This window comes from Uloborus diversus, chromosome 3, assembly GCF_026930045.1.
Source record: "Uloborus diversus isolate 005 chromosome 3, Udiv.v.3.1, whole genome shotgun sequence".
NCBI classification, from domain to species: Eukaryota; Metazoa; Arthropoda; class Arachnida; order Araneae; family Uloboridae; genus Uloborus; species Uloborus diversus.
This window is the reverse complement of record NC_072733.1, coordinates 71,938,608-72,010,696: the sequence shown is the minus strand read 5'-3', so window position 1 is coordinate 72,010,696 and position 72,089 is coordinate 71,938,608. Positions and strand designations below refer to the sequence as shown.

The 72,089-nt window shown below is 35.0% G+C and overlaps 1 protein-coding gene across 2 annotated transcripts; it reads right to left on the bottom strand.

Annotated features, from left to right (window-relative positions):
• Positions 1–27,816: 27,816 nt before the first annotated feature.
• LOC129218546 (ankyrin repeat domain-containing protein 39-like) lies at positions 27,817–62,214 on the bottom strand. 2 transcript variants are annotated; one of them, XM_054852847.1, is made up of 5 exons: positions 62,116–62,214; positions 57,510–57,678; positions 37,758–37,846; positions 33,942–34,145; positions 27,817–28,018 (listed from the first exon to the last, which is right to left on the bottom strand). In XM_054852847.1, exons 2-5 carry the CDS (start codon positions 57,601–57,603, stop codon positions 27,875–27,877), a joined length of 531 nt encoding a protein of 176 aa, XP_054708822.1. In that variant the 5' UTR covers positions 57,604–57,678; positions 62,116–62,214; the 3' UTR covers positions 27,817–27,874. The 2 variants fall into 2 exon arrangements, with proteins under 2 accessions (XP_054708822.1, XP_054708821.1); XM_054852846.1 differs by lacking the exon at positions 62,116–62,214 and having other exon boundaries at positions 57,510–60,361.
• Positions 62,215–72,089: the final 9,875 nt, after the last annotated feature.

Here is a 72,089-nt window from a genome sequence, read left to right as displayed (position 1 = left end):
GGGGAGAAAAAGCAAACGTCTCGCGTGTTTAATGTACATCTATACATGCTAACGTCTAACAAGAATTTCCGTATTAGATTAGATGTCTGAAAGAAGTCTAATTATGGCATAAATAACTATACATACAACAACATTGCTCTGGATAGAAAGTACAGATGCACAGGATGCTAATCCACTTGAATAAAAAAACTTTACACAATGCTTTTAATCATGACCGTTGTAAGCGATAAATAAATGAACATGCTCTTTCTTTATAAATAAAAACAAACAAGAAGAAACCGTTAAAATATTCACATTGAAGAAAATGTTTCACTTACTTTTATGCATATTAAATCCCAGAGTAATAAATATTATGATGGGGCATTATGTAACATTACACCCAGCCATTTTCATTGATGCGGTAATTGTCCGAGTACGGTTACGAGTTTATGTGAACAATTTGTTGTCAAAGAAAAACCGTCAAAAGAAAAAAAAAACTACATTTTTTTAATGCTAAAACTGCATTTGTCCATTAAAAAAATATCAAAATCAAAAGCGTCAATACTTCTTCTAGAATCTGCAGAACATTAACCATTAATTAGGCTACTTAACTTCCCATTTTATGGTTAGAGTCCCAGCTCAATCATTTCACATTTTCTGGGAGAGGGAACAAAAAGAGTATATTCTCAATGAAAATCATGTTAAAAAAACAGCAAAAACCACGCCTTGTAACTGTAAATACATTTAGTATCTTCAAGTCGGGAGAGTAATTGTCCACTCTTGACCCCCTAAATGAAGGATGTGGAATGTCCCTATTTTTAACACATTGTCCCCACGTTTAAAAGCTGATTTGAGGACCACAATGAAAAAGGGTTCCTTTCCCTACTCGTCGAAGCTTCTCACTGCCTTAATAACATTTAAAAAGGCAAAAACAGTAATGAAAATATAAAAAATTAAAGTAATGTCAAAACAAGAACACACTTCGACGTATTTCGATGTTTGCAAAACCATGAAAAGCTAAAGCTAAAAAGCTTTCATCTGGCAGATTTATTTAATACTAGCTGCGTCGCCCGGCTTTGCACGGTCTACCTCGAAAATAAAAGTTACAGCAAGTGACGCGTGTTCAACAATTAGGCTTAAAAAAAAAAAAAGTGAAATTTCCCGTCAAAATAATGATTCTAAAATTTCGGTAACGGCTGAATCTTAAAGTTCCGAATAAATTAAATGCAACCCTCCTTAATTTCAACTAAAATCCTCAATCATCATCTGCTGACAGTACCAAAAAAAAAAAAAAAGGTAAAAAAGATAGCCAAAAGATAATTAAAGGTAGGCAAATTTTCATCAATCTTCAATGTGTCTTCCAAAATATTCAAAGACAGGTTTTAATGTTCACAATTTTTACTATTAATACTCAGGGAGGACTGCGTCCTCCCAAGAGGGCGCCAACCTTGACTCCCGAAGGTAGTAAAAAAAAATCATTCCGAAGGCGCAAAAATAAATATTTAAATAAAATAAGATTTTTAAAAAAATTAAAAAGAAGGAAAAAAAAACGAAAACGCATAGGTTTGAGGGCGTATCAAGAAAATAAACACGAAGGCGCAGAGGTTTTAGAGCGCAAAAAAGAAAAAGGGAGGCGCACACGTTCGAATACTCAAATAAAGTTAAAAAATATATAATTTTAAAATTAAAAAAAAAAGAGTGGGGAGAGGAGAAGGCACACACGCTCAAGGGCGCAAAAGAAAAAATCGAAGGAGATCAAGTTTAAAGGTGCAAAAAAAAAAAAAAATTAAAAAAAAAACTGAAGGGGCACAGGTTTCAGGGCGAAAAAGTAAACAAAGGCGCACAGGTTTGAGGACACATAAAAGAAAAAAAAAGAAAAGAAAACCAAAGCACACACAATCGAGGGCACAAATAAAATAAAATAAAAATTATTGAGGACGCAAAAAAAAAAGAAAGAAAAAAAGAAAAAAACAAGGTGCAAAAAAACTTATGGCGCTCAGGTTTGCGAGCGCAAGGGGGAAAAAACGAAGTCGCACAGACGTGATGGCGCAAAATAAATATATAACGCAAAATAAAAAAACGAAGTCGTGCAAGTTTGAGGGCAAAAAAAAAAAGTTTTTTGTCGAAAAAAAAGTAGTTTTTTTACATAGATCGACGCAGGAAAAAAAATCTAGATCTATATTCAGGATTAATATATAGATTTATGTCGGGAAAAAGCTTTTTTTTTACACAGATCGACGTAAGAAAAATATCTAGATCTACATTCAGGACTTATATAGATCTATTTTTAAAAAGTGTTACGTTTTCCGGAAGATCGACGTCGGGGAAAAATCTAGATCTATATTCAGGACTAATATAGATCTATGTCAGAAAAAAGCTATTTTTTACACAGATCGACATTAGGAAAAAATCTAGATCTATATTCAGGACTAATATAGATCTATGTCGAAAAAAAAAAGCTATTTTTTACACAGATCGACGTTAGGAAAAAATCTAGATCTATATTCAAGACTAATATAGATCTATGTCGGAAAAAAGCGGTTTTCTTAAACAGATCGACGTAAGAAAAAAATCTAGATCTACATTCAGGACTAATATAGATCTATTTTCAAAAAGTGTTACGTTTTCCGGAAGATCGATGTCGGGGGGAAAATGTAGATCTATGTTTTTGCTGCAAATGTTTCTACATCGATCGGTATGTTGTGCTACCTGGACTTCAGGATTTTTTTTTTAATCATTTGTTAATGAAAATATTACCAAAGGAAAAGTATATTTATATTCCCAATTTGATTCAAATCAGCCTAAATATGGAATTTTAAATGATGTCGAAACAAGAACATGTTTTGACATAGTTTTATGTTTAGAAAACCATGTTAAGATATATTATTACATTGACATCAATGTACATCAGAATTTCAATATTTTTCTTTCGACATTAAAAGACATTTTTCAATGTTTGCAAATGTTTTCTATTTTTCTCCTGAATTGCATATTCATAAGAATATCTCTAAATAAACGCTTTTAATTGAGACTTACTTGTTAAAAATGTCAAAACAAAATGAAAATACGAATTTCTGAATGAAAGCGCCGAAAAAATATACTTTGACATATTTCTCTATTTTGAGACCCGTATCCGTTAATCGGAGTTCAACCATCAACACAAATCATAAAATGGAAATAGGGTCATCACGTGACATCCAGATCCAGAATGTGCATGCAGCCGCAGAATAGATTTTCATAGAACAGATTTACGTCGAAATAGGGCCAAAAACGCTTTTCGATGTTTGCAATTTTTTCTATTTTGTTTCTGATTTTATATAAATAAGAATATCATTATATAAACACTTTTACTAATAATAAATTGATTACGAACAACGAAAAAAATAGTAAAAATGACGCTTTAAATCAAATTCATGCAAAAAAAACATCGAGGTACGTATTTCTTTTTTCCATTGTTTCGATATGTGCAGCTTCAGAGTATTTCCTTTTAATCATTTGTTTATGAAGTTGATTTATTTTCTCCACTTGATTTAAAACAGCTTAAATATGAAATTTTAAATAATGTCGAAACAAAAACATATTTTGACATAGTTCTATGTGTAGAAACCATGTTAAGATTTATTGCATAGATTGACGTCAAAATACGTCAGTGTTACAATATTTTTCTTTCGACATTAAAAAACGTTTTTCGATATTTTAAAAAAATTTCTAATTATCTTCTGAATTGCGCATTCATAAGAAAATTACTAAATAAACGCTTTTAAATATTATTAACTTGTTAAAAACACCAAAACAAGAAGTAAAAACGATTTTTTAAATAAAACCGACAAAAAAATATACTTAGACATAATTCTATATTCTCAAAACTGTCTCCGTTATTAATCGGGATTCAAACATCGATCTATGTCGGTACTATGTGCTACTTGGGGATGTCACATGATTTGAAGATTCCTCCTTAGAGATAAAAAACATATATCTGGCGTGGTGTTGGATATTGCTGAAGACGGTTGCACTACGTAATTACTGGCATTACTAGAACTGTGAATGTTCAGGCTCTGAACAGTCAATGGCACAAGAGTTGTTGTAGTATTAGTAATTGAAGATGTTGCTGTATCTCCTATGCATGTAACTATTGCCAAGGATGACGTATCAGAAATAGTTATTGCTGGGGCAGCATTCAGCCTTGCGAGCAAAGTTGAATGGTTGCGTACGGTAAAGGGCTCAATGGCAACAACAGGCACTGAAACCGACGATGTCGTGACAGTGGGTAGGATGACAGGGGCCACCTTATTGGTTGTCCTTCCATGGATCTGCGAGGAAGGTATAAACTGCTGGACTCTCTGTGAAGTGCTGCTGAACGTATTATGAGGCTGAAAAATGGTACTGCCATCTTGTGTCAAAGCAAGATTGATCAGAGGTAGGGATGTGTGTCCTATAGGAATGTGACTAAGTTGTTCCGTTAAAGAGGGATTTGCCTTATAACAAGTGATACAACTATGCACAATTTTTCGGCATTGATTCCTAACATTCAGGGGCCAAAATCTTTCTCTTACAAAATATAATAAGGACTGCGGTCCAACATGTAAATTTTTTACGTGAAAATGCTTTATAATAATTTGAGTTAGCTCCCAGACAACCACAAATGTCTCTTAGACATCCAAAAAGGTCCATGACATATCCAAATATCCATTGGATTTGCCATACAGCTGATGGATATCCATATCTGGTTATGTCTATGGATATGGATTTCTGGTATATCTCCAAGACATCCAAACGGTTACATGTTTTGGATGTGGATATTCGGATAGCTTATGGATATCCAGATTTTGGATATGGATTTTCGCAAGTCGTCTAGCTATCCAGATTTCTACATGTTTTAGATATAGATATTTGGATAGCTTGTGGATGGCTGTTCAATAACCTGAATGTTTAAAAAAAATATCCATCTAAGTCTCATTTATGGATATCTGCTAGATATTTGACTTTTGGATATTACTTGATTTGTTTATATTCAGGTAGGTCTCTGTGGCAAAATTCTTTTAATTTAAAGTTTTGTTGATTTGAGGTGAGTTTTTTTTTTTTTTTTAATTCATTTCCTTTTAAAATGTGGTGAACTAAGAAAACTAACACTTCTTCTTCTAAACTTCATTGTTTATCAACAAAATCGCGATCGCGATACGGCGTAAGTTCGGTGGTAACAATTTTGTACTGGATACTTTTCTTTGCTGTAACTACATTAATTAATATAGCTATTTTCTTTTCTCAGATAAATGTTTCAGCGGGGCTTTGCTGGGAACTTCTTTTCCTTTGTACGAAACGTACTACAGTCCTTTGAGCCTAGCATCCCGAATAATGTTCCATTTGTATTTTTCATCGTGCACAACTCCACGCCTACGCTTGGGATTAGCTTCATCATCTGAACTATCCAACATGGCTCAATAATTATACAATGTAAATTATAAACAACAAAATAACACATAATTTTCCCCGAAAGCTCACGAAAACTAACCACTGAGTGTTAGGCAACCTTGGTATCAAATAAAACAGCGAGTCACAAAACTGGTGAGGTCAACCGTCACGAGTGAAATTTACCGCAGAAAGAACCTAAGCTACGGCGCTTGGGTTCTTTCTAAAATAAACGGAAGGCTGCCGAAAAGCATTGCTGATATGGAACTTAGGTTATTTCGGCACTAAAAGATGTATTTACCTTTAAATTGTAGTTACACCAAAAACACGTTTTTTGATATTTTGTCCCTTAGGTGGTTTCTGAAATGAACGATTCAAATATGACTTCAGTTTCCTTTATCCACTGAAACTTCTTTCAGCTACGCAACCAGTGTTGCCAGATTGGGGGAAATTTCCCCATTTTGGGGAAATCTGGTGCTCTCGGGGAAAATTTTGGGGAAATGGGTTTGAGGGGAATTTTTTGGGTAAAAATTTTTTTCTTGGGGAAAACCAGGGGGGAAAAAAACCTCAAGAAAAAAAGAATTTTTTTCGTATTTAGATTCGCGTCAAAAAGTAGTAGTTACATTGTTTGTATCAAACAGCGTTGGTTTAGCTTTGCTCAACTTTATGGAATCCGCATTTCGCATTATGTGGAATATTATGCTACGGAATTCGCATTAATGTGAAGTAACTAGTTCGCGTGAGTAACTAGTTGATACGTGAAACGGGTAAAAATAAGTGTGGTGAAGAATGTTCTTGGATACATATATACAAAAATCATAGTTTGAATGTACATACAGCAGCAGAGTAGTAAATGCAAGTAGAAAAAAAAAACATTTGGCTATTTCTTATCTCTTGGTCAGGCGCTTGTATTTATGACTAGTGGCACCCGCATGGCTTTGCCCGTAGTAGAAAATTGAAAGGTCTTTGGTTCCCCTGTATATTTACAAATAATGCATGATGAATTTCTTGTCAATTGGCTTGCCCACGTTACGGTTCCACGTTATGATGGCTTGGAAATTTACTCATCCATCTTATGATAATTTCGCTCGGGAAAATGTTTTTAAAATTGGAATAGAAAAAGAACAAAATCGAATTTTCGAAAAATCGCTTAAAGGTGCACACCCCCATACTACAAACTAATTCTTTGTCAAATTTCATGAAAATCGGCAGAACGGTCTATGCGCTATGCGTGTCACAGAGATCCTAACAGACAGAGAGATATCCAGACAGAGAGACTTTCAGCTAGATTATTAGTACAGATAAAGAAAGATAAAGATAAAGAAGACAAAAAAAAAAAAGCAAAAATGGGAAGAAAAAAAAAGTTGGGGAATTTTATAGGAAAATTTGGCTATTTGGGGAAAAAAAAATTTCAAGAGACAAAAATAATAGAGGAAGTCGATTCATTTTCTCAAAATATTAGTGGAAAAATTTTTTTTGAATTTGGGGAATTTAGGTAGAAAACATCGCTTTTTGGGGGAAAAATTGGAAAGGAATTGGGGAAATCTGGATTTGACCATATGGCAACACTGTACGCAACTGGAGGCTAGAGACACAAACAAAAGGCTGCGCAAAAATAGGCTTCTGACACCCACTTTCACTAGTTTGATTTCTTTTCTTACATCATCTAAACATGTCATGTTTTTAAATTTTTCTTTAAAAAAAAGTAGTTCCGTTTTCCACACAGAAACTTCAATTTCTGGCTAGCCTACAGCGAGATCTAAATTTTCGCCGTTCAATAATAAGTTTTCTAAATTAACTTGTTTTTGAACGCCTTTTTTATTCAGAATTCTATTTTTCAGCATGGCAATAGTTACATCTAAAAGTTCGAAGAACTGCTTTCGATAATAAATTTCCTTATTTTGCAAATTTCGTCTGACGATTCGGCAAAATTTGGAGTTCCATTTGAGAAAATTATCCTCATTCGGCAAAGTTTGGAGTTCCATTCGGCAAATTGAGAATTTCCGCTCTTTCAAAGTTCTAGGTTCCCTGATTATAATTTCAAAAAAAAAAAAAACTTTTGACGTGTTACATTTTTTTTTTCAACCACTAAAGCATAGCTTGTTATTAAACTTAAAGAAACGTTTGTTGTTTTTATTAAGTAAATGTGAACTTTAAGCGCCTTGAGCATTTTAAAAACAAACCAGTCCTCTAGAATTCGCAATGGATTACATGAAAACCGGATTTTTCCGGAAAATATTATCTCTGGAAATATTCAGATTTGTTCAAAATTTATCTCAGCAATTTAACACACAGGTTAAAGATTAGCTGCTTATTTGATCGAAATCATCTGTTCGGAAAATGCACTCGTAGTTTTCAGGTCTTTTTTATGCGGAGTAAATTTCGATAGCATATTTCTTGATTGTTATGTCAATCATCCGATAAGTTTTTTTTTTTTTTTTTACCCCCCAATCGACAAATAATTTTGCTTTCATCAGCAAATATAATAAACAGTTCAAAAAATTTAAAGCAAATTGAAAGTTTGTTTTAAATTACTTTAAAGCATAACTTTTGTTAAAAGTCAATTGTTCTGTTAACCTGCATTGCAGTAACACGAAAAAGGAACTGTTTATAGAATGCGTTGTTATTGCTTAAAACAGAGATACGGACACTTCCCGCTAAGAAGTGCCATCATTGACGTGAATTATTTTATCTTCCTTCCGGTTTGCCAACATAATTTGCTTACTGTGAGAGAGCGAGAAAGAATGGGTAAATTCTTCTTGCCAAACAATTTCCTCTCATTATACGTAGAATGAAGAGAAGAAAGAATAATGAAGCATTTTAGAAAGAAAAAATAACCCACAGGGTGAGCACAAAAAATGCATTTCAGAGAGAAAAAGTACTCTACAGGGTGAGCACAAATGATGGACAAGATTTCAAAAAATCATTCTTTTGAAACTACTGCACATATTACAATAAGTGACTCATGAATTGAACAAGAACTATACCAAGGTTTTTTTTCTCAATAAAATTCAATTAAATATATGTGCACTGTATGAGATTATTGCGCGAAAGGTTCAATTTCAAATGCTAAATGTTGGAGTCTTTTGTTACACGACAACACCTGATCTGTAATCCAGTTCGTTTCACATGTTTTACAGCCTTATTCACAATCACGGCCTGGCCGCTTGGCTGCGGAATAATCCACAGATTGATCTATCTTCTGTTCCGGATCAAGCCTCTGTTCTTATTCACCAAGCTCGAAGGATAATGATGAGGCGATTAGATGAAGCGAGCAATTATTCTGACACAGATGTAAAAGCTTCTCTAATTGGCTGCGTTTGGTTATGTGACGTTGTTTACATTCACACCATTCCCAGCCGCTTTTTTTCCCCCTTGATGTTCATGTGTTTCGCGTAAACGAAAAAATATTACAGCTACGTTAGAAACAAAATCAAACTTTTCTGTTCTTGAGCAGGAATTATTAATGACCTTTGTTGATAAATACAAGGACTTTTTAGAATGCAAAAAGACAAATGCTGTGGCAAATAAACAGAAAGATGACACATGGGAGAAAAAACCTCCTTTCAACTCTTTCTTTTACATACTTCAAACTAAAACTTTTATGACCAACACGAAACAACATTATAAACTTAACAAAACGCTCTCTAACAGAGAAAAAATCTGAGCTTTTCTATAACAATAAAGTTCGTCCGTCTGAGTAACAAGAGCAAAGCAAAATATTAAATTCAATAAATAGATTTATTTTATTTTATACGTTTCGACTACATTTTTTTTCTATCGTTTGCCAAGCTTAGCTTATGTATAATATTAATGTTATTTTCTTACAATGGCATTGGAAACAAAATAATTTTCATCTTTTTGTTTTTAGAACACTGTGGAGATAAGTTATTTTTAACTAAGAGTTACAAGTTAGTGTTGTACGGGGAAACCAAACTTACTTGTCAAAGACAAACAATTTGTTGTAAGTTTCATAACAATAAAGCAAAAACTTATTAGAGTTATTATCATACTTTTTTAACAGTGTATTAAACAAAAATGAAATTCCATCTTTTAAAATTCGAGTTATATCAAAAAGGTGTTGCGTTAAATGAGTTTTGCACCGTGTTATATTGAAACCGTGTTATTATAATCGCAAATTATTTACCGTGTAATATCGAAACCGTGTTGTAGAAGTACCGTGTTATACGATGGACGCCTGTATAAACATACCTCACAATTCTAAGTGTTCCAAAAGTATATAAAACAAATCAAGCAGTTATGTATGAAACCGTGTCTTCTGAAGTTATTCTCCATTTCAAGGGTACGTTGTTTTTCTGATTGAACTGATAATAAATTAAACTAAAGGAATTGAGAGAAAGTGAATTATAGGGCAATTGGGTGGTGAACTTGATATTAAAAATAAAATAGATAACACTTGATGAATTAAATATATTTTAAAATATTTTGGAAAAATGTTCGGAATTGAAGCATTGATACTTTTTATAAACTCCTAAATCAATTTGAGTACCCCTCCCCTCAAGTGATGCTACTAAGTTTGATAGATTACGCATAACTTAAAATATTTGGGGAATATTTTAGAAAGGAAATATTTATATTTTTCACAAAGACACGAGACTTAAATAAATGTAGGGTGTCATTCGAGATGAATCGCACCCCCCCCCCCCCCGCACCTGATACTAACACTACTGCTATATTTTGAAAGTGTGTAAAAATATCTTTCAGGGAGTCGCTTGATTAGAAAAAAAAAAGCAATCTTGGATTTACCGGTGGTGGTATCGATTTCGTTCAGCATAATATTAGTATTTAGTATGTGCATTGAATTTTGAGGGAATCCTAGTAACTAGTTCAATATAAGTAAGTCAGCTAATTGAACTTTAAGGAGTGACCTAGCGTTGATATCTACTCATTATTTACAGAGATATCGGGTTTTGCTGAACGTTGATCTGTCTGCTTTTAAGCTTAGCGACTGATAAGTTTTGCACCATCGCACTTTTAGATTTTGATAATATCCTTCTCTTCTCCCATTAATTGTTTTTCTGATACCCCTCCATGTGCCCTGTACTGTATATCGTATATCTAGTACAGGGCACATGGAGGTGATGATGATCTCCATCAATATGATCTAGTGACATGTGAATCTAGATAATCTCGTGACTTTTTTTGGGGGGGGGGGGAGCTTCAAGCGATGAGTGGATGAATAATACTTCAATACTAAGTATACTATGCTCTTTTCCTGAAATGTATATACATTTAATTAGTATATACATATATATATATATATATATATATATATATATATATATATATATATATATATATATATATCAGGCATGAATTCTTAATGAGGGGAAAATTTTCTTTGCCGGAACGTAAGTGCGAAATAATTAGATCCTGAGTCGTGACAAATGTTATGTCCAAGGAAATTGCGTTTCAGTGCGTTCTGGCACCGGAATGCAGTATGTGCTATGTATATACAATAATACCCCTACTAACGGATACCCCTCTTATGCGCATAGTTTTTAATTCCCCGACTCCAAAGCAAATAACGTTATTAAACCCCTATCCTGCGGACACCCTTCTATTGCGGACAAAAAAATTTGTCCCGTTAGTGTCCGCATTTGAGCGGTTTTACTGTATATGTGTGTGTATGTGTGTGGTGGTGTGTGTACGCGCGTGTGTGAGAGAGAGAAGAGTCATCGAACCCTATGTAGGTATCAGAAACAATTTATAGACGAAACCGGCTAAACTATGCCGTTTTAAAAGTAATTCATACAAAATATGCTACTAATTTTTGAAAAAGAAAGCTGTAGTATTGGGCTCTAATGAAGTGGTAATTAAGCATTAACAACAGTGTTTTAATTCCACGTTTTCTCTGAAGTATTACATGCTGCCTAGTTACTTGTTGCCAGTGGTCAAAATTCCATGCATCCAAGAAATTTAATTGCATGTTGCTCAGAAATATTCAATTTTACATTCACATGTAAAAGAAATGTTTACTAAAACCCAAAATTTCTGCAAAACATTTTATGAGCTACTTGCGTAATAGATTTTTGTCTTCTAATCATTTTTTTGAGTTCACCTTCATTAATATTTTAATGATGTCAGGTTGATCCGTTACAAATTAAAAGAAAACCCCGATAATAGTAAAAGTAAAAAGTTCAAAATTAAAACATTTTAAATACAACTTTTTTAGGTTTTCCAACAACATAAGTAAATTATAGCCATTTCACGGTATATTTTGAGTTTTGAATTTAATAATAGATATTTTTGAGCTCTTGGCACAAAGAGACATCATTTATGCTCATAACTGCTTTGCTTTGAAACTAACTTGTGCAATAAAAAAAAATCTTATCTGAATTTTCATTTTTTAAAAGCTTACAGTGCTGGTAAAAGAAAATTGCATCACCCTCTCATTTTCACAACAATAGGATATCTGAGAAGTTTTGGTCGGCTGATTAACGATGAATGTATGTGAAATTCTGCAAAACTTATGAAATAAACATTTAACAGCAGGAATCCGATAAATGTTTACTTTATTTATGGAAATACATGACCAAAACTGTAACAAGTACAATGTGAAGTGCATCCACGTTGCCAAGTGGACGACGAAAAGTAAGTAAAAGTTTTAATGGTAACACTCTTTCTGTTCAAAAATAAACAAAAGTAACATGAAAATGTTTAAACATCATAAAATATAACCTAATATTTTGTTGGTCCGCCTCTAGCTTTAATGACAGCTTGACATCTACGGAGCATTGAACGGATGAGTGATTGAATGTATTCTTTACTGAGTTCATGGTGCCAGACACGAATTATTGATTCCCGGAGTTTTGCAAGTGATGTTGGCTTATGTTTCATCACTTCTACACCCATTCTATTCCAACAGTTTTCGATCGGATTTAGATCGGGGCTGTTTCCGGGCCAAATCAAACTGCTCACCCCATGCTCATTTTTCCATTTCTGAACCTGCGTGTGAGTTTAGAGCAAAAAAAAAAAAATAATAATAATAATACTTAACTCCATGTCAATTTATGTCTAATGGCAGGATAAAGGTTTTTAAATTGTTACTTACCAGTTTTGCCCTATGGCACGGAACAGAATCATCCTGGAAAGTGACGTTTGGAACTGAAGTAAAGTGATCGCGGATAGTAGGAAGCAATTTCTCCTCCGAAATGCCAATATACACCTGAGCTATTTTGTAGTAGGTTACCTTACTACAAAATAACAATATACAAAGTAACAATATAGAAATAAGTCAACTTAATACAAAATACCTTAGCTTTGCCATCAATCTTTGAGTTGAACCGCACCATTGTTGCGGTCGCTCATCTGGTTTGCTAATTCTGCATTAGCTACCAGTTTGTTTGGCTCTCTTGGCTCCCTTAAGTCCAATACTCATATAAAACAGTGGATCACATAACTCGATTGCTAAAAACATCTTTGAAATTAAAAAAGTCAAATAGTTCAATCGTGGAACTCGTTATCTACCAATCACAAATCGAATAAAAGTGTCGCTAAGCCATGACAAAGGGAAATCAAAAAGCAATCTTAGCAATATTTAATGCTAGAAAAACACATGCCTGTGTAATAATTTACATTAAAAATAAAATTGTTTGAAACACGTTATTTTGTATGAAAAAAAAAAATCTTTTAACCGGAATGGTCTCTTTTTTTGCTGTATGAAGAATATGATTTGCATTATATTAAACCGATTCCCCCCCCCCCCCAAAAAAAAACCCCATTGAAATTCGTTTATCCTGAAATCAAATTTTTAGTTTCTATGTTCATTTTAGTATTTTACTCGGACATAATTTTCTTTCTTGGGCCATTCCACCGCCACGTACGGGACAATAAGACGCTTAAATTTCCTTAACATTTCGTCATATCTCTTAATATTTTAATTACACAGGGTAAGCAAATTTTTTAATCTTTACATTTGATACAAAGGTACTCCTGACAAAGTTATATTTTTATTGAAGTTTTGTTATTTAATTTTTTTTTATTTCAATGCGTCACGTACGGGACATCCAAAATCAACCACTTGTAACTTGCTTATGAATTAGTAAATATTTTTGCTCGATTAATATATTAACGTTAAAATAAATTGTAGATTTTGAGGACAAATGTTGCGAAACAATAGTTTAAACCGTTGAAAAAAAATGTATTAGGTCATTTCATGAAAAAGGTCATATCTTTGTCCCACACGGTAATGGTTCATATACAGTAGAGAAACAATTATCCGGGAAGTTCGGGACCATAGCTATCCCGGATATCTGAATTTCCCGGTTTTCTGGATCGCTAAAAAGAGCTTTGGCCGATTGTTTATAAAACTTAAATTGCTATAATAAATAGTAATGCGTATTAAAATAAGAAGAAAACAGTTCAGAAATGCTTATCAATATCGAAACATTAAAAACTACTAGTGAGAGAATAATTTAAACACCAAAAGCCATAAGTTATTTAATAAGACCTGAGACCCTCACATTCATTTTGAAAAGGAAAGAAAAACAACAATTTTCGAAGTTTTAAAATGAAAGAGAATGAAGGGAAGGGCAAGAAACAAGTTTTTGAACGTAAATGAGAGAATTTGTTTTCATGAAAGCGTTTTTTTTTTTTTTTTTTTCACTTTTTTGTAAAGGTTTGGCGTTAGTGATTATTGATAACTATTGCTTTTGCATTAAGTTAATACCAATTGAAATTTAGTTTATGAGTTCCTGCAGCCTTATTACAGTCTTGCGTTTAACGATTTCTAGATTCCACCATCAACTGTCCGGAAAATTCGAGAATCGCGGCGTTTGCGACGTGACTTCCGTTCTGAACGGTTTTAATTAAAGGCCATTCAATAATATCCTGCACTATAATGTGACAATATTCATTTCTTTAGTTTTCAGTTGGAATAAAACACAAAAAAGTTCAGACTTACGTGTGTACGTTTTAGTTCAAGAAAATATTCCGGAAATTTTTCCCTGCATTAAAGACAACCCGTTGAATTTTATTTTTGTGAACATTTTCCCGAGTTATAGATAAGTAATATGGAATTCATTAAGAAACCGCTCATTTTCTTTTAGGTATTTCAAAAAAAAAAAAAAAAAAAAATGCTTAGTTTTTCGAAAATTGCCGAAACTGCGTATTTAAAAAAAAAAAAAAATGGTGGGAAAATCGGCAAAAGGTTGTCGGTTTTCTGTTTTCCCGGTTTTTTGGTTCCCGGATAAAAGGGTCTGCACTGTTGTTCATTAAAAAGTAATTATTTAAAAACGTAAACGAAATCTGCTGCTTAAATAATCACACATTAGTTTGTAGTTTGTTAAGCAATAACATTTCTATCGTTACCCTTTTCAAATTATTATTTTTCATGAAATATATGAGGCGTCACGTGCGGAATACAATTACTGTTTTCCGTGGAATGGCTCTCTTACTTTCGCTTTTTATAAGCCATGGCTGCTTACTTTTTTTTTTTTTTTTTTGCCACTTGATAGGCAAAACATTGAATAACAATAAAATCTCGTAAGTTTTTCCTAGCTTATTTTGAGATTTTCAAAACGACCTTTGAGGATCAAGTTATAAATTGTTTAACTACGTATTTTACAATAAAAAGCTTTCAAGATAAAAATTGCTCGAACCCAATGTCATGCATTTTATCAAAAGTTTTTTAAAACTGTTAAATGTAATTTAAGTATTCTTAGAGAAGAAAATCGTGCTTATATAATACGCATAATACTCGAGACATTTATTTCAGGTGAAGACCAGTCCAATATCCTCATTTAACTTCATTCAATATTATTTAATTTTTTGTTTAACTTTAACTTTTACCTAAAAGATTTTGTTTTGTTTTTTGTTCTTTCGACCTTTTGATTAACTTTGTTTAATAGTTTTGCGGGTAGTAGTCAAAAATAGTGTTACAAATTCTGTAAATATTAGTTATTTTTGTGAATAATTTGTCGTAATCTAGCTAAATTTGGCGTTTATTAAATTATCTGTCACCTATAGTTATTGTAGTAACGTAACCTGTAAATAGTTTCCTGTAAAGGGGATATCACACGAGAGAAATTACGGGACATCGCAACCGCAATAGGAACCGTCAACGCTATCTAGAACTGGTTTTTCGGGCGGGAAGTTGCCTACAGGGTTACTGCCGGTTGCTCGGACGGTTGCTCGATTTGCTCACAACGGGGGCTACCATTTTTTAGCGTACATCCATGTGCTTGCGCTTGTTCATCGCTTTTCGTCAATTCCGCATTTGGTTATCACGCTGCGTCGCGTTAATTCGACACTTATGGATGAGATTAGTAATTGAATACTTAATGCAGCTCTTGCAGCTTTAATTGTATGTGGATTTGTGAAAAGATGGCAAAAAAAAAAGGGAAATGATCAAGGCAATGATTGATTTCAGAGCTAGAGCACCAATTATTATTTCATGCAGTCACCAAAGCTCCTCCTGTTAAATTCATATTTGAGTTTTAACATTAATTTGTAGAACTTATGGTGAAAATTTCAGAAAAACAGAAAACTTTTATTACTATTAATTGAATGTTTGATTTAAAGTGATACTCTTGTTACATTTAAAGAAGACATACAGAATATATGACTTCTCTAGGCTTATTTTTTCCCATAACTACTAAATTAAATCTTAATTTTAGATAGGACTTATTAGTCACTTATTGACAGGTAAGAAGAAATTTTAATTCTAACAAATTATACCTAAATTCATAGCTAAAAACAAACATGACAAATAAAAAAAAAAAAAAAGCCAGCAAACTCTGATCAATAGGCCTTTCATAATTATTTTTTTAAACTTCGAGTTCATAAATATATTGAAGATGTGCTAACACTTTAACTTACACAAATATAACGCCACTAGATACATATTGCACACAGGAAAATCTGTGGCCGAGTTTATTAAAATAGTTCCAGACATTTAAAAATAAAGTGACGCTTTAAAAAAATGTAATGAAACGATGATGCTATACAAGCATTTATAATACAAATAAGCTTAATACTGAGCAAATTAACACTGCATTGAATATTAGTACGTCTCAATCAATATTTCAAATGTTAATAAAAATAACTTTATCATTTAATAATGCCAAACATAATTTTTGACATCTCAACAAAATATTACAATGTGCGTATCATTTTTAAATAATTCTTTGTATTATCATATTCTTTGATTTTCAGAGGGATTATTTTTCTTGACTGGAATAGAGTACATGTGTTACTACACAGTCAAAATATTACTAAATAGGTGGAGCTAAAAGTAGAGTAAATATTTCACCATTTCACTTTGCCTCACATTCTCCTACATTTTAAGTATTTTCAAATGGTACATACTGTATGTACCCATCAGTTTGAGTTAAAAAAGAAAAGTACAGCTTCAATGCTATGATTTTTAAAAAGGAATTTTCACGTAACTTTTTCAAGGAAAAAATTTACTGTAATTGTTCAAGTATCAGAATGGGGTGGCTTCCTCCAGTCAAAAGTAGTACTTTTATCACTGAAATTGATAGAATAAGCAAAAAAAAAAAAAATAAATAATAATAATAACTTAGACCCAAAAATACTTTCATTTTCCCAACCGTTATTTTTTAATTAATTTTTTTAAATGTCCGATTTTTCAAACAAAGCGCGGTCTTGATGACGTTACAAATACACGTGAGTAAAGATGCGAATTAAATATTTTGCTCTGTGAATGTCAACACGAATGGCATTTCATCATTCGTGACGTCACACGAAAGAAATGTAAACAATGAAAGCGCCACGATTTAAGTAATTTTTTTAAAATATTAAACAAAAACAAATTATTTAAAAAATGGTCAGATCCTATGTTTTTAAACATGCTCTTTCAGAAAAAAATACGTTTAAAATTTTAGAAACGACCCCATTGTAACATTTGTGCAAAACAATTGTCAAAAACCTAATGAAACGAAAAACACCAATATAAATTAAGAAATGCATAAAATTCGCACTGATGTTAACTAACATATAAGTAGCAATTTAAATTCAAAATCAGATGCAAAACCAAAGATTAAATGTCGCTCATCCGTTTTTTAAAGTGTAACTGAAAATTTTTGAAACATAAAATAAATAGAACAATAAAAAGGAATCCCCACATTTCTGTCGCCACGATAGCAAATATATTTTACAGTGACGCTGCCTGACGTCACGAAATCCCAGCGCCCTGATTGGTTCCTTCGTAACTTGCCCAGAATTAAAGGCAATTTTTTTCTAGCGGAGGAAAAAGTTTGCCCTATACGAGCAACTGCAAATTTCCATAGCACACGAGAATTTTGGAGCAATCGTTTGTGGAAGTAAGTAGAAAAACCAGTTCCGGATAGCGTTACGGTTGCTATTGCGGTTGCGATGTCCTGTAATTTCTCTCATGTGATATCCCCTTAAGTAGTTATGAACGTTGAAAAAAACTTTCAGTTTATCTTTATTTTCATGTATCATTTATAGTGCTAAATGTAATAAATAATGAAATATAAATTATTTAAAGTAGGGTATTCTTATATATGCCAACCTTGTACAATACAGTAATAATGATGTGAAAGCCGCCATTTTCGGACACATTATTTTGGGCCTGAAGAACAGAATTTTGGAATATGAATTGAAAATTACATGATTCAAGGGATGACAACTGTTCATAAATATGATGTTTGCAGGCTATAATTGATGCAAAGAATCCTCTAGCTATTTTTCGGTGCCACCCAAAAATGGGCATCATCGAATATTTAATACACTGGAGGGTCAAAACTAGGGATGTGTTGTTCATGTTAAAAAGAACGAATCCTTAAAATGAACGGATCCGCTCATTCGCCTTAAAAATGAATGACCATTCTTTTGAATGGTGAGCATTTTGGAATATTGTATGGATGGACTCCTGGAAAAAAAATTTCCAGTTACATTCATCTTCAGTTTTTGAACTCTTGATCAACCTCAAATTTCCTTTTTTCTCAGTGAATTACAAAATATTTTCATGTCGAACTTTTTTACATTCTGCTTTATTCATAATATTTTTTAACCATTGCAGTTCATGTGCAATGTATCCACTAGAAATGTTTTCTTGTTTGGGTTACAAACAAAATGTTTTCCAATGAATTTCCACTTTCTGTCCACGCACCTGCTAAAACCCTTCTCACATTTTCTGACGCCAAAATTATTTCTAAAGATACCTTTCATCACTTTTCTGCAATCCTTTTGTCTTTTATAACATCCCTGCCATCAATTACCATCCATATGTACGGTCTAAGATACCACTAGGCTTGACCTACCCTCATAGAGTTTCCTAAAATTGTTACCATATATGAAGAGTAGAAGTTGTAAATAAAATATGAAGGTAAGAATTTCTACCTCTTTCATGTGAACTAATCAGGGTTGCCAAGGGTTGAAAGGTGCCTAAAAATGAGTAATTTACCCTCATCAAGTTTTTGAAAATCGTTATTACAAACGAAGAGTAAAAGATGGAAATAAAACGCTAAAGAAAGGTTGAATACCTTTTTCGGATCCCTAATCGGGGCTGTCAGGGGATAAAAGGTTTTCAATGAGGAAGATAATTTACCCCTCATCGAGTTTCTGGAAATTGTTGTCTAAAATGAAGAGTAAAAGCTGTAAAGTAACCGTTAAAGTAAGGTTGCCTACTTTTTTCTGGTTCCTAAACAGGGTTGTCCGGGGCTAAAAGGTACCCAAAAAATTAGTAATTTACCCTCATCGAGTTTCCACATAAGTTATATAAAAAAATGCAGGTAAAAATATTACAAAACGTATGGTATAGTGTTGCCTAAGCAAAAGTTTTCCAATCATAGGGTTGCCACTATTCAAAGTTTCAATATTGAAACTTCGAACAATTTCCATCTTTTAATCTTCGATCATGATAACGATTTTCGGAAACTCGATGAGGGTAAATTACTCATTTTTAGGCACCTTTCAACCCCTGGCAACCCTGATTAGTTCAGGTGAAAGAGGTAGAAATTCTTACTTTCACCTTTTATCTACAACTTTTACTCTGCATCTATGGTAACAATTTTAGGAAACTCGATGACGGTAGGTCAAGCCTAGTGGGATCTCACCCTATATTGATTTGGCTTCATTTTTAACTGGGCAATTTCCAAGTCGCTTATTTTACATTTAATCCAGAGATTTTTAATAAGGATTAATACTGTCTCATTTTTCTACCTTTAAAAAAGTGTTGCGTTTGTGGCGCCACCAGCGCCCGCTAGGAGGCGCACTCCTGTCCTGAAGACCGAGCGGGATCCAGGGCAGTAGGTACCGGAACGCGGACGCGCAACTACCCCCAACGTCAGCTCCTCACCATTTCTCGTCCCCAACTACAACTTGTAAATACATTGTAAATATCTATGTAAATAGTCAATAAATAGTGTAACCCGTACCTACAACTGGTGACCCGAACCGAACATGGACCTCCAAGCATTGCAGGAACAACTCGAGGATCTTAAATCAACGGTGCAACGGCAACAACAGCAAATCGTGCTGTATGAGCAGCGTCTGCCGGCAGCGACGAATCCTGCCCCCTCAGCCGACCCCCCCCCCAACTCCATCTGCCGCGTCACGGCGAAACTGCCTCCCTTTTGGCCGGAGAAACCCGCCGTGTGGTTCGCACAAGTCGAATCGCAGTACCTGCTAGCTAACATCACCCAAGACGCCACGAAGTTCCACCACGTGGTAGCAAACTTGGATAGCCGATATGCGTCGGAGGTGGATGACATCGTCATCAATCCCCCCATTTCAGGCATGTATAATCACCTGAAAACAGAGCTCATCCGAAGAATTTCCCTCTCTGAGGAACAGCGCGTTCGCCAGCTCCTCGGACGTGAGGAACTAGGAGACCGGAAACCCTCCCAGTTTCTGCGACATCTGAAATCACTGGCAGGGACAATAGCCATCCAAGACACCCTGCTGCGCTCTTTATGGCTGCAACGTCTTCCCCCTCACGTACAAGCCATCCTGCAAGGACAAGTTTCTCTCCCTGTTGACGTCATGGCAGAGACAGCGGATCGAATCATGGAGATTCCTCTAGCACCGCTCCACAGTTCCGTTCATGCACTCCACCCTGCTGCTTCCCCCCCTACCGATTTCGCCGCGCTCAGTGAACAAGTGGAACTTTTACACCGGTATTCTCCACTCCGGTTAAAACTCGGACCAAGGCTTAAACCTCGATGTTGAAAAACTACTCTATACTCCATCCCGGTTTGGCGTTAAACTCGGTCACGGAACGCCCACTTCCAGAGCTCGGCTTGTCACCGCTACTTCGACGGTTTAAAACCAGATTTCCTTCCCATCATTCCTTTGTGAGCAAACAAAATGGACGGCGGCTGTTTGGATTATTTTGAGTGATTTGCAAATGCTAGAAACTATTGATAAACATTCGCTAACTTGACGTCAGAGAAACAAAGATTAATTACAAAATTTAATCAGAATTAACATTCGTTATAGGTGTTATCAAAAAGTACGGCCGAAAACATTAATGCAATGATCAACAGAATGGTGCGAAAAAAATCATTTTTTTTTATTTCCACGCCACTGTAGCGCGGAAAAGTTGCGATTGGTAAGCATTTTTTTTTTTTTTTTTTGAAAACTGATTTATTTCTGCCGCACCGTTTCTTCGTATTTTAAACTTTCGCCTCAATTAACAACAAAAACGTTACAAAAGAATACTGCATGAAAAAATAACTATTTGGGGGGGGGAGGGATTAGATGCCACTTCTGAGAGAATATCTTAGAACACTTTCGTCCCTTACAAACTATCCTTTATCAAATAATTTCTGGAACACGAAAACTTATTATTTTTTTTAATGCAGCATTGCTCCAATTTTAAAATGCAGGTCAAACAATTTTTAAACCGCTAATAGTTTTTTAAACAAATTCTTCCCTGAATTACAGTCATATAACGTCACAACGGAGCTTTTATAATTGCTAAAGTTTTGTTTTAAATTTGTGAAAAATGTGGCAGAATAGCACTTGCCATTATTTTTATGAGTTTGGGGAAAATTAAAAAATGGTCTGAAGCAAAATAATCAGGAGTGCTCACCTCGGCTGTGGGAGGAGGGGGGGGGGGCGTCATGGCGCAGAATATGCCACGAAATTTTTCGGGGGGGGGGCTGTTCAAGGAATAATTTCTTCTTTTTTTAGAGGGGTCATCCAATTTGGGGGGTCTTTGAAGTGTTCGGGAGGGAGGGGTGTGCCCTTGCTCTTAGGGAGGGCGGGGGCACCCCTGGAAAAATCAATTACTTTTCTTAAACAGTAGTACATGTTGCAACTTTTTTACTCTAACAAGGTATCTTGTCCAATTGAGAGACTGTCTGAATTACATAAAATTTATTCGTAATTATTAAACTCGTTTTTTTTAATAGTTACAACGCCAAAATAAAAATAAGTTGTTGTTTCTAAAAAATAGCACGAACTTAATATTTACATAAAACATCTTTTGGAAAGAGGGGGGGGGGATTTCGTAAATTACAGCCCGGCCCAGATGAAACCCTTGCCAAGAATGTGACTATATTATTGAATTAGTTTTTATTTCATCTTGATTAATAACAAGATGAAAAAAAAACATTTAATTAATAACAAGATAAAAAACTTTTTAAGTTTCTATACAGAAACATTAAAAAAATGCATTGATGTCTTTAAATTTCAAATTGAGTCTAATAAAAAAAATTGCATGAACTAGATCCATTTTGCTACTCCCAATTCTTATTATATGTCAATCATTCTTCTGCGCGCGAATTTACTACCACGTGGAATGCAGTCATGTAGAAAATGTCACGTGAGTCACTCTACCCAATGGTAACAGCCGTTTCATTTCTCCTTCAGTTAAAACTCGGCTCCCCTAAATCGTGCTTGAAATGACTTGAAGAATACGCACCGCGTTCGAAACTAGTTTTCCCTTACTTCTCGGTTTTGGGGAGCCGAGTTTCATCTCCGTTCTGTGACGGTACTGAGAATACGGCCGTTATCTCAGCAAGTAGCAGCGCTCGAAACCAGTTTCGGCCGGTCAAGTTTTCGCGCTTCCGAAGGGGATTCCCGCGGCAGATCAAGAGATCGCCGATCTAGGGGCCAAGGAAATTCCACCCCTCGTCACTCGCCCGACCCTGCGGCGGTCTGCTTTTATCATCGGCGTTTTCAGGAGAAAGCTCGCCGTTGCACCCAGCCCTGCTCTTTTCAGGGAAACTTCCACGGCAGTCAATAGCGGCGACTACCAACTGCCAATCTGGAGGAAGTCGCCTTCTCGTTACTGATCGCTTCACCAAGCAGCGGTTCCTTATTGATACTGGGTCGGACCTCTGTGCCTACCCCGCTTCCCTCGTGTCAACCCGGCGCCCGGACCCTAACTTCCAGCTTTTTGCAGCGAACGATTCGTCTATCAACACCTATGGAACATTGATGCTCCAATTAGACTTCAACCTGCGCAGAAGTTTTTCTTGGCGATTCGTTGTGGCAGACGTTTCCCTCCCTATCATCGGCTCAGATTTCTTGGCATACTTCCATTTGTTGCCGGACTGTCATTATAAAAGACTGATTGATGGGACCACCGGACTTTCTACCACCGGCCTGCCGTTAAATTCAGAGCAGCCAAGCGTGAAACTCCTCCAAAACAACTCCTCTCACTTTCACGAAATTCTACAGGAATTCCCCGACCTGATTCGACCAGCCGGAGCTGTGCGCCAGGTCCGGCATTCCACTCTGCACTACATTCGGACAACCCCTGGACCTCCGGTTTCCTGTCGTCCACGTCGCCTTGCACCACATCGACTAAAAATCGCTAAGGCCGAATTTGACTCAATGGTGCAGGAGGGTACTGCACGCCGTTCCGAAGGACCCTGGGCCTCCCCGCTGCACCTCGTTCCCAAGAAGTCTGACGGCTGGCGCCCGTGTGGCGACTACAGACTGCTGAATAGCCCCACCATCCCGGATCGTTATCCCGTCCGGCACATTCACGATTTTTCACATAGCATTCGCGGGTGTACGACATTTTCCGTTGTCGACCTGGTGAAAGCCTACACACAAATCCCTGTAAATCCGGAAGACATCCCGAAAACGGCTATCATCACCCCCTTCGGACTCTACGAATTTCCTTTCATGAGCTTCGGGCTTCGAAATGCGGGGCAGACATTCCAGCGTTTTATTGACGAGGCCCTCCAAGGATTGGATTTCTGCTTTCCGTACATTGACGACATTTTAGTCTTTTCGCACTCAACATCGGAGCACCGACAGCATCTCCGCGCCCTGTTTCGTCGTCTCTCTGATCACGGACTCCTCGTCAACGCCTCAAAAACCGTTCTTGGAGAAACCACTGTAACCTTCTTAGGCTATGAAATATCAGCTGAGGGTACACGCCCCCTGCCAGACCGCATAACCGCTCTGCAGAATTTTCCCCGACCTGAATCCGCTCGTGATCTCCGACGATTCCTTGGGATGATCAACTTTTACAGACGGTTCCTGCCACACGCCGCATTCTACCAGGCACCTCTTCATGACTCTCTCTTGGGCCTGCGAGGTTCTCAGCCCATCCCTTGGACTCCCCAACTTGAGAAAGCATTTTCCGATTGCAAAGCAGCTCTGTGCAAGGCAACGCTCCTGTCACATCCCGCTCCTGAAGCACCCCTGGGGTTATTCACAGATGCATCCACTCTCTCCGTCGGGGCTGCACTAAATCAGTTCATCGACAATACCTGGAAGCCACTTGCATTCTTTTCTAAAAAGCTGACATCCAAGCAATCTGAATGGCCGGCTTACTATCGTGAACTTCTAGCAGTTTACAACGCAGTTCAACATTTCCGACACATCCTGGAAGCTCAACACTGCACTATCTACACCGATCACGAGCCGTTAACCTTCGCGTTCCAGCAGAAGCGAGAAAAGCTCCCCCCTGTCCAGCTTAACCAGTTGTCGTTCATTGGGCAGTTTACAACTGATATCCAGCACGTCAGCGGCGCAGACAACGTGGTAGCCGACGCACTCTCCCGGATAGCAGCATTATCGCCTACCCCGGTCAAACTTGAGGACCTCGCCAGGGCACAGGAATCGGACCTAGAGCTGCAGACGCTGATGAATCAAGATTCTGCACTGCACTTTCGGACAACGGAGTTACCAGGATCCGATGCCAAACTAATCTGCGACGTTTCCACCGGAAAGCCACGCCCCTTTGTACCTGCTCAACTACGCCGCCAGGTTTTTCATTCCTTGCATGGTCTCAGCCACCCTGGAGCTAGGGCTACGGCCCGACTGGTTTCCGCCCGTTTTGTCTGGCCTCGAGTGCAGAGCGACTGTCGATCTTGGACCCGGGCCTGCCTATGCTGCCAACGATCGAAAATCACTCGCCATACGATGTCCCCCGTGGAACAGTTCGCTCCATCTCCCATCAGATTCAGACACGTGCATACCGACATCATCGGACCCCTCCCCATAGCGAAGTCCTTCCGCTATTGCCTCACCGCGACTGATCGTTTCACACGTTGGACGGAAGTCTGGCCACTAGAAGGCATCACCGCGGAGGAGGTAGCTAACGCTTTCTTCAATGGTTGGATTTCCCGCTTCGGATGTCCCGAAATCGTCACCACCGATCAGGGCCGTCAATTCGAATCGCAGCTCTTCAAACGCTTAGGCATATACACAGGGTTCAAACGCTCGAGAAGCACTAGTTACCACCCTTGTGCCAATGGCATGATTGAGCGGTTCCATCGGCAGCTGAAAGCATCCTTAATGTGCCACTCCGACTCTTCCTGGCTGGAAGCCCTCCCGATAGTGCTCCTCGGCATACGAAGTGCGTTCAAAGCAGATCTGGACGCCTCCCCTGCGGAATTGGTGTATGGAGAGCCTCTTCGTTTACCAGGGGAATTGATAGCACAGACTGCAATAGAGGAGCTCCCGACGGACCCTTCCTCGCTCGTGGACCGACTCCGGAGCCACATGGCTAGGCTGCGGCCGACCCCTGCAACTCGGCACTCCAGGCACACACCTTTCGTCTCCAAGGATCTGGAGAAGTGCTCCCACGTGATGCTGCGGGATGACACCATTCGAGGAGTTCTTCAGCCTCCCTATTCCGGACCCCACCGAGTCGTCCTGCGGCAAGGTAAAACCATTGTCATTAAAGTCGGCACAAAGGACACAAGGGTGAGTCTGGATAGGGTGAAACCCGCCTACTCCTTGAACGACGACAGCAAATGCTTACCTGCTGAGTCGAAACCGCAGAACACCGCTCCGGAGGCTGCCGGAGGTGTAACCACCCAATTCTGGACGTCGTGTCCGTTTCCGGGACATCTTCCAAGCGTAAGCAATGAACTACCAAGGGGGGTGGTGTGGCGCCACCAGCGCCCGCTAGGAGGCGCACTCCTGTCCTGAAGACCGAGCGGGATCCAGGGCAGTAGGTACCGGAACGCGGACGCGCAACTACCCCCAACGTCAGCTCCTCTCCATTTCTCGTCCCCAACTACAACTTGTAAATACATTGTAAATATCTATGTAAATAGTCAGTCAATAAATAGTGTAACCCGTACCTACACGTTTTTTTTCTGTTCTCATTGGTACTGTGAAATAATAATTTTGAAGCTTCTTTATATTGAGGAGAGTCTCTTTTTTTTTTTTTAAATTAATTTATCTGGTAGTCCGGCTGAGTTATCAATATATTTGTTACTTTTTTTTTCGCTATTGGTAATACTATATGTATGAATATAGTGCTGTAGATGGAAAAAAAAATTGAAGGAACGTGCCTCTTTCTTTTGGGTAGATGTCATGGTTGACAGATGTTTGTTTTTTGGGGGGAGGGAGGTCAGTTTTGACAACTTGCGCCAGTTTTTATTTAAAAAGCAGACGTTTTATGAAACAACATTTTTGTTAAGTTTATGTACATTCAACGCACATAGTTTTAATAAACATTTCAGTATTTTCGTGTTTTATATTATAGCCTTTTTTTTTTTTTTTTGCAGTTCTCTTTTATTTATTTCATGATTTATATTTTTAAAACTGTAATCAAAAGTACACATTCAAAATTATTTTTTGTTTTATTTTCTTCTGTGACCATACTACACTTGGAGATATATTTCTATTTAGAATTTAATGCACTATTTCATGTAAGTTCAATTTTGAAAATTTTCTGACATCACAAACAGTTAATTTATTTTTTATGTAGTAGTAAAATTTAATAACTTAATTTTGTGACATGCTGAAATGGAACCTGCAATTTTCCATTGGGATGGGAATGGAAAACTTATCTTAGCAGTCGGCAACTGAGAAATATCTTAAGAAATGAACTATAATTTCGTTATACGTCCTAAACCTGAATAAAGTTTTTTTTAATTCATTTTTCATCGGCATATTTTCTTACTTTTAGATGATTTTAGTAATTTTTCCTTCAAAGAATATTACTGATCCAATGAAACATTTCGAATGTACGTGAGTGTGTCATGCAAAGAGATCTCCTGCAACGACTTTTTTAAATGAACAAAGTTGTTCAAATGAACGAGTTAAATGAACGGATCAAAAGAATGAACGAACCTCTGATGAACAGCTCATTCAAAAGAATGACATTGCCCACTTCTAGTCAATACTCGGCACAAAACTTAGGAGAAAATGTAATGCAGAATTCAGGATTTTGCGTATTTTAGGCTACAAAGAAACTTTTAGCTATATTTTAAAATTGAAACATTAAACTGACAATAAAAATAAAATATTCATTTATTATTTTTTAGGAAAATCATTTTTTTAAGCATTAAAAAATATATGTAATTAAAACATTAAACCAAAAACTTACTTAGTTTCATTTGTGTTAAACAAATATATTATTTTTGTTCCCCCCCCCCCCCACTCTTTTTTTCTTCACAATTGCAAAATTTTCATTTAATTCGAAAACAATCTCATCCATGGATGATATGTAATAAAGTTGAAAATCATTACAGTTTGGGAAATCTTGGTATAAAATAGTTTAGTTAGCAGAAATATCTAGGGCAAAAGGAAATAAAGGAACCTTCTTTGAATTTAATTTTTGCTGATAACAGAGCCTGTATCGGCATTTTTTTACATCTGCAAGGATTATTATTTTCATGATTTTACATGTCTGGTTCAAAGATACTGAAATGACAACTTGTTCACGATTTCAACTGATACTATGCAGTACACCTTTTTTTTTTCTTTTTTAAAGCCATCGGCAATGTGGGAAGTTCAGGTTACACCTTAGCACTTCATTATTTTCAGAAATACATGTTTAATAACTAATATGAGTAAAATATATTCTGAAACAATCAAAAATTTCATTTTTCTAAAACAAAAAAAATCAAAACAAAATAGGCTATTTAAAACCTTCAAACAAAATAAATCTTATTAGCAAAAGCCTTTTAGTTTAAAACAAACACATCTTCATATAAACAATACAAAATGAAAGAAAAGGACAATCCATACCTCATCTCAAAGTAGCTGAAAAAAAGGTTTCAATAACTTTTTATTGACATAAAAATATTACACAAAAAATATACATACAACATTAATAAAAGAGTTTTTTTAGCTCCTCTTGTTCTGGATGAACATAGTAACTAGGAGGGAACCCTCTTTTGTCTAATTCTTCTTTCAGATTTTTGTTTAATTTTAAAAGAAGTTTGCAGCATTCAATGTGTTGTCCTTCAGCAGCCTACATAATTCAATTGAAATTTGATCAACAGAGGAAAATAAAACAAAAAAAAAATGTACTTCTAAAATTTCATTTTAAGTAGTTCTATTCCTATAAACTGCTGTGTACAAGTGTATATGTGCATGATAATGAATTCATATTTTAAGCAAGCAAAAAATGCTCAAAACCATTTCTTTTAAAACCCAGAATCAACAAAAGTAAGCATGATTTAAAAATACATCTAATTGGCTCATTAAAGTCTTAGAGGAGACAGTTAGCCTCTCATTGTAGCTGAGAATATTTTGACACTGGTGGCTAAATTTAAATTTAGAAAACCATCAAGGAATCGAGAAACATAGTGCGACTCAATCTTGTAAAATGGTTCTTTAGTACGTTAACTGAAGAGCTGTATATTGGAGGACAGGGAGGTTGATTTTAACTTTTTTCTTTTTAAATGAATTCGCCTGTGGTGGGAAAAGTAGTGTATTGGCATTTTTGGGAAATCAAAATATATTTAGATACCCCGCCAGTCCCTTGAAGTTTCGCCAAATATGTAAAAATTGACATTTTACATTTTATTTAAAAATTTGTAGTGTATATATTTTTTAACTGCTTGTGGAGTGAAAAGTTGGGTATTGAAATCTAATGTTCGTATAAAAATTTTTTAGTAATCAAAACATATTTAGTCTCCTGGTCAGGCCCTAGAAGTTTTGCCAAATATGTAAAAATTCATATTTATTTTGTTTTTTAAATTTCTCACAGATTATTTTTAAAATCATACGTGGTGAATGTGGTTGAATGGTAAGACCTTTTATTTCTGAACAAAATAATTATTATATTATATTTACTGCCCCAGCCAGTCATTGAACTTTGCATAATTTGCTATTTTTCTTATCCCATTCTGATTAGTTTTGATTGTCGGTGACGGATGATGCGATTGAGCAGAATCAGAATATATTTGTCTTTTTTATTCTGTGATACAATGAAACTATTCCCCCCTCCCCACCTCGTTTCATAAATCGACTTGCTCTTGGCATTTAGTCAAGCAAACATGAACAGTATAGAAATCTGTATCATCTGGATTTAAGCAATGTGTTCTAGAAATTGTCCAAAATTATTGTCTGCCAAACCACTAGGTAAGCTATCTCATGCAAGGGGATTAACAACAGAAAACAGTCGACTCCCACTATAAGGCAATTCGACTTACCGGAAATGGCTATAATGTGAGTTTTCACGAACAAAGAATTTTAGAGCTAAAGCAAATTTCTCGCTAGCAACAGGAAAATATTTGGAAAGGAATCAAGGTGCTAAGTGTTGGTTTTGTTATTGGATACATAAGAAATTTTTCTCTTGAACCCACCTTTATCCCTTTAGCATCACTGACAGTGAAAGTTCCTACACCGTACTAGTCTGAACATCGATTTATTAGTGTATACAAATAACTACTCCTCATTTTTCACTTATTTTTTCATTATAAATGTGAAAGTTGTTGAAATATAAAGACATCTAAGAGCATTGTTTCATCTAAAGTGTGTAAGCAAAATGCAAAAATTATGAAAATGGAAGCTGATCTTGTACAGTGGATTAAAAACACCATGAAGAGGGAAGTTGTCATAGATGGAAACGTTATAAAAGAAGAAGTAAAGAAACTGTATTTAGAAATATATTACAATAACAGTTTGATAATGTAGCATAAATCATTTGTACTAGTTTATTTCATGTCTCTTCATTGATCATTGATTTTGTGCATTGTAACGCTGTTTTATGTTGAAAAAAACAGCTTTAAGAAATTTAAAAAAAAAACAGTGCTTTGTGCATGAAACCGTAATGTATTGTTAAGGAATGATTTAAAACAGTTTGAAGTAGTGTTTACAAGTGTCTAAAACAATTGGGTATGTTTATAAAAATGTGTACACATACCCTTTTCCGCAACACAAAATTTCAACTTACGCGAGGGGTTTTGGAACACGTAACTCACTTAAGTCATGACTGGACTGTACTTCATTTATATATTGGTAAAAGAATCTTCATATTAAATAGAGACAAATATATTGTAATGTGTTTTATGAATGTGGGTAACTGTCTATTGTCGAATTTATTAGGCAAAAGTTTGGTTTCTCACTAAACTGAGTCTTCATGCACAGCCGATGCACAGCATCTTTGAGAAGTTATCAATTACTCAAGATATCCCAGCAATGATGAAACTAAACATTGATCCTGTTATACAAAAGGAATAGTTTTTATGGTCATCCAAAAAACCTGCTGGTTACCATGAACAATGATACACTATCCTCTGAAGAAATTAGGCTGCAGAAAAATCCTGAAGACCCAAACTTTTACTGTTCATGATTTTGTCATCTCGGACCCCTCTTTTTAAAGACGATTTTTTTCTTAATGTGCCCCTCTAAAACTATTTTTTAGTTGCGCCACTGCGCCTGTTGTCATGTTTTTACGGTCATAAAAAGTTTTAAGAATTATTCATCACTTACAGATTTGATAGATATTCAAAGCGGCGTTTTAACTTCATATTTAAAATATTTTCTTTTTCTGAAACGCATTATTTGCATATCAAAGGAGCTGCTGAACACGAAAATAGTTTGGAGATATGAAGTATATATATAAAAACGTACACCATATTCCAAATTTAAACATTTAAACACTATTTTTTGAATAAATTAAATGCCAAAAGTATTCTTTTCCATTTTATGTTTGTCCACAAAACCTCACTCCAGGTTTACTATATTTTCCCCGAACGCCAGTGCATAAGGGCGTTCAAAAGACATTTGCATGACCGCACTGATCAAGCTTGGCGCGGCCCTACGTGGAACCGTAACATGGGCAAGCCAATTGGCGAGAAATTCATCATACATTATTTGTAAATATCAGGCTTGGCGCAGCCCTGTCCATAACTATCTTAAAATTTTATTTAAATGCAATTTTATTATTTCATTGTGTTCAGTACCAAATCTGGTAAAAAGAGATGCCATCTTGGTACTTCAACCTTTCTTTTATAAGGAAAAAAGTACAATTGAGGCAGTGAGAGGCAAAGGGATGCAAGTGGACTATTTTAAGTTTCGAGCAAAACGCAATTAAAAATCAGATCCTAGGTAGACTTTCATTAAAAAAAATTTCTAAATCACGCTGTACAGCAGCACCTACCAGGGCTACTAGTACAATCTCTTGCCCCAAGACAGAGGAGAGGTTCACCTACCATTTGTACTGGTTATCTCCAAATTCTTAATTTTGCGAATTGCAACCCTTTTTTCTCACTACCTCAATTGAGGACCTGAATAGCTACTGAAAATACTTCACGAGTCCTCAAACATATCAAAAGTTGAAGGGTTTAATTTAAATAATAGATCTAGAACATTAGTGGGTTTAATTTAGATAACAGATCCAGAACATTAGTCGAAGCTCTTTTTTTTTCCATTTTTTTGTTCTTGGTACTCGAAACACAAAACAAATTCATTCAAACTGTTTGAACAATACACATTATTTGAAAAAAAAAACACGCTTCAGTTCTTAAACTTTTTTAACATTTTATTTTCATTAAATCATCCTCTGCTCCCCCCCCCCCCTATAATGCATTACTCAATCGCTCCTCCCAACGGGATCGTCTGGATCCGCCACTGGTGTGGGGAGGGGGGCATATAGCAGGACAATGTAAGAGGAGGGCAAATTTGGTGCCAGCCCCGGGCAGCAGAAACCTACGCTATGCCCCTGCTACATTTATTAAACCGTTTACCCGCCAATGTTCCAAAAATGGAACATCATATTTAAGTGAAAATTTTCCCAAGAAATAACGTTAAAATAAACAAGTTTTTTTTTTTAACACAGTTTAGTCTTATTTCAAAGTATTTTTTGATTTCCTGCTTGATTGTTTATATGTTTTCAATTATTTATTGCGATTTTTCAAAGATGAGTGTTTTTTTAGCTTTTTGCAACTTTTTCTTATAAAATTTACCAAAAATTGGCTTTTTCAGAAAACGTGATGATATTTATTATAGTTGTGAAAAATACTTCAATGTATGATTTTAAAATTCTTATAGAAATGTACAATGATATTTCTGAAAGGTGTACCCCTTCAAAATAGCATGTTCCAATTTTGGAACATTGGCGTTTTAGGGAGTCAAATTTCCAAGAAGTAAATCGTTCGACTTCAAAGGGGAAATTTCATTTTTTGTAATATGTTTCTTTTTTTTTCTAATTTTGAATGTACTCTGATGTAGATGTTGGCAAAACCAAGTAAGTTTATATTTTGAAAGGATATGACGTTTCGTTAGCAAAGAAAATAATAACAGTCTTCTGTTTGACGGACTATATGGCGACGAATCCACACCTGCTCGGAAAGCTACATTGTTACGTGATAATAAAAAATAATATTAGTGAGCGTTTTATTCTTCATATTTTAAATGCAGTTCAATAATTTGCTTGCTTTGTTTTCGAGCGAAACGAAATTCTGTTTGATGTATACCAACTGTTCATAAATGTTAAAAAGTGTCTACAAGATTTCTTACTGTAGAACAAGCTGTGGCTTATTTAGAGACATTGTCAGATTCGGATTTGCCAGATGTAGATATATGCCAATTACCCCCTGATGAACCAGGAAATATCGCTGAGGAAGAATAGATGTTGACAGAGATGAAATCCTACAATTTTTTGGTTTGCTGCTATTGAGTGGGTACCATTCTGTACCTTCTGAAGATATGTATTGGAGCAGTGCAGAAGATACATCTGCGCCAATTGTACCAACAGTTATGCCTCAAAATCGTTTTCAAAAAATAAAAAACAACTTTCATTTGATGGACAACCATGAATTAAAACAAAATGACAAACTAAGAAAAGTATACCCTATTTACGAAGAATTGTGTAAAAACCTTCAACAATTTGGTGTATTTCATAAAAAATTGAGCATAGATGAATCTACGGTTCCCTACTACGGTCGGCATTCATGTAAAATGTTTATTAGATGAAAACCAATAAGATTCGGCTTCAAAATTTTTTATGTTGTGCTCTTCAAGCGGATACCCATATTCGATGGAGATTTATTCAGGCAAAAAAGAAGGATCCCCTGATGAGCAATTAGGATCCAGAGTTGTAAATGATCTATTATCAGTTTTGACTGACACGTCTAAGCATGAAGTATACTTTGATAACTTTTTTACATCATATGACTTAATTTCTCAGCTATCAAAAAAGGTGTACGAGCAACAGGAACAATTCGTGAAAACCGAACTGGCCATTGTCCACTGAAATCTAAAAAGGCCCTTTCTAAAGAAGATCGAGGAAATTTTGATTATCGATCTGATGGATCAGTGTACCTGTGCAGCTGAAATGATAATGCAGTGGTTACATTAGCATCTAATTTTTATACACATGAGCCACTTGCATCTGTAAAATGTTACTCAAATGTGCAGAAATGCAAGATAGATGTGCCACAACCTCATCTTATCAAGAGATACAATGAAGGAATGCAATTCTTCCTTTCATATCATGGGCACTAGATATTTCTGTATTGGATTTTCTGAATTCTGATATGTGCATAAATGCAATTTAAAATATTATTTTTAAAGTATTAATTTATTAGTTTAAAATATTAATTTATAAAGTATGCTAAGATAAAAACCGCATTCAAAACCTCTTAGTTTAAAAAAATTCTCTGAAAAAAAAAACTTCATGCAAAGCGCCAATGTTCCAAAAATGGAACACACTAAAAAACATAGTAAAAAATTTTTTTCTGGAAATTTTATTTTATTTCTGTATTTACTAGACATAAATAGATATAATTTCAAAAAATTACTCAAATTTGATCATCCGTCAATAGTTTGGCGGTTAAACGGTTAAAGTATTGAGCATTAAAAAGCAAAGCTTTATGCTTTAAAAAAAAGCAAAAAGAAATGCAAGAGCATTAAAAAAAAATAAAGGAAAGGAGACAATCACAAACCTTATGCAATGCTGTTCTTCCATCGCTATCACGCAACATAGGATCTGCCTTAAACTTCAAAAGCATGTTTACTATTACATCATTGCCAGCAAAGGCAGCTCTATGTAATGGCGTTGCACCTCCAGGAGTTTGAGCATTTGGATTAGCATTACTTTTCAACAAAACTTCACAGACTCTTTGCTTTCCATGCCTGGCTGCATAATGCTGAAAATAAGGAACAAATTATGCAAAATGTCTATTGATTGGCATACAAGGTGCAAATTTGAGACATAAAAACAAAATTTAAAAAATTTTCAAATTAAATCAAAAATTAAACTGTGCAGTTAGAAAAGATAATTTTTAACATAAGTTGAAAATTGAAAAAAAATTTAAGAGTTAAGTGTTAAGATAAATGGAAAGGAGAAAGCATGACGAGCTCAACGACATCTCAGTCAGTAAAAACAGGATACTCCTTATATTCAATACTTTCAATTTTCAAAAATTCATTAAAAGTCAGTATTTGATTCTCAGAGTTTGGCATTGGTGAATTTCAATATTTTTGAATGTCTTAAGAATACCTAAGACTTGAAAGAGGTTTATTTAATAGATCAAAATTTCCTTATTTCTGCACCATAATTGCTAAATAATGATGTGTTACGACAGAGGCGTAGGAATTGGTGGAAGTAGGGGGAGCTGAGACACATTATGCCATAACCAGAAAATAATTTAAGGGCGGGGGGGGGGGCACTTAAATTTTTTTCCCATAAAATATTAGCTTCTCAAAGCTTTTCTCTCTCCATCTCTCTCTTTCCCAGCAAAATTTTCAATCATATTTAATAAATACATTGTATATGGAGATAATGAGGTGATAAAACTCTGGTTTTGAAAGGGGATCGGTCAGTACTCGAAGATGAGCGCGTATAAGGGAAAATTTCAAAATTCTTGTTCTACAAACGAGTTTTTAATCGATTTTAGGAATGTTAAGAGGAGAAAAGGTTCGAATAAACTTCCCTGAAAAATTTTCGAAATTAATGTCTTAAAAACGGATTATATACCATATTTGTTGTCGTTAGTGAAACTAGTAATATGACTCAAGGGATTGTCCTCGATCGAATTTTCAAATATTTTTACATTTTCCTCTCAATATTTCGAATTTGAAGATCCAAAATCGCTATTGTAGACAATCTTCAATGATGACAGGGGAAAAGGCTGTACTAGGGTTCTACTCTGGTAATTTTTCAAAGTTGTCATAGGGAGCGTTCTTCAATGATGTTATCAGAAAAGGTTCAGAGGTTCCTTCTCCTTATTTTTTTCGAAATTATAATCTCTAAAAAACGCGACTGCGGATGATATTTGTCAGCGTTAGGGGCAGGTCCCGAATAACAAAATGTGAGGCCCTAGGCCTGCAATAATTTCAGGGCTCCCTGAAGACTCTATTAGCCCTGTCGGAATGCATTTTCGGGGCTCAGAACTATGTAAATTATTTATCATAAGGCATTCACGAATCCCCTTCGGGGCACTCGAAATTGTGGCATGGTAAATTCGCTAGTGGCAGAATTAATAAAAATTCTTCTTTAAGGAGGTTCTTTGCTAAATAACATGTCATTTTTTTTATTATTACTTTTAAAAAACATGGAATTTTTTCGTATAGTTGTAATGTTATGCATAATTATTTCAGCAATTTGGGGCCCCTTAGGCCAGGCCAATTAGGGCGAGGTCTAATTGGCCTGTGACGTAATCAGGCCCTGGTTACGCGCCGGGCAATTTTTTGAAATTGAATTCCCAAAAAGGGAATATTATTGAATTTCCCATGTTGTTGGAGAACAAGGTATTCAGGGACTCTCTTTCGGAAATTTTCAGGGAACCGAGTCCTGAAAACAAAATTTTAGGCGATCGTCTGTAATAATTTTGAAGGAAAGGGAGGACTTCGGCAGCGTAGCATTTAGAATACTCTCTTATTTTCTGAGAACTAGAAAAAGGGAAAAAGATGAAACAGGTGGGTGGAGAAACAGAACGTTGGAAATGTGTTAAAATGAAGTGTTCGTTATATATTTTATTGTTCAGATAAATTTTAGTAAAAGTCTTTGAGAGAAACTATAAAATATTGTAGGAGATTTTTTTAATAAATGAAAAATAATAAATGAAAAGTTACAATTTTGGCATGAAAATATATCTGTATGTGACATAAAAATCGTAAATTAGGAAAGCAAAAAATTTGAATAAATCTAACTTCGTAAAGTATTATTATGTTCAAAATTTTTCATTTCAATGAACTCGCATTTTTTAAAACTGATTTTTACGTAGTAACTGTTGTTATAATCATTGAAAGATTTTAGGAATATTATAATAGTGAAGATTTCACCGATTTTGATTTATGTGAATTTTTGTTCCTGTAATGTTCCTGTACCTTTAGTATTCTTTGAATGATATTTATCTTTTCAGTTTTATAACTTCATGAAAAAAATCTATCCCTGACGGTTTAAAATGAAAAAAAATAACGGGCACATTTTTTTAAAAAATTTTTTACAGTGAGATAGTTCTAAAAATTGCGTTTTTTATCACAGCAATGATTTGCGCCTACAAAAGTAATTTCTGAGTACGCCACCGATTTATGTTGTTTCTTTTGATAATATTTCAAATTAAAAATAAATAAAAAATTTTTTGAATAATATCTATTTTGGGTGCTACAGGGTCTCTATCTAGCAACAGATTACTTTCAGTTTTGATAGATCATCGAACAATGGCATTTTTGCGATCTGATGGTACCTTTTGATCGAAACATAGAATTTAAACCCGAAATATATGTACGTTCATGATCCCTTGAGAATTAGTTTAGGACTGTTTCTTGTTTTGTAACTACATAGACTTTTGGGAAGTCTTTAAAGGTTTTTCTTTGTTCGGGGCTTAACTTTTTATGAAGGAGTAAAAAATGATAAAAGAAAGAAATAAACAACGGAGAAAAAAAATAAATTAATTACTTTGTTTGTAAATGGGGATCCCCCCCCCCTCCCCGAGTTTTTTTTTTATGTAGGTAATTGCAATGAATAAAGAACACGACCACTTGGTCCTTTAGTTTAGCTTTCACGTTATATTTTGCAAGTTTATTTTAATCAACCAGTTTCAAAGGACTCCGCTGGAAATTCTTTACATTGTGCCTTAAGGAGTCAGATATCTTAAAATAAGATAAGTTTCTGGAAAGTTGAAAGCATTTGATTTGAACAAGTTGCTTACCTTAGTAACCTTTTTTTATAGTTATGTCTGTAGCACCTTCCATATTATTCATATTTAAATGCCAAACTGACTCACTATCCTTTTTGTGATAACGTGACAAAAAAAAACGGCATGCGAGGCAAAACTAATAAAAATGTGAACTAAACTGCGATGCCGCTCCTGAAACACGAGTTCAAGGTGGGGAGCAAACCCCTATCGGGACTGGTACTGATTTTTGCAGGCCGCGGGGCAAAGCCCACTTTTCCGCAGCCGGTAGGATAGCTTGTCTAAAATTCTTTTATTTTTCTTCCGGGAATCAAGAGGTGTGTAAACAGTGAGAAAAAGGGTGACGGTAGACTCAAGTGCACTGACCACTCCCTCTGTCCCCTGCTTTTGTTGCTTATTAGGTGGAAATTCTTAGAAAAGGCAGATCACATTTTTGAAATCAGGTTTGAGGTTAACAATGTACGACAGAAGCTGCTGTGCAAGAATTTTTCCGGGGGAGCTGAGACGGTCTGAAATATTCCAGGGGGAGCTCAAGCTCCCCCAGCTCCCCCGGCTCCGACGCCTAAGTGTTACGATATTTAGAAAGTGAATTTCATGTGATGATAGAAGCTTTATACTTACGAGTGCTGTATATCCAGATGAATCACGCATGGAAGGATCAATAGATTTTCTTAGCATTTCTTGTACTTTTTCAACATCACCATCCATAGCTACAGCAGAACAATAAAACACTCACATTACACTTCTCACAACTTAATATGCAAATGTAGAATGTGTATTGCAAACCTAAAACCAGGGAGTAAGCAGAAGACAGTTAGAGCCAAAACACCAAACAGAACTTGTAGCTTTGAGGAATATTTGTATGTATTTTTCTGGTCAAATGCTAAGACTTTAAAAGATTAGACTGCATTTAAAAAAACAAAAGAAAAAATAAACTATTAACTTTAGTTAGTGCATTAAGATTATCCATATTATTTTACAAACATATTGTTTCAGCCTTTTTTCATTTACTCAATGTCTTTTATATTTTTACAACAGGGGAATTTCACAATAGTTTTTAAAGAAGTTTAAAGTTGTTCAAACTGATATATTTTTTCTAAAAGTCTGCTTCAGATAGGCAGGAGGAATTGTGAGCTAGCTATTGACTTACTATGATAAGTTATAGCTTGTGACCTTGAGCAGAAGCACATAAAAGTTAGTTAAAACCAAAAACAGGTAATCCAAAAATCAGGAATTGATTTGAATGCAAGATTTCATTTTTCTCTTAATTTTTTCTTTAAAAGTTGGAGTATAGAGTACATAAGTTGTACTATAAACTCTTTCTTTTAAATATACTTTTTAATGGGTATTTTTTACTCTGATACAGCATGGATGAGTTAATCATGGTTTTTAATTGCAGTGTTTTTGAGCATTTTAAATTATATTGACTTTTTTCGGGGTGTGGTGATCATGCCAATGCGGCATTTCTACCAGAAAGTTCATGTACTCTACTTATATACAAGCAAAGAATGGAAGCAAGTCTTTGTTAGGGTGACATCCCCAGTAATTGGCAGGTCACCAGTGATTGGCATTTCTAACAAAAATGTCTTAAATTAAGATTCATATCTGATATTTTAAAAGTAGAAGGTTATATACCAATTGAGTGTACATTTACTTTAAAGATTATAGCTTCCATTCATGTTACTAAATGGTAGCAGTGCATAGGAAAGAGAAACAACTGTGGCTTGTGTCAAATCAGACATTTTTGTTGCAAAAGCTTCTTCTCTGGCTTAAGGGAAGCATGCGCATCAATCCATTAAAATCCAACTGAAAATATATTTTAAATTTTGGTTGTCAAAAGTTTTGTTTAGTTAAAAGGTGTTACTTTAAGTAGGTAGAAGTATATTTTTGTCCCTTTTTGGATTTTTGAAATAATCATAGATGTCATTTAGTGGTGTTTCAGTTTTGCTAGTCCCCAGTAATTGGCAAATAGCCAATAGTCCCTAAGGGTGTTATGCAATGTGTCACTAGTTTGATTTCCGATACTTTTGAAGCAACAATACAGGGTGTCCGAGAAAGATCCATACAACTTCAAAAATTTATTGAAAAAGAAACCACAGGATTACAGTGAAACTAATTAGTACATTAGATAGAATAACTCAAAAAGTTTTTTTCTGCAGTATGTTTCTGACTATATATGGCGCTACATGTCATGCAAAGGAATATTAAAGCATTTTAGTTATTTCAATGGCGGATCGCGTGAAGAAAGCTCAATATGTTGCGTGGTTTATCGAAACAAAATTCCTCGAAAAAAATATCGAAACTAAAATGTAAACGCAACGGAACAAAACATCCAAACAGCTGTAGCTACTGTTGATGTTAGCATGCTGTCGTAGCATAACGGTCGTGGATGGAATTAGATTATCGTCTTGACATTTTTGGTGCTACGAAAGGGTCTCATGTAGAAATTTCCTAAGGTAATAACTTAAGTTATAGGAAAAAAACTTTTTGAGTTATTCTATCTAATGTACTAATTAGTTTCGCTGTAACCCCATTGTTTCTTTTTCAATAAATTTTTGAAGTTGTACAGATATTTCTCGGACACCCTGCATTATATAAGTTGTACAATCGCTTTGAATCCTACAGAATCTACTGTTGCATTTTTAAAAGAAACAATAAAAAACTAATATGTTTGGCCGTCACAGTCAGATATTGTGACTGTAGAGAATTATTTCTTCCCTTAGAATCATTGGGTAATGTTCCTTTTTCTGTGGAAATAGCTATAATTCGTAAAACCAAACACCATACCGATTGATGAAACAGCAATAGTCTTGATCCTTTTTTCCGTGTAACACTTCAAATTTATTTTTAATTCTCTTGAATACTTTTTCAACATCAAAATGTATGCTTTTAACATAAATTTATGCAAAATTATCTACTTTAAATTATCATTAATTATGTTTCTTATGATGATAAAATCTGAATGCACTTTGTGAAAAGTAAAAAATAAAAAGATTTTCTAGTTCTATAAATATGTGCCAATCACTGGATCATAAGGTGTCATGCACTGGTGTATCAGATGCCAATTACTGGTGATTTTGGCAACATTTTTTACATACATTTTTATAAAAATATTTATTCAAATATTTTTGCTTTTAGTGAACTAAATACATGCACAGATGCGCATTCTTTGATACAAAAATATTTGCAAGTGAATTTTTTTTTTTTTTTAAGTAAAGAAAACCCAGAGGTAAGTTTAAGGACCAATTCTTAAAGTGCCAATCACCGGGGTTGTTACCCTAGTTATTTAAAAATTATTTTAAGCACTCTATATCTTTGATTTTTTGCAATAGCTTATAGATTAATATTGTAACAGTTACATATTATTAGGGGCACATTTCAAATGTGCCCCCAAAACAGTGTCCAAATGTGCCCCATCACTAGATGTTTATAATTTTTTTGAAACTTGTCACATAGAAATTTTTTAAGACAAATTTGATTAATAAATCAATATATTTAATGAATAAGTTATTTCTTTTTATATAATTATTTTTTATAACTCAATATAAAGGTGTATTAATTAGCATACAAGAAAATCCAGCATAAATTACTTTTAAGTTTTAAGTGAGCTTGACACTCAGGAAAATTTTCTTACCAATCGCTTTAAATTTTCTCTGTGAGGGAATCATGCATATTCTTTTCATCACTTTTCTAAGTTTGGGAAAATTGAGCAGCCCATTTTGGCTCTGTCCAAATCCAATCCCCCTACTTTCTAAGAAAAAGACCCCCAAGGTGGGCACCCCTTCAAAAGGTGCTACCTCTTCCCTGTGACTGAAGGAAATTAATTCTCTGCTTTTCTATCAAAGACATAATGGCAATATGTAAACCAGAAAGAAACTAGTTTATCAAAATGAAAGACTGACTAGCAGCAAGGGTGTGCACAGAAATTTTGGAGCCCGTTACAAATTACTTTTTCGGACCCCTCTCCATATTGTTAACCTCTACATCCCCACATATATATCACCTCTCATTTTAAAAATCCGGGTCAACTGGTGTCCCTTCTCCCCCCCCCCCCTTGTGCACGCCCCTGACTAGCAGTAGAACTAGAGATGTTTGCATCTAATAGCTGAAGCTGCTGATTTAATATTATGGTTCATTATAATTTTTGAACAGCAATTTTTAATAGTGCGTTGTCAATGTTAGCCATGAAATGAAGTAACTTGTTAGAGATAAAATGTCCATGAGCAAGTGCTTTATGGCTGCAAATGAAGCAAGAAAAAGGGATTACTTAGGCAGTCCTATCATGCAACTGAGATGGTTGGTTAGTTGCAATTGTCTTTGTCAAACATGAAAGTTTTCAAAAATTAAGTCATAATGCAAATGTTGAAGCACATGTCAAGTGCATTCCACTGTAACTGAGGTAACATTTGAGATGAAATGTCAATATTTTAACTTTTTATTTTGAGTAAAGTTCCAAATGTAAAGTAGTTTAATTTACTGTCGCATACAGCTATAATAATTCATTAATAAATGTACCTAACCACCTAATTATTTTTCCTAATTTTTATGAGAATAAAAAATAAAATCACTACAGTAACTGATGCAACATGAACTGAACATATCAAAAAATCTATGAATTATGAAACTGTTACATTAAAATTTTTATACAAGTGAATAAATAATACATATTTACAAACATGCACACTTGTGCTGTTCTTGGATAATATGCTAATTATTATTATGAATGAAAAATTGGAGTAACAGATGCAACACAAAAAGTAACTGATGCAACGTCAGTGAATAATTTTCAGAATTCATAAGAAACACAAACCATGCTCCCATTGTTTACTGGTGTGGGTGTTTCAATGTCACAGATGACATTCTCTGCTGCATACCAAGTTTCATCTGGTATAAAAGGCCAGCGCCAACCATCTTGACATTTGTGCAGTACACTGAAAAACACTTCATCAGTTGTAGCTGCCACATCATTAATTATTAGAGGGTATTTTTCCGAGTCATACTGAACTATTACAAAGTTTCCAACTTGAAACCTGTGAGTTCTATTTTTTGCAATTTTTCCATTCATTGAGCATGGATTCAGTTCATATGAGTCAGCTTCTAATGCAGAACTTGCACAAACTTCGGTTCTTGTGAACCGAAGTTTATGCCAAGTCTTGTAAAAGTTAACGTATCATCACCAAAGAAAGGGCTTATAACACTAGTTTCATCAAATCGATCCCCTGCTTTCCGGACATAGTGTATTTGTTGAGTGTTGGGAATTCTCCTTGGTTGATGTTCACTCCATTTTTCTTCTAGTGTGTTTCTGTTGCTCTGCATATCAGCTGATGACAAGTATAAGACTATGATATTGGTGCATGCCTCCTTGCCTACAGAAGCACACTTGGCTGCATTTGTTACAACTGCAGACTCTTGAATAATCCTTCTCCATACTGCACGCTTTAGTGTACCACCAATTCTATCTATGGGCCCCTTGCCATGGGATGTGGCAAAAAAACTCCAGTCAATATTTGTCAACTCCTTATGCACGCTTTCTGGTGACAGAACAAACGGCAGTGAATATCAGTTTTTAAACTGGCTGCCAGCTCCATCTGAAAATATATGCAATTTCTTGATTGGATTTTGCTGTTGAAAGTATTGCAGAATTATCTTGTTGAAAGAAAATACAGCAAACTTGTCATGCCTCAATTCATCGCTAACAATTGCAAAACTACGCTGCCGATCATGTGTGGTTAAGACTGCAGTGAATATGGTTACAGTGTTGCTGTTCCAGTGAGCAGACATTATTTCATTTTGATGCCTTAGAGCAAAGTTTTCAGCATAATCCTCCTGTAAGACTCCTTCACCTTTTGGACAGGAGCTTTTCAATATTCTTATTTGATTTAATTGAAATTTAGACATGAAGCAATGTCGTCTTAAATTCTTCAACTGAACTGAAAGGGCATCCAGTGCAGCAGAGAGAGGTGATTCATTTGTTACTTTCTCAAAGTGTCCATTAGATCTCTATTGATAGTAAGATACAGCCTTAGTATTATTTGTAGATCTGTTAATGCTCTCAGAAAATATGTTGGATAAATGTATCTCCGTATCCTTGCATTCCAAACACTCTCCAAAGTTGCATTTTACAGACCATTGGCACACTGATTGCAGAACGAATGTATTTCTATCATTGGGTAAACTGACATCTGGGACTGCTTTTTTTATCCCCTCAAGCAGCATCTCACCATTTTCATGATAAATACAACAACAAACATTGTGATCTCTTTCTGCTACAGGCAGAATATGTTTTGGGCGAAGTTCTGCAAACTTTGATTTACCTATCTTATGTTGAGGGTGCTCTAGTGTGAACTGCTTGTAACTTTCCAGGACTGTCATTATAAGTATATTTTTTTGTACTCTTTGTTACCACAGGAACTGCGAATAGTGATAAAATCATTTTTTCCTGGTAACTGCCTTGATATTAGATCAATTTCATAAAAATTCTTCACTAGCTGTATTATGTTAGGATCTAATGCAGTTGATCTGTGAGAAACAGTTGCAGCTGATCGGTTTATATTATATTTCAATATTCAAGCTTTTCAATCACAGCTTGCTTTTTACGGGGGCTATTGGGAAGTGCTCACTTTGCACGTTGTATAGCCTTTCCAAATGATTGTGGTGATTTGAAAGCTTTAGATGGTAATGGAAAGCTTTCTGCAGTGAGAGCTTTCCTTCTGGCTCATGGCTTTCTCATGTGCTGCTTGCTGCCTTCCTTTTCATCCTTCTTTGTTGAATTTGTCCATTTTTGTCTACATGGCTTTTGTTGCTCTGCATTTGCGACTAACCTGGCGTCAGATGGCCATGCAAGAAAGAAATTCCTTTGGTTGGCCAAGCTGGGGGAGTGCCAGGGAGGCAGCATTAAACCGGTCGGGATGGAATGCCACGCTAGCGGCCTCATGCGCCAGTAGGCGTTAAGAGAATCAAGTCAAGTCATTTTGACGTTTCATCTCATACTTTTTTTCTGCTGTCATGCGACTTCTATATTCTCTCATCTTTTCTGTGGGAGTCTTTGGTGGCATCTTGATTCAATATCTCAACCTGGAGTGAAGGTAAAACCTATGAATACTAACAAAGGTTTATATTTATTTAATTATAATGTTAACTCTTATTATTAATATTTGATAAAAATTAAAAATTATGGAAATTCAACAAATAAGAAGGCTCTAAATAAATGGGAAGCAGATGTAGGCATAATGTTGTTCACTGTAATTACTTTATTTATTCCACAGTAGAAAACAAAACTATACTTGGATGTTATGTTTTACATAACTGTATTGGATCAATAAGCTCAACAACAATAATAACATAAATTTTACTGAAAATTTGAAAAATTTATATTGTTTAACTATAAGAATGAATAAATAATGAATATTTATTCAAAAAAAAAGAGGGGGACAGAGAAGGGTGGTATTTGTGTTGAACAATGGCGTATATAAGGGAGGGGCTGAGGGGGCCCGGGCCCCCTCCAAAATGTGGAAAAGAACTTAATTAAGGGTGGTTACTTTTGGTTTTAGTTGCTCACAAGTAATTTCCAAACTTTTAGCTATAAAAATGAATAAATAAGTATGATAGTGATAAGAATAATTATAATGCGTTAGAGCAGAGATTTCCGAACTGGGTGCCGCAGATAAGAGGTGAGGGGTGCTGCCAGGCGCCCAAGGTAACAATAATACGTATGTATATAAAACTAGACTAGGATGCCGTGAGAAAATTCTAATTCTTCAAAGGGTGCCGTGAATCGCTAAAGTTTGGGAACCCTGCTTTGGATGGCAGCAGGATATGGTGTTGAGAAGAGGTTTTAGGATCCGTACCGCATTCTCCAAAAAAGAACGGGTCTTGGGAAAGTGAAGTACTTCAAACAAAAAGAAAAGCAAATTATGTTGAGGAAAAAAATCTCAATTCTTTCAAAAAGAAATCTTCAAATTAAAAAAAAAATTAACAGATGCATATAATTGCTTATTAATTTAAATTCCTCTCTCTTTCACACCCCCCCCCCCCCTTTTTTTTCTTTTCAAAATGATTCTCTCCTTAACTCTCGTTCCCTAAAAGAAATTTAAAATAAGTTTTAGTTGTTCAGTTAGAGTAATAATGGAAATTTGATGTCCTAAAACGCATTTATTTAGGCGTTTTTCGGGCATCAATTTCCAAACATTTCTGGAGGAAGATACCCGAACCGATTCTTTCACCGAAGTTACAATGAAAAATAGTCTGCAATTGTGCCTTAAAGATTTCAATTTTGAAAAGTTTCAGAGGAAGATCCCTAAAACCGCTCCTTACCACTAAACGTCTATAAAGATGACCTAAAATTGCATTGTACCTTTCAGAGAAGGATTCTTGAACTCTTTCTTACTTCCAAAGATTGCTTAATGTTGCGGGAAAATCTGAATTGCTTTTGAAAAGAACCTTAAAATAAAATTTTTCAAAAGTTACTGATGACTATTGATCACGTCCAAAACTTTTTATTCTTTTCAGCCCCCACACCCCAATTTTTTCCCCTTTTTCATAGTCGGTCAAAGACAAGAAAGTCTTCAAAATACTACACTTCGAAGTCCCCTCCACCCACTAAAACCATTAAAGAGCATATTCAACCTCGTTTTCAGGGCTACAATGTCGAAAAATTTATAGGGGACAACTACCAAAACGCCTTGCCTTCTGAAAGCATCAAAAATTGTTAATGATTGCCTTTATGGAGCTTCAATTTTGAAAAATGGTCAAACCCCCTAACGTTACCAAATATGGTCCACAGACGCGCTTTTAAGACTTCAATAACGAAAAAACTTTGGACGAGGGTCCGACTACTCCCATCTGAAATCTGACAATTAAAAAAAACTACAATTTTGGAAAATTCAAGATGGAGAGTGTTTAAATCCCTCCACCTAGTATTACTGAACATCTGTTTATAACTTCGTTTTTCAGGACTTTAATTTCAAAATAGTTTTTGGGGACTGTCCCAGAACCGCCCTGTCCATAAAATCATCGAAATTAGACTGAAACTGCGTTTTTGGAACTTCAATTTCGAAAAATTGGGCGGAGGAGTAAGGGATTTCACTCTATTAAAAAAAAAATCAATTGGCGGAAACTTCAAAAAGTCCCATTCTTTTCACTACACTAACGTCAACTGATCCAGCCTATAATGGCGTTTTTAAGATTTCAATTTCTAAAAACTTCCGCAGAAGCCCTCCGAATTTTTCCTCCCCTAAGCCTCACCAGAGACTGCCTAAAACTGCGTTCTTAGGACTAGAATTTGAAAAAATTTCGGGGGAAGAACCCCCTGACACCTCCCCAGAAGTGATTATTTCTCGAGACTGCTCTCCTAAGACTATTATTTGTTTGCGCCACTCGATGACAAACCTTTTACAAAGTTCTTACCCCACTAAAAAATATGAGAAAATCAGGGCACTATTGCTCCCCTCCCCCCAAAAAATTACGAAAAACAAAATAAGCGGGAGGGGAACTAATCTTGGTTATATGGCCCCCCTCAGGGCCGTCGCTAGCTAAAATATCTGGGGGGGGGGTTGACAATTGGCGGCCCTGTCGAACATTTAAAAGGGTCTATTGCCCCCCCCCCTTCCCCCGGGTATTGAAAAATTAATGTATTTACTTATAAGTGGGTGTGTTTTTCGTTGTTTTCCGATAAAATTTGCATTGAGTATACACTAGGGTGGTCACAAGGTACATGAGGAAGAACTTTTTTCAACTAATCTTTTTCGGCATCCCCGTAAAATGTGCCAATAGACTAGAAAATATGATTTGCAAAGTTTCAAGTCATTTCGATGATATTAACACGTGCCGCAAAGAGGGTAAAGTTACGAAAAATGGCAATTTTTAGCAAAAAATCGCAGTTTTTCATCTGTAAAACCAAAACTATTCATTCTAAAAACTTCGTTTTGGTCTCATTTTACAGGGAATTTTATTCTCTTTAAGTCTGATTTCATCTAAATTCTTGTAAAAATTTATTAAACATTATTCAGGATTTTTCAAGTCAGGTCGTAGCTAATATCCTCAAAATCGCGTAAAAAGAACAAATCATTACAATATAAATTGTATTTCTTCTATTAGTTAATGGTTGTAACCCCCTTGCAATGTTAAGCTATCAGAGTCAAAACAGCAATATTATCAGAAATATATACAGTGAAATCCCGTTACAACGAATACCGATACAACGAAATATCTGCTTCAAAGAAAGAAATTTTCAGTTCCGATTTGATTTCCATTACGTTGTTTGAATTTCATTACTACTAAAACCTCGTTACAATGAAGAAAATTTCTGGTAATTTGAAGTTCGTTGTAACAGGATTTTACTGTACTATAGTTATGTCTCTAAAACTCAAAGCTAAAACAAACAACTGCATGTAAAACTTATGAAATTAACTGTAGAGGCCATAAATACGGAACGTTGCTTTCCTCCTCGGTGCTCAGGGCTAAACACTAGCTTAAAAATCCCAGTCTTGTAAGGGTTTTCAACCCTCCCCCCGCCCCCAGAGAAAGGAAAAACTAGGATTCCCAGGATAGTGGTCTGTGTTCTTAGACGAGGACTTTTTAGGGCTTTTGTTGAAATGACAGTCATTTTATGGCTGCTTTCTGCAGTACAAACCTGCGTTTTGTGAGTACAGTTTGTTACAGAAAAAGTTTTTGTATTTAGCTTGTTGCTACCACATCTAAGAAGTTGGTTTGAAAGGAGTTTTGATTTGCAAAGTACGTATGTCCACTAGTCTTCAACCAGATATTTTTGAAGAATTTCAGCATGAATGATATAGATAAGAAGCAATTCAAAGCAAGTATAGATGGTTAAAACAAAATAAGCAATCAAGGTGAAATTCCAAGCTTTCTTTTTGAGAAAAAAGACCAGCAGCAGCTTAGGGATGCCTATAAGAAGTTCATTCCAATTTGCTTAACTTATTTAAGGACTTTTTTTCCAAACAATGTTACTTTTCGAGTACCTGGTGCTATTCCATCACACAAGATGAATGGCAAAGAACATATGGCGTAGTGAAAAGCAAAGGGATGTAATTTCCAAAAACCACAGTAATTTGCACATTTACTTTTTTTCAAAATTTAAAAACAAAAAGAAAACTATCATTTGATAAAGACAGAGAATCTTCTTTCTCTTCAATCTTGAAGAAGAGTAGTCTTTCATCTTAAAGCATGCTTTTTACAAAAGACAATAATGTTACTTGTTTTCTATTTTAGGATTTCAATCAATTATTTTTGCAATACAGTTTAAAAATTTTATGAAACGGTGAGAAACAAACGTATGTAAGATCCAAAATTTTAAAATTTGACGATAATCAGTAGAATTGGTAGGAGAACCTCTTTTCTGTTTTGGGGCAAGAGACGGAACTCGAAGTTCTGGCTAGTGCTGCTAAACAGCATAGTTTAGAAAAAAATCAATTAAAAGTCTATCTAGAATCTAAAATTTAAACGTGTTTTACTCGAAACTTTAAAAGTTAACTTACATCCCTTCTTACAGCTTCTTGCTGCCTCATATTTTACAACTACAAATCTAAATAAATTTACGCTGTACGATGAATATTCACGTTATATAGTCATGTAGAATTATGAAATACAAGAAATGAAAGCATTTTTGACTTCGTTGTTGCGTGGTTTTAACAGTGCACGCAGTGAGATGACTGCTATAAATAGGTTTACAGATAAGAAAAACGAATCGAGGGGATAGTGGCTTAGATCACTGAGATGATCTAAAAGTGGGGGGGGGAACGCGGACCCCATGAACACCCCCACTGCGTTCGCCACGATACTGCCACTGATGAACATATATGTAAATGTATGACTATATGTTTAATTTCTTTTCTATTAAATTAAAAATTCTTTACTATTGCAAGTTAGTCCTAAAGTAGAAGATGGAGAACTTGTAAACACATAACAACCGCAGCTCATGCGAGCTGTTCCGGTATCTTTTTTAAAACATGAATGTTAGGTTATTATTAATTTTCGAGAAAAAAAAATAATTTATTATTTTTTGTACTGTCGATTCAGAAAGTATAGTTTAGTATTTCTTTATTTCTTGTTACTACATAATTAGTCAAGAATTTTGTGCTATAGAACAGATACAGGAAGGCAAGATTATCCCATAAAAGTCAGAAAACTTGAGCTTCTCCTCAGAATTTTTAGGGAGCCAGAAAATGACAAAAAAACTGTGATTAACAAATAGTTTCTGCTTTTAAAAGCATTTTTAAAGAGATTGCTAATGTTGCCGCATGCTAAATAAAAATGTTTGGAATAAATGAATAATAATAAAAGGTGAGGACACACTTAATAAAATGTGGTCACAAGTTATGTTTTCTGGCATGGGATTTGTTTCAACTCTGTTATAATGCACCTTTATGTCACTTAATTTTTTTTGTGAAGTGTTAAATTTGACTTAAACGTTTTACTACGTTATTCGTTGAGCATTGCAGTACAACATGTGTAATGTACGAAATTTCAATTCTTTGGGAAGGTGGAATAAACTTTATTGAATTCTACTGGATCACTTTTGTAAATATTACTAGTAGCACAAATAAGTTTTGCATCAATGTGCATAGAATTTTCGAAAAATTTCCCCAAACTAAAAGTGAGGGCCTTAAAATGAGACCGAGTTTTCCCTAATTTTAAAGGCTAATCTAGTCCTGACTGCAGGAAATAAAAAGGCACGAAACATTTTAATTAAACACGAAACATTAACTAAAAAAATCCATTTTAAAATCATTTAAAAACATTAATAACCTGTGTGAAACCTAATAGCAATGTATAATAAAAATAATCTTAACACAATAAAATATTTCTTGTGCTGTGCAGTCTTATAGGTTCATTTTCTTTTGTATCCAGCGATTGGAACAAACTACGAAACTTTCAAATTTGACAGTGAGCATTGTTATGTAATTCATAAAAAAATGTTTTGTATTTGACACATTACAGTACAATTTAAACTGACAAAGTACAGGTCAGAGCTGTGGAGTCAGAAGGAAAATGTTCGACTCCGACTCCTGGATTTTGAAGCGTGCAACTTCGACTCCGGCTTTTTTTTAAATTTTATTTATTTATTTTCAATTCCCTCCCTCTCCCATGGGAAGGGGTTATATATTTTATCGGATCTTTTGGATTCGCCGCGCCAACATTTATTTGAATTTACCGAACACCCTCAGAAGCTTCCTCTCAAGCTACGGGCGCCAGCTCGCTCAAGGAATACATTCCTTTTACTAGTTATTATTTTTATTTGAAAGGGATTACTTTAGGCAACAAATCCGTTTGATGACCGTTGCAATTAGTTAAAGAGAGTACAAAAACAAGCAAACTAGGGGATTGCGTAAATAGCTGTTACAGAAAGTTTGATAAACAATCAAGTCTGCTGGTTGCCAAAGGCAGTTATTTTGTTGTTAGTAGGCCTTTATACTTGTAATCGAACTAATTGGTTGTAAGTTATTTAAAAAATGCAAGGAAAGTCGGTAAATATTATTTAAAAAAAGAAGTCCGGAGTCAGAGTAGGCCTGTTTCGAATGACTCCGACTCCTTTACCCCAAAATAAGCCCGACTCCGACTCCACAGCCCTGGTATAGGTCACAAATTCTTCAATGAAATTCCTTGAAATATGATGATTGTCCTCTCTTTTTTTTTTTTAAATCTTGTACGTATGTGCCCCAGGCTTGACGATATTCGGATACAATCGGAGCACATTTGAACAATTGAAGTTTTTTTTTTTTTTTTTTTTTCAAACACCATAAAATGAATAGATTTTCTTTCAAAATCTCATAAAGATCATGACTCAAAGAAAATACTTCTATCATTAGAACACTTTTGCCCAGAGAAATTCAGAACGTTCTTTGAAAAAAAAAAAAAGAAAGAAAGAAATGAGGAAAAAAATTCCTCATAGGTCCCTCTTTCACCTATACTCATATGATATTGATTTTCAGTAAGACTGAACTAAACAATTGCTAAGCAAACAATTGAATAGGAATAAACATTTGTAGCGTAGTACTGAACAAAATTAAATTTTGCTTGCGCCCAAACATAAACTATGACTTTTTGAAAAGGAATTTTAATATATACAGGGGTCTGGCCAGAGGATATTTGGTTCCGTTAATGGACCCTTCACAAAAATCCGATCAACCAAAACGGACCTTTCACAAAATCCCGATCAAACAAAACGGACCTTTCACAAAATCCCGATCAAACAAAACGGACCCTTCACAAAATTCTGATAAACAAGATCGGATCTGTCACAAATTGTTTATTGAAAGAGCAAATCTGAAAGCAAAATAACGCATATTTCTGTGTATAAACCGATAATTTTTGGAACCTTTTTTTAAAGTCAAATTAGAGGGGTCAGCTTATACAAAATCGGCTAATTTTGAAAAAAAATAAAAGAAATAAAAAATCGGCACTCTTGCGATGCTCCTGCAAGCGATAAATAATTGCTACTGCCAAATAAATATAATGGTTGTTTGTTTTATCACAGCTAATTAGCAGCGGTGTTGTGGTAAACTTTTCTGAAAAGGCATTGGTAAGCACTTTTCTCCGCTCATGATTTAATAAACAATAATAATATATATCTGCGAAATGAACTTAGAACTGCAAAGGGATAGTAAGGGTGAGGAAAAAATATGATCGCTTCAGATAGGGTTACCAACTTCAAAACTATCACCACTTAGCGTCTGGCGTTGAACCTTTATAATGACTTGACTAGAAAATATTCTCATCATTTTGTCGGCTTGTCAGTATTTGCGTTTTTACGGTGCGGTGCGATGTTTAATTGTTATTTTGGGAGAAAATTATATGGGTTTTGATTTTTCGATGCTAAGAAGGATGATTAACTTTAAATAAACTCTTTTAATTTGCCTTTTTTTTTTTAGATGTCTACATTTTGAAAAATGCAATCTTTTAACATCCGATATGAGAATCATATTTTGTTCTTTTTTCAAGCTAACTTCGCTTTATTAGGATGCAAATAAATGAAAAGTCTCTTTGTTTCTGTTAGAACTCTCATTTCAAGTTTTTAAAGCAAAATTCCATTTTCTGTTACGAGTCAAAAATTAAAATGCTGAATAGATGATTTATTTTATTATTATTATTTTTTTGGGGGGGGTCAACTGTGTTCACAGATATTAATGATATGTTATCATAGGACTCTAAAATGCAATTTTAAAATAATTTTATCAAAAATATTTCTTTTACAAGCCGTTTTTACACTTTTGATGCCTTCACTTTGAGAATTGCTATCTCTTTGCATCCGCTATGGGAATCCGATTTTTCGTATTTTTGATGATTATTACGCTTTGTTAAGAGGTAAACAATTGAAATATCTTTTTATTTTTGTTAAAATCACGGAATTTATAAGTTTTAAACGAAATTCTGTGCTTTTTAAGAGTGTCTTGGGTCAAAAAGTTGAATGCTGAACCCTATTCTGAATTTTGTTTTATTTATTTATTTTTGTTACAATTATTTTAAATACTGTACAGAAATGTATCTAGTATAATTTAACATAATGCAGAATGGTAGATAAATATTGATACTTGAAAGAGCGATGCCCCCCCCCCCCCCGCCAAATATCAGGAAAAAAAATCCAGAATGATTTTCTCGTCATAGAAGAGGAAAACACTCAACTTAAAGTTTAATTGATGCAGTTTGTGCCATCTCTAAATTCTAAAATTTCGTTTTAACAAAAAAAAATTTTTTTTTTGCAAAATTTTTTGATTTTTCACAAAATTAATTCATTTTTCACAAAATTATTTGATTTTTCACAAAAAACGGACCCTGTGAAAAACCCTGGATAGACCCCTGATATAATTTCTGAAGCAAAAGTTGAACGCCTTATTACGAAATTATATTCCTGAAGTGCGAAGAAAAATTTAGTTCCTACTGCTACAAAATGCTGCAGGCAGCTCGAAATTGAGAACATTCCTTGTTCAGCAAACCACAACAAAACAGAAAAATCCAGATAACGTGTATTTGAATAGCTAAAAGGATTCAAATCTCAAAGGAACAGGGCCGAGACCCGTGCAGTGAGCTGTCAATTTGGGTTCCACCTTGATGAGAAAGAAGGGGGGGTTGACAACAGGGTAGCTGGCATTTTCGGAGTACGTGCGTGTGGATGCGATGTCTCCAAATAGAGCAAATTCTTTACAGTGGGTCAGACATTTTTGACTAGTTTAGTGGGAGAGGGGCGTTCCACTTTGTGGGTTAAATACAGGACCACCGAGAGCCAACGGCCCCTTGTCAGCTTCCCCTCCGTTTAAAACCCTTAAGATTTATACTACGGTGACTCCGACCCTCCCCCCCCCCTCCAAGGGCCGGCTCCTTAGTTTTCGATTAGGCTGGCATGGCTTCTCGTCGGCCATGCTTAAATATCTATATTTTTAAACGCATTTAAAGCAATGATTCTTACAAACCGCTAAATAAAATATTAATAAAATAATAGTGCTAAAAACTAATAAACACGCTCTTGTACAAAAATGAACTAAAAAGTAAAAATTAATCTTTTAATGTAAAGTGCATTCATCAGGGAGAGGATGTCATGTCCCACAGTGCCACAGCTAAATATAAATTAACTTAAAACAGTGAGAGTAAGATAATTGACCAAACAATAAACTTTAATGTAAAAAAGCATGGGGTGCTCTCCATTTACATTTTTGTAATGATTCGGAAAAAATGATAACGTCTAAGCTTGCAATGAGAAATCTAAGACATCTGATATCAAGCACCTTAAACAATTTATATGATACGATACATTAAGAGTTTGGGTTTTAAAGGGTTTTTTAAATAGTTTATTAATAGTTTTGCTAAATATATTTTCATCAAGGTTTTTTTGCTTTGTGAGGGAGCGGGATTTTAATGTTGTTCGAAATAAATTGAGCTCGTTACTTAAATTCGATTTTTTTTTAGGGGAGGGGGAACAAAATTTATTTTTTTTCTAATCCTAGCAGTTATTTTAATCTGATTCTTCCTTAAAAGACATAAATCTTTGCGATCCAAATAAAATTGCGCAAGAAACTTTAGAGGTTGTTGAGCGTCAGCGAGCAGGGGGCGGAGCCAGTAGTAATTTAAAATTAAATTGAAATCTCTTCAATGGAATACTTTTTCCCTTGTAAAACAGGGGTGCCCATCTCCCCCAAGAGCAAGAGCACATCCTCCCCTCCCCCAATATCACAAAGAACCCCCCAACTCGGGTGGCCCTTAAAAAGAGAAACATACCCCTTAAAACACCCATCTAAAAACTTCAATAGCGCAGTGTGTGCCACGATAACCCCTAGGTAAGCACCACTCACTATGTAAAACAAATCTTACCTATAAAGGCATTACAAGGACCTCATACACAAGATTATCATTTAGTGGTTGCAAAATCAGAGTTAAGGCAATTATAGATTATAGTTGTAGAAGTTTTTTTTTTTTCCTAACTGAAAAAATAAAAGAAAAAGTAAGTAAAAAGTGCAGTTACACGAAAAGGTTGGGAGGGTCCGAGGGAGTATAAGAGTGCTTTTAAGAGGAGCAAATATCTTTATTACTATTACTAATAATAAAGCTGAAAGTATCTCTGTCTGTCAGGATTTCTGTCTATCAGGATCTCTGTGACGCGCATAGCGCCTAGACCGTTCGGGCCGATTTTCATGAAATTTGGCACAGAATTAGTTTATAGCATGGGGTGTGCACCTCGAAGCGATTTTTCAAAAATTCGATTATGTTCTTTTTATATTCCAATTTTAAGAACATTTTCACGAGGAAATTATCACAATGTGGACGAATACATTACAGAATTATCATAACGTGGAAAAGCAACATGGTGAAGCAAATGAATATAGCCAGGTGGCGAGAAATTCATCATCCATTATTTGTTAATATACAGGCGAACCAAATGACCTTTTCATTTTCTACTACAGGCAAAGCCGTGCGGGTACAACTAGTAAATAATAAATGTTAAAAACATGAAATGGAAAAAGCGGAGCGCCGCTTTCAACTACATTATGGACTAAATCAGTTCGTTCAAAAAACTTATAACTACTTACTTAATGTTGCTGAATAAAGCATCTTTTCTATGCAGCTCCTCCAGTAGTCTTTGTTGAGCATGAGCTCTAATTAATAATAGGAAAAATTTCTGTCAACACTCAACTGACAGGGGACGAGTAATAATAAGAAAATAGAATCAGACGTTTTCTCGGAAACGTATCAGCAACTCCCATCCTCGGGCTCTCAAGGTCACACTCAAAACAAAAACCCCTCTTGCAAACTGAACACACCAGACAGATTTCTACTAAAGCACGTGATGAGAACAAAGTGACCATACCACACAGGGCTACAAACACTGCTTGAGCCTTTGAGCCCCTTCCATTGAGCCGTCCAAATTACTATCAAATGACAACCGGACGTTGCGAGGACTACAGATCCGCGGGCTATAAAGCAATTAGTCCCTTCGAATTTCGACACAAAGTACACAGACAGTTTTATCCAGTTGTATCGCTTGTTTCTGTTTTCCATCAAAAAATAAAAAAAGGGGAAAGTCTTCTTCATTGGTGACTTTTATTCCATGCGGCAGTGCAGTGGTGTAGCCAAGGGGTAGAATCGGGAGTCCCCCCCCCCCCCCGCATATAGCAACAAAATGATTTGTATGAACACACTGCAAGTGCCTAAAATTGCACTATCCGACCTTTAATTTCGAAACATTTTATATGACCCCCCCCCCCACCTTCCCTTCTCTCCCAAGGAAAGTTTCTTGAAGCACCACTGTGTACTGAAAATCTGAAAATGTTTCACTTATTTGTGCAGTACTTTTTTCAAACACGGAATGACCGATTTGTAATATCCCGTTCACGCGGCCCCACTTATAGCGATTAATATTCGTATTTTCCGCATCGAATGCCGCCCGAAAAGAATCTTAGCTGGTTTTCGCGGCCCCATTTATAGTTTTTTGATAGCTAAAAAGTACCGGATGTTTTAGATTTCACGTTTACTGATATTGCTAGTTATATGTTTTAGTTATTTTATTTTTCTTATAAATTTCAAATAACCCTGCAGCACTTTGAAACAGATTAATGTAATACTTCTACATATAGAATTGATTCATGCCTTCTCCACTTAACAGATTTTACTGAAAATGTTGGCGTTGCTTTTAAAGTTCTCGCACGTGTTTACACTGTACTTTTTTTTCTAATAAGGGATGACCGATATGTAATCGTTCACGCGGCCCCACTTGGCGATTAATATCCGTATTTTTCTCAACGACTCTTAGCTGTTTTTCGCGGCCCCATTTATTGTGTTTTTTTTGGGGGGGATTTGGGCCGCGATAGCTGAAAAGTATTGGATGTTTTAGATTTTAGGTTTACTGATGTTGCTAGTTATGTTTTAATTATTTTGTTTTTCTTCTAAGTTGCATTTAAGAACCCTCCGCATTTTTTCCTATTTGCAGTTTTATTCCTTACATTTCAAATCAATAATGTAGTAAAATCGGCGGCCCCTTTCTCCAAAAAAGTGGAGGGGTGTCACACCCCCCCCCTTACCGACGGCCCTGAGCCCCCTCGAAAATAAAAACATATATACGCCACTGGTGTTGAAAAGTTAAAAAAGGCATTGTATAAAGGTCTAAATTTATTTAAGCCTACACAGCATGGACCTGCTAATGTTGAATCATCAAAATAATGTAATGAAATATTTCTTTCTCCCCTTTATTTTTGTAAATGATTCATGGTAACTGATGCAACTTCCATCATGTTGCGTCAGTTACTACATTATGGTTGCATCAGTTACGCTTACTACTGCTAACTAAACTATCAGATAAATATTCTATTTATAGTAGCTTATAAAGATTTGTAAATATTACATCCTGTATGTATGTTATACTGGAAAACTTAATACATTTTTGAAAAACTCAAAAAAACCTTAAAAATGGTAACTGATGCAACATCCCACATGGCAATGTTTAAAGTTACATTTTGACTGTAAGTTTTACGAGATAATCTTATATCTATACAAAATATTAATCTACATACCTTTAATAATTCGCCAATCCAAACACTTTGGTTATTTTCTGGTGGAACCTATGTAAAAAAGATGAAACAAAAGTATGTCTTTATGGTTTTTATCTAGTGGCAGCCATGTTGTCTCTTGTAAAGCAGTTTTCTCCCATCAGGGGGCAGGAATACTCCAAATAAAGTGTTTATAAATAACTTCAGCCTACCAACATACATTAACAAGCATTGATTGTCAAAAATTTTCATTTATTTTTTTTTTACAAAAATGTCCCCTTTTACATGGAATTCACCCTCACAGAGAGTTAACAGCAATCATAAAACAATGTATCATAGAGTACAGATTGACAAAATATGCAATACAAATAAAATTAAATATATTTACCAGCACCCCAAATGCCCCTTTCAAACTGCATTTCATTTAAAGATTGTGTGCAGGCTGAAGGTTGGTGACTACAGTCACCGTGACAAGATTCCATAGCTAATTCCTGTCTGAACTTGAAACTGACTATTATAGCTTTATCTACTTTCCCAGGAAACAACAGATCTTCTTACTAAAATTTTAACAGAAGAAATATTAAAACCAATAGATTTTTTTAAAACTTTCATCATGTAAATAAAGCATTTTTGATGTGAATGAATATTTTGGTCTATTTACAATGATTTGCAGTAGCAGGGACTAGTAGTTAGAAGAAAAAAAGGGAGGGTGGATTTTTGGAAGCTCAAGACTTTATTTTAATCTATTTATTGGGCCACTTGAAGGAGGCTCTAACCTTGTAAATGAAAAACTGCAGCTTTACAAAGGCATTTTTTTTAAATCAGTGTTAAGTTTTATTAAAGTTAGAGAAAGGGGGAGGAGGATCAGGGGCTCTTCTCGGGGAATTCTTGGAAGCTGAAGGTTTAAAAATGTTTAGGCTATCTATGGTGAACTAATGGTAAGGGGAACTCTTCCCAGAAAAAACTTCGAGACTCGAGTCTTAAAAATACAAATTTGCCATCTTTAGCAAACTTAAGACAGGTTGAGGAATCAATCTCAATTTCAGGCTTCCTTTACCGCAATTTCGGAGGAAAGTTCAGAAGCCTCCCCCCATTTTTTTTCTCTCCAAATTTGAATTCCAAACAGCTACAGTCGAAATCGTTATCACGACACCTTTGGGACTGTCAACAAAGTGTCGTCAAAGCCGGAGCGACGTCATAACCGAAATAGTTTTAAAAAGTCATAATTAAACATTAGTTAACCATAAAATTAGATTTAATGAAGAAATTAATTGTTTATATTTTTAATTAGCTTTAACTATTGAAAATTTGAAATACTGGTGAATATAACAAAAATTAATAATAAAAAAAAAAGAACCCTTTACTTATTATTATTATTTCTTTTTTTCTTTTCTTTTTTTTTCAATTATACAACACTTTCCAATAAAATGTTTGATTTTTTGAATAACATTTGTCACACTCCTTCTTCCACGAAATTACCAGCAAGAAAGAGACCAATTCAAAAACTCTTTTCACTTTTGTCCGCAATTTGATTAGGTTTTGATGGCTAAGCCCCACCTTTCCCTTTCTAATCTTTTTATACACTTTAAGAGTTGTGTTTTCCTTTTCAATCTAATGAGGATCCCCTTATATCTTTTTCTCTCATGGGAGAGGTTTGTTGTGACCACCTACAGCTTAACATGGCTATGGTCTTTTTCTTCTCTTGCTGCTTTCCTCGTCCAGTATTGCAATCCACCTGCTTTGAATTCCTTTCTATTGTCCCTCTTGTCGAAGTCTGAAACCTATACCTTTCAGAACTTATCTACTCGCCCCCCACCATTCTCGAGGTGTCATGCCTGGTCAAATCTCTAATCTGAGTCAGAAGTTCCTACAACACACATTTCCAGACGTCTTCATTATGTTACTGCACATTTTTCGATTGCAAAGAAACATTTGATCCAGTCTGCGCAGCTCGAATCGTCGTCGTAACCGGAGTTGCACGAAAAAAACTGTCGTAAAATCCGGAGCCACTTAACATTGAAATTATATGGCATAAGTTCGGAACTTTGAAAAAATGACGTGACATCCGGAGTGTGGTAAAGTCCGGGTGTCGCGATAGCGAGGTTTGACTGTATTTTTATTTGCAAAATAAAGCCTGAAGGGCCATGGTAGCCTGATCCGTAAGGCATTGGACTTGGGACCGGAGGGTCTCGGGTTCGATCCTCACTGGTCGAAGACCCACCGTCGTCATTAATGGTGACTGTGCGACGTTAAATATGCTCATGGTCACAATGTCCTCCAAGTGAAACGATACCTCTGGGGGTGCCAGACTAGGAAGTTATTCGGCTCCTGGCCTGGTTCTAAATTGTCTCTCGAACTGTCCATAGATGGCACAACCATCTATTGTGTTGTCTTTGTGCTGTCCTGGATAAACAAAATCCTGGAAAATTTGTGGATTAATAGAGATATAAGCTTCCTTCGTGGAATAGCAGAAATCTCAATATGTGTGTGTGAAAGAAAGAAAGCCTGAAACTAGAGTCTTAATATTTCAGATTTAGACCATCTTTGAAGTTCTTGGTGCTAGTGCCACCACTAGAGCACACTACTCTTTCATGATAATTATTTATAACTAAAGTATGAAATGTTTAATTATAAGAATTAAAATCCAAGAATAAACTAGATAATGAAATAACGATAATTTAACTTTTTAATATTCCATTAAAAGTTGATTTATTTTAAAGCAAGCAAATAAGCATTTGTAAAGTAATGATTTCGGCACAACAAAGTGAGATTTTAAAGAAATTTAACTGAATTATTTAATTGTAATTTCAAAGAACTGTCATATGACTTTCTTATCAGTTTTCTTAACCAGGGAATCACGCAAATAGCGTAACAATGAAAAAAGTACATGTAGTATTCGAAAGAGCCTCTTGAGAGGTTTTTTAACCAACTTATTTGCCCTTATCTGTCGTTTTTCAATATAAGGTCTTAACGTCTACCAAAATTTTAAGAAAGTGCCAAACTTAATGACTTGGAAAGAAACTGCTAATGCAATTTCACTGCATGCATCCATCTACAAATCAGCTGAGAGACATACTCCATAACTCACTGAAACTTACTAAATTTGGTGACCCTTCTTAAAATTTTGGCAGACTTTGAGACCTTATGTTTCAATAATGGAGAAAGGAGGGCAAATAATTTATGCATCCAGAACAGAATTTCCAACCCCTCGCCGAATTCAGTCCCGCGAGATTTTGGGATCGAAAGGAGCAAATCCTGCAGTATTGACTTTATTCATCTAAAAAATTTAATTTTAATGTCAAATATAAAAAACTTCGTGTTTTAGGAAGGACTGCTTTTGTCACTTGAATTAGTAGTTCTCCCGAATCCTGTATACCAGTTGTTCAGCACTAAAATCGAAACACAATTAGCATTTATTGTTTAGTAAACAAAAGTGTGCCCTAAAAGAGTCCAACACCTCTTAACAAAGCATTGCTCGTACGGAATGAGAAAGGTGTTTTGCTCCAAAAATAATGCCGCTTAATAAAAACACTTGCTGTGGCTCCAGTGCAGTTGGTTTTAATAAGATTAAACAACTGTGGACATTTTACAAAAGGAGATTCCCATACATTCTTCACCTTCTGAAGTAGATTTTTCTTTTCTTATACTAGGTTTCTGCTCCAGAACAGTAAACTTAGGACAAAAACTATATCTATTGGATATGTGTTTTTCTGTATTCAATTTTATTTGCATTGCCCTTGTGGCTTCATTAACATTTGTCATCGGATCAGTGCACTTGCTTCATTACATCAAAGAGGTAAGGGCTACTTGGTTTCACCAAGTCGCAGTCTCGGTAGAAGTTTTAGGATAACTTCGCTAGTTTTACCCCTCATTTGAAAGACATATTCAAAAACTTGAATAGCTTTATTATACTGCTCTGTCATACGAGTCATCCTATGTTTCATCCAAGTTTTTGTCGCCTCTTTTAGAGTCCTGCCGAATATATAAATAATGTCGGGTTTTTCATTGCTTTCTGCTTTGGTGAGAAATATTGTGCACTTTTTGTAAGTTAAAAGTTCTGAGTGTATTTCTTAAGCTTACATTGAGGATGCTCCAGAGGGTTTTGCAATCAGTAATGCACTTTTCCTATGTTTTCTACTTAATTTTAAACTTTAGTGAAGGTTTGTTTTGAAATTATATGCTTTTTTCTCAATTGCTGAACGTATGAAAATTGAAAGATCGAATGAGAATACCAATTCATTCTCAGAAAAATACTCTATTTTTATAGTGGTCTAAATTGGTAAATTTACAGTTCATCATATGAGAGTTTTTGTTGATTTTCTTGCAGTTATACGAGGAAGGTGATTCAAACTTCAAATGATGCTTGTGAAAATCGTCGTTTTATGAGCGGCAAAAGTTGGAAAACGTTGAAATGGAAAAAACTTGTGGGACTAGGGAATCCCGCTAAATATCATGCGGGATTCGGGATCGGGATTGGAAATCCTAGTCCAGAAACACGTTATACAATGTTCTTTCGAGTGCTACTTGTTTAGTTTATGATTTCTGCATGATTCCCAACAGTCAAAAAACAACATGTGATGATATATTTATGCTCTGCCTTTACGAACAAACTAAGCATCTAATATACGAAAATCAACATATAGGTTATTTTATCAACAATCTCCAGAAATATTGATTCAAAATTGATGCGAATGCAACACATTCTATTCTTCGCAAAAGTGCATATATTTTCTGAAAAGTATAACAATCTCATTGAGCTATTCACCAAATATCCTAAATAAACAAACAAACCACTGACGTAGACCGGAAGTAGCGAGTCTTATTTCCGGTTAAGCGCCAATCTCCATTGCTAGAGATAGGTGTTCATAGCGAAAGCGATTTTGTTGTGCTTCTTTAAAAAGCAGAATAATGTCTTCGGCGTATTTCAATGCATTAAATAAGAAAGACAAACTTAGTTATTGTTAAAAATTATCTTTCAACGGCTGTGACCTTACCGATCCTTTAGTAGATGGATGGCGAATCTATTGCTAACTAGTCTGACTAATAATAGGAACTGGAAACATTGCAGGGTTACCATATTTGGCAACTTATCGCTCAGTTGAAAGATTCTAATTATTCACTTCAAAGATGTGGATAAAGACAGAACAAGCACTTAACATGGTCACAGTTAAAAATGGTATAAGTAGAAATTCTTCACATTAATAATATTTTTTAAATTAGTATTTTTCACAAACGTAAAAAAAGTCTTGAAAAAATCGTAAACAGGAGTAAACATCGCATAATTTAATTAAATTATTTTTTTTTACGTTTTATGTCAATTTATTTTTGGTGTTTTCTGTGATTTGATTGTACAGATCAAGCAGGTCATTCGCAGAGTCTTTTTTTTTCTTAAAAATCAGATAATGACAATTAAAATAATAATAATTAACAAGAAACGGAGAAAAATTGGTAAAATTTTAATTAATGCTTCCATGAGCATTGTCAGAAGAGTAGGGAGAGAATTGAATGCTCCAAACTCACTTCATATTGGGACTCTATAGATGGGACTGCGGCTCTGCGCCCCCAATTTTTAGGGCTCATGTGCTCACGATGATGATATGTCGCGAGAAATGAAGGTTGAATGCCTAATTATTTGGCCTCCAGAATAATCTAAACTACTTGAGAATATAAAATTATCCTAATTTTAAATTTTTATTTAAAAAAAAAATCACTTGCGCACAAATGAGTGTTGAAAAATACCTTTAATTGCTCCCCCCCCCCCCCCCCCAAAAAAAGAAGAAAAATTAATCTGAATTTTGACATCTTGAATTCAAATTATGTTTTTCGCAATCACGAGTGTGCGTATGTAGGCGTGTGTGTTTGTGTGTAAGGGTATGTGTTTGTGTGTACGGGTTATGTGTATGTGTGTGATGTAGGCATGTGTGTTTGTGTCTGTGGGGGGGGGGGTGTATGTGTGTGTAGGCATATGTGTTTGTGTCTGTGTGCAGGCATGAATGTGTGGGTAGTTGATGTTTTTGTGTGTGTATGTGTGGGTATCTGTATGTATGCGTGTGTGTATGTGTTTGTGGTGTAGGTGTGTGTAGGTGTATGTATGTGCGTGTGTGTAGGACATGGATGCAACCTGGAGACGGCTTTCGCTGGCGGTGCAGCATCGTGAGGAGCCCGTCGACGGTGATGGTGCGAAGGGTGGTGGTGGGAAAAATCAAAGGAACGTCAAAAACAGTCAAGTGAGAACAATAAGCCATCGTGATTGCTCAAAAAAAAAAAAAAAAAAAAACACACAAACACACACACACACATATACACTGACGTCCCGTCTCTAAAAAACAAGAAGCAGGATATTTTGAAAACGCAGGGCTCCTAAAACTGAATGCAAAAAATACATTTTATGCTATTTTGTTTTTTACTGTGATATGAAATATACTAGTCTAGGTTCGGGGTAAGGCCTCAATTCTAATTTAAAAAGTGATATAAGAGATAGTGGCTTGGCTAGAAAAAATTGCACTAAGTCTTTAGAAATTGTATTAATGCGTATAAATAGTTAGGATCCCGTCGATAATGAGAAAAAACACGATGCAGACTGCGCCATTGAGATTTTTAGAAGTTTTGGACAATTTGTGGATGCTCTGTAACATCTGAAGGGGTACGTCATCATTCTTAATGGACATCTTTGAAAAAAAAAAATAATAATAATAAATAAAAATTGCAAACAAGTGCAGGAACTGGACTGCCGTGCGCTGGAATTGAGAACAAAACAGAATATAAAAACAGAAAATGAATACATTTAGAAAATGAAAGTTTTTTAAATTCCGTTTATATAGGTCACAAAAAAGGTAATTTTTCTCTCTCTATTCAAGGAATATGGTCAGTAAGATGGTCTGAAGAAAATCAGTAAAACTTCACTGCATTTTTGGGGAAATAAATGGACTAAAATGAAGAAAATTGAAATGTTTTAAGTTTATACTCGTGTATGAAAAGCTTTCGTTTTTTTGATCGCGGTTTTTCAAAAGGTTTCGATTTCATGATTGCGATTTTTGGTAATTATTGGTATACCTAATTTTTCACTTAATTTCAGTCAGGGCCTGATTACTGAATAGGTCAACTAGGCTGTGGCCCCAAACGGCTTTTTTTTTTCAAACTGATTTCGTCAATGGCTAAAATTGTAAGAGTTGACAACACACGGCTCCCTGATGTCTTAACCAGGCCCTAATTTTGGGGGGGGAAATAGATGGTTTGACCAGCTGCGGTTTTAGATTTAGGGCCCGTCAGAATACAAAGTTGGAGGCCCTCTTTAAAACAAAACTATGTAAAACATAGTGCACTTATCATGTGCACTTTTGTGCGTCATTCGGATCCCCTTTACAGTTGCGACATATGGTAAATTCGCCACTGAGTTTGACTTTAGATGAATTTGATCTGCTCTATGTTTTTCAGATATACATTTTCTTAGCTGGTATACACCACTTGGACTATATTTTGGTTTATACACCACATTATTTTATTAGATTGGTTTATATACCACATGGTATGAATCATGACATGGTTTGTTTATATATGTACAGCGCTGTACTAGTGGAAACTGAAGGTAGTTTGTAGAAAAAAAAAAAGTGTGTAAACGCTAAAATTTGAAATGAAGGTGAAGGGTAATTTAGGTCAAAATAATGGAAATTGGAATTAAGAATTTTCGTAAATCATCCCATTTACTAAGGCTGGATGCACACTAGTCTATGAACTAATGACGAACTTCCCCATAAACGTCCCTATTAAATATTTTCTTTATGTCATGGAATTTTTTGAGATTTTTTGTTTAAGTTTCTTTACTTTATGATATTAAAAAAAAAAAAGTTTTCAATTGTTCACATGAGCCCCTATAATAACTCTGCTCACTATCAAATTTCAAAATTTTGCAGCATATCTGTTTATTGGATAGACAAGAAAAAAAATTATAAGACTACACAAAAAATAATTTTTTTAAAAATTGTTCACAAAAAAAAAAAAAAAAATCAATTTGAATTCTGAAATTTTGAATTCAAATTATGTTTTTCGCAATCCAGAACTGAGACAGGACCCTACTCATTGGAGTTATTGTTTCTAGAAAAGGCTCCTGTCCCCCCAAGTCTGCCTCTCCTCCTGGGCGGTTACTTGTGCATAGTTGTGTGTGTGCGTAGACCTGTGTGTATGCACGTAGGTATGTGTGAGTGTATATGTGTGAAGTCTTGTGTGTGTATGTGTGTGAAGTCGTGTATGTATGTGAACGTGCGTGTGTGTAGGACATGGACGCCTCCAACCATGAGAAGCGGATAGCTCAAAACCGGAGCAGCCGCGCCGCCAGCAGAGGACGGTGGGCGGTGGTGCTGCAAAGGCTTCTGGTCCAAGTTGAAAAAGGCACGGACACCAAAAACGTCAAATGAGAACAATAAGCAATCGTGATTGCTCAAAAAAAAAAAAATAGGGACTTTTAATGATTACAACTAGGGGGCATTAAAGTTCTCTTCCAGAACATTTGGTTTTTAGTCATATTATCATTCTCAGCATGGAATTTTATACTTTCTGGCTATTGACCATAATGTTCATTCATTTTACAGCTTCCTTTGAATTAAATCTTATGTAGATAGCAAAAAGATTAAAGAATTGTGTAAAACTATTTTTATATCATGTAGCGCGGCTCTAGTAGTTCTGCATTCCTAGGCGATATTGATAAGTGCCCCCTCCCCCCCCATTGAATAATAAAAATAATAATATATTAATAAAATAAAAATAATAGTAAAGTGCTTAAAATTAAAGCGAGTTTCTAGTTTTATTCCAAACTGATTTTTGCATATCCAAGCACTGGTACACACTTCAATTTTAACATTAAAGTAGTGCATCTTATGCCATAGAAACAGATATTAATATTTTCAAAAGACTTTCAAATCATGCAATTTGCCACCTCTAAAATTAAAGCGAGTTTCTATTTTTATTCCAAACTGATTTTTGCATATCCAAGCACTGGTACACACTTCAATTTTAACATTTAAGTAGTGCATCTTATGCCATAGAAACAGATATTAATATTTTCAAAAGACTTTCAAATCATGCAATTTGCCACCTCTAAAATTAAATTGAATTTCTAGTTCAATTCCAAACTATGTTTAGCATATTCAAGCACTGGTACAGTCTTAAATATATATATATATATATATATATATATATATATATATATATATATATATATATATATATATATATATATATATATATATATATATATATATATATATATTTTTTTTTTTTTTTTTTTTTGCATTGAAGCAGTGAATCTTATGATTCTGAAACAGTTATTCATATTTAAAAGAAAAAAATGTTTCAACTTTGAAATTTTCTACCCCTAAAATCTGCTGCCCTAGGCGATTGCCTACCCCAGGAGCCAGGCCTGATATCATGTAATGTATATGTGTTAAATTATGAAAGAATGCTTGATTAACTATTGCAGATGCAAATTATAATACTAAACACACAATTACTTTGAAGATTGAAAAGGGTGCCTTTCTCCAGGTCCAGGGGTCTCATCGCCCTGAGCCCTCTGCAACCTTAGCCAACAAAAGAAATTATGACAGCATTTAATATGCATGTACAAAACAAAGTTGGAATTTTCATGTAATGTAACTATAATTCTTCTCCTCTCTTGCCCAAGTTCTATAACGGGAAAAAAAATATAACATGTAAAGTACAGCTGTCAAACATTAACACCCAAGTTAAATGCACATTTTCTTCATTTTAATTTTTATAATTTGTTGCCCAATGGGAAGGCAATAATGAATAATGTTATACCATGGTTAAGTTATGAGGCAAGTGCAAAATATATCCCTCAAACCTTGAGGTGTAACAAGTTTCTACCGCATTTAATTAGTTTAACAAGAAAATGTTGCTCTTAGCTAAAATTAAAGACATATTTTTTAGTCACTGTTAACTAAATGTTACTGAATACAATATGAATATTAACAATCCCTGCTCTTGTTCATGATTATTCAAATCAATCTTAAATAAAATTTACTTTTTCAAATTTACTAATTTGTAACTTATAAGAATTCATCATTATTGCACACATATTACATAACTGAACAAATAAATTCAATGTTATGCATAAAGTTCAAACATGACAAATGACAGTTCCATTCAATTAATTTTTGCATCAAAATTGAGTCCATGTTTTTAAATGTTGGGTATCATACTTTATTACAATATTGAATACACAAAAAATGTTACAATCATAGAAGTGCATCAAATATATATAGTTTTTTATACTTGTGATTTATTGATAGCAATTTAAAGGGTTCAATGTAGATTCAAAGCTGCTTCTGCAAAATTCATCCACTGCTCTCTGAAGAAACTTTGAAGAGATAATGCAAACCGAAAAGCACAAACAGAAAGGATGGCATTAATTAAAACCAAATCTTTCTGCTGTATGCTACTCAGTACAAACATTTACTTGAAAAGGAAATTGTGAGATTGGACCAATCCTTGTATTGAAACTCCTGGTTCCAGTTCTGGATCTTAGGGCTCAAAACAAAAGGTCGTAGGATAGCTGTAAAAGCAAGAAAAGATTCAATATTAAACTTTGGAAATGAGATTTAAATCTTAGGATTTCTTCAAATTTCATAGTAATACTTGACAGCAAATTAAAACTATTTATGTATATTTCCTTGAAATTCAATTTCTTCCAATGCAAACTGAAAAGCATCAACAGAAAGGTTGGCACTAATTAAAACCAATTCTTCCTGCTATAATATACCTACAAACAAATTTAATTAAAATTAGAGACGTACCGAGTAGCACTTTGGCCGAATAGCCGAGTACCGAGTACTCGGCCTTTTACTACTCGGCCGAGTACCGAGTTACCGAGTAACTCGGCCTTTCACTACTCGGCCGAGTTTCCCAGTACCAATTATGTTGAAAGAAGGACCACCGACACACACCGATGAATTTTGAACTTATTGAAATAGTAGTATAGACCTCCTTGTCCATATACCGCATTTTCCTGCGTATAATCCGCGGATTATCTGCTAAAAAAGGCAAAGTTTATGAGGTGCGGATTATATGCAGCTGCGGATTATCTGTGATTTTTTTTTTTTTTTTTTGCTTAACACCAACGCACTGAACCTCAATATTTTTACAGTAGGATTCACCGATCGAGATCGTACGCCGACTGAATGTTGTTTATTTTACGAAGCATGCATGTTCTTCATCGCTGCCTGCCTGTATGTTGGTTATTTTACGTTGCTTGAATGTTCCTCTTTGCGATTCAGGTCATGTTAAATAAGCAACATTACAGTGAAATAGGTAGCCATTTGCACAAGATTAGACTGTTTGCTCCTTAGACTTGATTCTTTGTTTTTCAAGCAATTAGCGAACTATAATCAAGATTTCAAAAAGAAATCATATTTCAGGTTATCTCTCAGATTAATTTTGATTATGCCTTCAAAGTAATTACTTTTTCACGTTTTTGGTTTAGTTGCTCAAATGGTATGTTGAACTCAAACTTTATTTTTTACATTGTATTATCCGCGGATTATACGAAGCTTTTTTTTTCTTCAGGCCGGTTTTAGGACCTGCGGATTATAGGCCGCCCGCGGATAACACGCAGGAAAATACGGTAATAGTTTTTAAACTAAATTCTTGCTGAAATTTAACTACAAAATTTTGCAAAAATAATATTTTTTAAATTAAAAATGAATAAATAAAAGGTATGACTTATCAAGTTGGAATTAAAACAAATTGTACAAATTTATTCATTATAGGTCTAGTTCGCTAAACATAAATAATTTTTAAAAGCAAAAAAAAAAAACAAATGTGCAGGAACATTGCTGACATGTTTTTCTGTGTTACAAGGATCGTCTTTTCAGTACATAACATGTGAACTAAAGAATGTAAAGGCATACAACAAAAAATTCGACTTTTGCCGGATGCCTTTAAATCAACGAGCTCACATTTTGTGCATTGAAAAAGAAATTCCTCGTAACGCCAAAACTCGTGTCTGCAGTGATCCTGCACTGTGCTTCTAACATTGTTTTATTTCCTTTCATTTTTAAAGCTAAGGTATTTTTATACATCTTATAACTAATTTTAGTTTGTGTAGCAAAAATTCCATATTTGCACAATTTTTAACAAAAAAGTTTTATTAACTTTCGAGACATTTGAACCAAGATTTATTCCATTGAAGTATATCAAACTTCATTATTCTCAAAATTTAAATTTGAATTGTAAATGGTTGCAGAAAATTATATATGCTTGAGCTTTTTTGTAAATTTTAATGTATTCAATTTTTTGCAACTACTCGGTATTGGCCGAGTATCTGATCAAAATTTGGCCGAGTACCGAGTACTCGGCATATTGGCCGAGTAGGCCGAGTACCGAGTAGTTACCGAGTACTCGGTACGTCTCTAATTAAAATGTTGTACAATTTTCCTTCACACTTTATCCAGGCTTAGGACTGGCAGCTGTTAATGCTGGCGTGTTTAAAAATTGTGTTAAAAAGATTTAAAAAAAAAAAAAAGAAAGAACAAAAAATGCATTTTAACTTTTAAACTGTAGCATGAAATGAACTACTGCATGAGCATACACTAGGATTAATTTCCACTCCGCATTTGGATAAGGTATGGATCAGTCTTAGTTTTGTGGGTCTTCTGTCTCTGATGAAAAAAATTGCCACCAAGAGACTTGCAAAAATTCAAGCATTGGAATTTAAAACTGCCCTCATCAGTTCTGCCCAGCAGCTGTAAAATAAAGTACATTAACATAAAAAAGTATTTTGTGAGGCAAGTATGCAGAGAAAGGTAGAGCAATAACTTATTTCTCTTACCTTTCAAAAATCAGTTTCACATGTAATTATTTATTTGCAACCCACAAGAGTGTTATAAATTTGCTTCCTAGAAGCAAGCAGGGGTTGAAATTTAGAAAAATACGTCACTGGCCCAATGGACTAGTAAAATCTAAATTTCCCAGAACAGCACACGTTTAGTGGTCCATTATCACATCCTGATTTTAAACAATACGAAAAAAGGGGAAAAAACAAAATAAAGTAACATGATAATATAGAGACAATTTACAATTTTTAATCGACATGACACAAGAGGTAAAATCACTATGTTATAATGCTATAAAAATCTTTTAACATAGTCTTTTTTGCAGACTGAAAATCTAAACATTGTAAATAAAGGTGCAAACTTTCTTATGGTATCGAAATTGTGATGCTTACAATTTCTGAAAGGAAAGCAGAAATAAAACTTCCCTGGTCAAGTGGACCACTACAATTTGTATTTCGCTGGTCCAGTAGATACTTTTGTGGTTGGTCCTCGACTAGTGGACCACTGTTAATTTTGAACTCTGGCAAGTATATCAAATGAAGACATAAAATTTTGACTATTGAGAATTTGTTGAGCAAAATTCTCAATAGTCAAACACATACCCTACAATTCATGTTATCAATGTGAGTGTTATGGGGAGGATAACTTACATCACTATCAAAGATATTTAAAAGTTTACAAACGAAGTTTCTCCATCTTATACATATAAAATCTGAGTATCTATCTATCTATCTATCTATGTCCAAGCTTCTTCTCCCGAACGACAGTGAACTGACCATCGAGCCAGGTATCGATGGATTCGTCATCTTCCCGTCTTCATGTTTGGCTATTTAACATAATCCTCCGATAATAATTAGCGGAGATATCAATTAAAAACTATTAATTATGACTCTTAGATTTCAAAATAAAATCCATATTTTTCGAAGGCTTTCCTCCATTTAAATTATTATTCAGTGCTCATCTCAACTTTCCGCAACAATGCTTTTATTAAAATGTATGTGAGCGTGAAGAAAATCATTGAGATGAAAGATCTGTTGCCATTTTTTTTCTCGAATATGCTCAGGTAAAATTCTTGTTTTTGTTTTGAGGCTTTTCCTGTAATCAGGGGATTTAAAATGTTTACTTTTTGGGGTTTTCCGCAATCTGCCGCAAAATTTCAGTGACTTTTTTTTTTTGGTTCAAGCCTGATTGTTAAATACGCGTCACATGACATAACTTTCATTTTCGAGGAGGACCGTGCACGTCGTAAAGTAAATGAGTGATTTACAAGTTATTTGAGTTCTTTGAGGGTTTGTACCTGGAAAACGGATTGATGTAATTCTTGTACGACCATGTGGATAGAATCCATCCAAATATTTATCTGAGTGGTATGTTGCATTAATAAACACCCGGGCAACGCCGGGTAGTAGACTATTTTATGTAAAAAGTGGATTGTTATTGTGCATAAATATTTCCGATATAGTCTATCAGATGTAATTCAGTTTAACGTGAGTAAAGATTATAGTTGATAATGCATATATTTTCCCCTTTTGTGCTGACTGAAAATGTACTCATAACTTGTATCATTGATAACGATTATTAACGTTGATGAGGTGTTTTGGCAAAAATATGTTTTACTGGTGTTTTGCAAACCTTGCTTTACGCGCATTTATTTATTCCTTAACGCGTTAGAAACTAGTGTCAGTGTACTACAAAAGTATCAACTGGACTGCTCTTACATTTTTTAGGTAGCCCGTGCAACGCCGGGCACGCAGCTAGTATCATTATAAAATCAGAATAAACATCTAAATTTTTGCAAACCTTTAAGATCCTAAAAGTTGATCATTCTATATCTTTTACTGTAAATAACAGTAGGAACCAATGACAATTGATATTTGCTGGTAGAAAAAACATAATCTGACCGAGAAATTTCTTCCCTGGCACAACACATTCTTCATTCGCAACTCCAACGAACTATAGGGGGCACTGAAGTCACTGTCTAATGGCGGAATTGAAAACTAAAACAAACGCACATGGTAACGAAGAAAATGCTAAAAGTGTTGTGATTTTTGTTCGTACGTATGATTTTTTCGCTTTATTCTTTTTAAATTAATTTTCAAAGTCGTGTTGATATTCTGATCCACGTA

Excerpts from the sequence above, each read along its gene's own strand:
- LOC129218546 (XM_054852847.1), bottom strand. The coding sequence starts at position 57,603 with ATGGAATCTTGTCACGGTGACTGTAGTCACCAACCTTCAGCCTGCACA. Across the intron at positions 34,146-37,757 it reads CATCTGGATATACAGCACTC|CATTATGCAGCCAGGCATGG; the intron begins GTAAGTATAAAG and ends CCTTATTTTCAG. Across the intron at positions 28,019-33,941 it reads GAAGAACAGCATTGCATAAG|GCTGCTGAAGGACAACACAT; the intron begins GTTTGTGATTGT and ends TGAATTATGTAG.